The 70,763-nt window shown below is 41.0% G+C and overlaps 5 protein-coding genes and 1 pseudogene across 10 annotated transcripts in view; 3 read left to right on the top strand and 3 right to left on the bottom strand.

The window, feature by feature from the left end:
• Window positions 1-13,328: 13,328 nt before the first annotated feature.
• On the bottom strand, window positions 13,329-15,587 carry LOC144710566 (uncharacterized; annotated as a pseudogene).
• A 4,798-nt stretch (window positions 15,588-20,385) lies between these two features.
• On the bottom strand, window positions 20,386-25,622 carry PUR4 (purine biosynthesis 4). Its single transcript, XM_078584418.1, has 3 exons — window positions 25,476-25,622; window positions 24,928-24,990; window positions 20,386-24,607 (listed from the first exon to the last, which is right to left on the bottom strand). The coding sequence occupies exons 2-3, from the start codon at window positions 24,976-24,978 to the stop codon at window positions 20,537-20,539; spliced, it is 4,122 nt and encodes a 1,373-aa protein (XP_078440544.1). The 5' UTR covers window positions 24,979-24,990; window positions 25,476-25,622; the 3' UTR covers window positions 20,386-20,536.
• Window positions 25,623-29,190: 3,568 nt separating this feature from the next.
• Window positions 29,191-33,148, top strand: LOC144710244 (exopolysaccharide production negative regulator). Of its 2 annotated transcripts, none has more exons than XM_078583955.1 (5): window positions 29,191-29,628; window positions 30,132-30,154; window positions 30,981-31,106; window positions 31,884-31,999; window positions 32,759-33,148. In XM_078583955.1, exons 1-5 carry the CDS (start codon window positions 29,421-29,423, stop codon window positions 33,087-33,089), a joined length of 804 nt encoding a protein of 267 aa, XP_078440081.1. In that variant the 5' UTR covers window positions 29,191-29,420; the 3' UTR covers window positions 33,090-33,148. The 2 variants fall into 2 exon arrangements, with proteins under 2 accessions (XP_078440081.1, XP_078440079.1); XM_078583953.1 differs by having other exon boundaries at window positions 30,132-30,262.
• Window positions 33,149-33,751: 603 nt separating this feature from the next.
• Window positions 33,752-37,613, bottom strand: LOC144710243 (LOW PSII ACCUMULATION protein (DUF1995)). 4 transcript variants are annotated; one of them, XR_013583244.1, is made up of 11 exons: window positions 37,460-37,613; window positions 37,114-37,365; window positions 36,347-36,394; window positions 36,238-36,277; window positions 36,014-36,114; window positions 35,464-35,656; window positions 35,278-35,376; window positions 35,067-35,184; window positions 34,817-34,938; window positions 34,582-34,685; window positions 33,752-34,170 (listed from the first exon to the last, which is right to left on the bottom strand). XR_013583244.1 is itself a non-coding variant. In XM_078583951.1 (10 exons), the coding sequence occupies exons 1-9, from the start codon at window positions 37,574-37,576 to the stop codon at window positions 34,818-34,820; spliced, it is 1,089 nt and encodes a 362-aa protein (XP_078440077.1). In that variant the 5' UTR covers window positions 37,577-37,613; the 3' UTR covers window positions 34,389-34,685; window position 34,817. The 4 variants fall into 4 exon arrangements, 2 of the variants coding, with proteins under 2 accessions (XP_078440077.1, XP_078440078.1); XR_013583243.1 differs by lacking the exon at window positions 33,752-34,170 and adding an exon at window positions 34,196-34,309; XM_078583951.1 differs by lacking the exon at window positions 33,752-34,170 and having other exon boundaries at window positions 34,389-34,685.
• Window positions 37,614-48,511: 10,898 nt separating this feature from the next.
• Window positions 48,512-53,043, top strand: LOC144710389 (3-dehydrosphinganine reductase TSC10B-like). Of its 2 annotated transcripts, XM_078584136.1 has the most exons (5): window positions 48,512-49,098; window positions 50,829-50,976; window positions 51,765-52,056; window positions 52,139-52,216; window positions 52,855-53,043. In XM_078584136.1, exons 1-4 carry the CDS (start codon window positions 48,571-48,573, stop codon window positions 52,152-52,154), a joined length of 984 nt encoding a protein of 327 aa, XP_078440262.1. In that variant the 5' UTR covers window positions 48,512-48,570; the 3' UTR covers window positions 52,155-52,216; window positions 52,855-53,043. The 2 variants fall into 2 exon arrangements, with proteins under 2 accessions (XP_078440262.1, XP_078440263.1); XM_078584137.1 differs by lacking the exon at window positions 52,139-52,216.
• A 17,195-nt stretch (window positions 53,044-70,238) lies between these two features.
• The window catches only part of LOC144710287 (3-dehydrosphinganine reductase TSC10A-like), a 5,050-nt gene continuing 4,525 nt past the window's right edge, over window positions 70,239-70,763 (top strand). Inside the window, exon 1 of the mRNA XM_078584014.1 lies at window positions 70,239-70,763. This exon is cut by the window's right edge and continues 83 nt beyond it. Within this exon, the coding sequence (XP_078440140.1) occupies window positions 70,319-70,763 (445 nt within the window). The 5' untranslated portion in view covers window positions 70,239-70,318.

The following is a 70,763-nucleotide window of genomic DNA, read 5'->3' as shown; positions in this document are numbered from 1 at the left end:
GACGTTCTTCGGAAGCCTCCGTGTCTTGTCGGCGTTAAGGCTTTCTGGCGCCCGCACACTTCCACTTGAGTGGCCATCATTCTGTTTGACTCCACCCAGCCCAGCAGCGCCATCAGCTGTCACCCGTTGCAAACCCCCAGCGAGGACGTGTCCGGCTGGCTCCGAAACTCCCTAAACTGCTTCAGCACCGCCGGGTTGAACTCGATCGACCCCGCCCACCCCTTCCCGAAGTCGAGCACATCCTCGTAGCTAACCCCCCCACGAACGCAATTCCACAGAATTTTGCGAGGGTCACGTCACCGTTGACCAGGTCAGCCATGGCGACATCCCAAGGCTCGAACCCAGTGGTAGCAAAAGCGGCGGGCATCTTCCTGTAGCTGTTGCTGTTGCTGCCGTCCTCGCAGGATGGTCGCCTTGGGCCCGTCCCATTGGGCCTGATCACGAGGGAGAGAGAGAGAGAAGAGGGAGACAGCAAGAAAGGACAGGGAGACAAGGGTATAGGGAGAGAGATAAAGGGAGAAGAAGAGAAGGAGACACAGAGAAAGAGAGGAGAGAGGGAGAGAGGCTGAGGAGCGAGAGGAGAGAAAGAGAGGGAAATAGAGAGGGAGTGAAGGAGAGAAAGAGATAGGGAGAGAGGGAGAGGGGGAGAAAGAGAGAAGGATAGAGAGAAATAGAGAGGAGAGGGAGGAAGAGAAGAGGGAGACAAAGAGAGAGGGAGAAAGAGAAAAAAGGCAGGAAGAGGAGAGGACGAGGAAGAGGAGAGAGACAAAGAGCGAGGGAAAGAGAGAGAGAAGAAAGAAAGAGGGGAGAGAGAGAGAGAGAGAGAAGAGAGGGAGACAAAAAGTGATAGGGAGACAAAAAGAGAGATGGAGAAAGAAGAGAGGGAGACAAAAATTGAGAGGGAGAAAGAAGAGATGAGGGAGAAAGAAGAGAGGGAGACAAAGAGAGAGTTAGAGAGAGAGAGAGAGGGAGACAAAGAGAGAGTTAGAGAGAGAAAGGAGAGGGAGGCAAACAGAGAATTATAGAGAGAGAGAGGAGAGGGAGACAAAGAGAGAGGAGATGGAGAGAAAGAGAGTGGAAGAGAGAGTGAGGATAGGAGAGGAGAGTGATAGTTGAACAGAGCGTTACCTCGGAGGAGAGAAAAAGACGAGAGGGAGACACGGAGAGAGGGAGAGAGAGAGATAAAAAGAGAAGGAGAGAGAGAGAGAGAGAAAGCGAGAAGGAGAAAGAGAAATTGAGAAGGAGAGAGAGAGAAAGAGAGAAAGAGAGAAAGAGAGATGGAGATACAGAGAAGAGGAAACAGAGAAGGAGAGAAGGATAGGAGAGAGGAAAATACAGACAGTGGACAGGAGCGGGAAAAAAAGAGCGAGAGAGGGGAAGGGACAGAAAGAGAAAGAGAGAAAGAAGAGCGCGAGAGAGAAAGGGACAGAAGAGAAAGAGAGGAGTAAAGAGATAGAGAGAGAAAGGGACAGAGAGAGAAAGAGAGATAAAGAGCTAGGAAGATAGGGAGGAAGTGACAGCGAGAGAAAGGGAGAAAGAAAGAGCAGAGAGAGAGAGAGTGGACAGATAGAGAAAGAGAGAAAGAAAAAGCGAGAGAAAGAGAGAGAGAGAGAGACAGAAAGGGAAAGAGCGAACGGATAGAGAAATAGATGGATATACATAAATAGAGACAGAGGACAGGAGCCGGAATGAGAGCAAGAGCGAGAGAGAGAGAGAGAGAGAGGGAGAAAGAGGCAGAAACAGAGAGAGAAAGAAAGAGACAGAGACAAGAGTGAGGAGAGACATAGAGCGAAAGAGACGGACGCAGAGAGAGAGAGAGAGGGAGAGAGAGTGAGAGAATAAAAGACAGACCGAGAGAGAGAGAGAGACGGAAAGAGAGAGAGAGAGAGAGAGATCGAGACCATTTAAAACGCATAAAGCCAACTCTTCTGCGGAGATGAGACTATGAAAAACCACATCAAAACTTCTTACATTAACTTTAACAAATGTTTTATCAAAGATATTCAATACAGTAAGAAGAATTGGAAGTACAAAGAGAAGAGTAATGCCTTTGAATTCCTGCCCGCCTCCATCTTTCCCTGCAGATATCTTCGTCTTCTGCTCAGGGACGTTCATTCATTGACTAATTTTTATTTGCTTTCCGACGCTTGATCGCTGGAGTTACTCGGGATGTAGATTCACCCATATCAGCTTCATTTTCTCGAGGTCCTCCGTAAAAGAATGTGCATCGGACAGAGCAGCGACACACTCATCCCTAACTTCGGTGCGCGCGCTTCTCATTCTTTGCCTTTCCAAGTTTGATCTCACTATGGAGAAATAATTATCAAGTTCTCGCAGTTGGCATTGTAGGAATGTATTTCGCTTCAGTTTCTCCCTCTCCTCCTTCGTGTGGCATCTCAGGTGCCCGCGCAATCCCATCACGCTCTTGAAAGACTTGGTGCAAATTCCGCAGCTCTGTGCTTTATCCATTGCACCTTCGAGAAAGAAAATCTGTTAGTCTGTGAGTACAGCCGATGTTCTTTGTCGACTGATTTAATCGCTATATATAGCGCAACGGAAGGGCTTGCGTCTCGGTAGAAAAGCGTTTGATTTTTACTCCGATGTTCTCTCTCCGCCTTTGGATTGCTCGTAATCAATGGCTATCCTCGGACTTAACGCACCCCCGAGGATTGCAACGACCAATTCAGAAATGGTGTGTAGATAAATGGAAATATTTGGCATTAAGATGGAGACTTCGATAGAATAAGCATGCGTGACGGAGAGCGAGCGAGCGAGCGTGGTAGAGAGAGAGAGAGAGAGAGAAAGAGAAAGAGAGAGATAGAGAGAGAGAGAGAGAGAGAGAGACGGAGAGCGAAGGAATGAGGGAAGGAGAAATAGAGAGAGAGATAGAGGGAGAGATAGATACAGAGAAATAGATAGAGACAGAGAGAGAGATAAAGGGAGAGAGAACGAAACAGAGATAGCGAGTGAGCAAGGTTGATCCACATGAGTAAAAAAGAAATAAAAACCAGATAAAGAGCGAGAGATACACACATATAGAAGAAGTGTTAAAACACAGATAGATAAAGAGAAAGAAAGACAGAGAGAGAAAATTTTGATGGTCTACATGTCCTTGGGAATGAATTTTTAGGTGTATAAAAGCCCTTGTTCTGCTTCACTCTCAAATCTTGAATAGGCATCAACTGCCTATAGTTTATCGGAGGTTAACTCTTATGTAACTACACTAACATTTTGAGATTACGAGGTGGATTTATATGGAAAACGGGAACAGACCTGAGTGGCGATTCGAACGATGATTTTGGCTTGATTCCTCCTGCCTCGCATGCTTGGCAGAAGAATTCTTCAATGGACTATCTCTTTCCCTTTCTGTTTTCTTCCAGGCTCATTCACCGTTGGAAGGCTTGAACCAATGCCTCTATCATTTTGTGTTTTTGGAACTTGCAAACCAGTTCTGGACACCGATCGCGTCCATTTCTCGCAGGTTCCAAGGGCGAACAATCGCAACTGCCAGATTAGGCGAAGGAGACTCCCGCTGAGAAATCTTGAAGACAGAAGCTTGAAGAATGATAGAGACATGGAAGGAAGGAGATAAGGAGCACCAAGAAGTAGTTAGAGTCGTTGTATTCTGCAAGATTCAATGTATGAACTCGTTTGTATTTGTAGATAATAAGAATATACAAAACGGTTAGTTTCTATAGTATCAACCGATCTAATCTTTAAAATTATAATTGTGTATCTTCACTTAATCATTACTGCTATATTTATCCTGTCTTCGTTTAATCCTGGCCGTCTAATTCTCATAGAGAGTGTAGGGTACATGTCAGAATTTTATTAGTCTATAGCTATAGTAGTTCCTTGCCGTTGATGACATAGGTTATGTGGTCATGGCTAAATATTGAATTTTTCATTACCCTCTGCCTGTTTCTGATCCAGCTAAAGAGTCGAAGACTAGGAATAGCATGTGATTAGAGACTAGAAAGCACATGACTATAAACGTGTTGGTGTCTAATGATGTGCCATTTAATGGAATGGGAAACGAAAACTGGGATCAGTTTTCTTCCACATTTTACCTAACTATGTGAAATTTATAGAAAAAATATTTTCCGATTAGTATTTGCTTTCTAATAGTTATATTCTGCAAGACGGTGAAGGAGAAGGAGATAAAAGGGCACCAAGATGTAGTTAGTGTCTTTGTATTCTGCAATATTTTATACACAAATGGGACTTTATTTTACCCATTGTTGTGAAAGTTATTCAAAACGTCTTTCTTATTTCTTTATTTCGTAATAGTTTTATTGAATGAAATGAATTATCTAGCTGACTTGTTTATCATTATTATTCTTATAATATTTTCTAGGCTAGTCTGATCAGCATTCTCCACAGCATATCTTTACCATTGATCTGAGCACGAATGGGTTGATCTCGTTGACCAAATATCCACTTTCATCTTCAGTTATAATATTCTTTAGTTTCTGTCTGATCTTTGAAATTTCTCTGTGACCAAATATCTAGTCCCTTAGTGCACAGTACTAGTAGGCAATGCTTAGCTTCTTAATGAATGATTCAAGCTCTTCCTTGATATGAATATAAATTCAGCTTGTATTGACCTATTATTCTTCTTAATTCATTTTCTCAAGTATTCCTTAACAATAATAAAAATTCACTTATGTAAACTGTCATTTATAAACGCTCACAATTTTAATTTGGTCCTTTTTTATGATTGTTCACATTTTCATTCGTTTATTAGAAATTTTCACAAAACAAATGCATATCTTGGTTAAATATATTTTAAATGCATTATAAAAATTTTCCAAGTACTTTCCTAGTTTATCATGCCTCCTTTTTTGTTACACCACGTTTAAAAATCAAATTTGTTTGTATTTTGGCACTCAAATCCATTTATTTGGAGATATTTACCTTTTTGTTAATAAGGCATCCAAATTTTGGTATGTTTGAAATGATTATATTGCCATTAACAGGAGGAACTTCCTTCAAATTGTTAACAAGTTTTGTTCTCAGTACAATCATACCAAGAAATGAACTGGGGTGGTCACCGCTTTGTTGGGTGACTGTCTATTCCACTTCTAAAAAATGAAAATCAGAGCAACCAATAAATATATTGTATGATATCGTAGTACCTAATCAAATAAAAATATAGCCCGAGATAGAGAATGAGAGATAGAGAACTAGTTAGAACGAGAGAGAGTAAGAGAGAAAACGAGAAAGAGAGACTAAGTTACAAAATGAGAGAGTAAGAAAGTAAGAGAGTAAGATAACTCCAAAATTTGTCAATTTTGTAACTTAAGAGAAGGAGATACGAAATTGACAGATTCTCTCCTCTCTCTCCTCTTTCCTTTCTCTCTTTCGCTTCCTTTTTTTATTTTATCCTCTCGCTTTCCCTGTGCTTGAATCTGTCAATTTTTGAAACATTAGCTATTTGAATTAAAATTGAGTGGGAAAATAAAATATATTTCCAAACGTTTGCACAATTTATTTTCAACTCGCACTAGTGCAGGTATAAATGCCTCATTGAATTAAGGAAGGAAATATTTTCCTCCTTTTGAAATTATATTTTTTAAAAAATTTTAAAATTCTTGGTATTATTATAAAAATAATTCAGGATTTTACCCATATCTCTGGAATTCTAAACTTTGGAGTTATCTTTATTAATATAGTGAGAAAGCTCTTAGAAAATACGTGCACTCTTCGCTTGGGAAGAAACTTTTGACGGTAAATTTTAAGCCATTTTTCCGGCATTCTTTGAAGGCAGGTAGCTTGAATACTAGAGGAGACAACAAGGGTAAAACACTAGAATTGAGAAGAAAAAATAGTTTAAAGAGGAATTAATTTTTGAAATCATCATCTATTCATCTGAAATATATTTAAGACAAAATCGCGATAGAAGAGATAGAGAGAGAGAGAGAGAGAAGGTTAGGTCATCTGCACCATTTCCATGATACCTAGAATATATAATCATGAAATGTGATGAATTAATTGAATTCATATTTTTTCTGCAGCTGATATGAGGCTCTTCCCTTCACTTCGAAGAAAAAGGATAAAAATGGCTACCAATGTCATCAGCAATCTCAACTCTTGTGCTGAGCTGTGTTGCTATAAAAGGAAACGCCGATGGGGTAAATTAGGCATTTGAATATCATACATATCGCATAGAAAAATTGGGTTTGCAAATTTTTAGACGTAGATTACTAGATCAAGATGAGGCATAAAATATGGAATGAGATAATACAAATCTATCGCCTTCGACTAAAAATGTTAAATTTAGTGGCACGATGAAAATTTCTTTAATTGAATATTAAACAAATTTTTCACACCTTTGATAATTAAAGGTAAAAAATTTCAACTCATCCTAAAGAATGTGAATAAGCTCAAACCATCTCATCCTAGAGGAAATAAGCTTTTGAATTGGCTTCATACTGAGTATAATCATAATGTGCATATTAATCCAGAGTCCCGCCGATGCTTATTTGGACAACCAATACTACAATATCACCATGGGGGTCCACGGCTAGCCAAACACCAAAACACATGAGGGTCTTCAAAAGTGCTCTCGTTTTTCACAAAAGAAATGTTAAAGCAGCACATCTCTCTATCATATTTGTAACGAGTATTATTGAGACAAATATTGGGTATTTTAATTTAGATTCCTGCATTAAAAGAGAGAGGTAGAGAGAGAGATAGATATAAAGAGAGAGAGAGAGAGACACATATACAGATAGATAAAGAGAGAGGAATATATAAAGGAGAGAGAGAGAGAGAGAGCGCGATAGAAACATAGATAGATAAAGAGAGCGAGAGATCGAGAGAGAGACAGAGAGAGAGAGGGCGAGAGAAACATATATAGATAAAGAGAGCGAGAGTGATTGTACAAGATAGATATATTTATGTATATATGTATTTATATGTGTGTGTGAGAGAAAGAAGTACATATACAGATAGATAGAGAGAAGTAAAGACAGTGAGAGAATTTTGATAGTCGATTTGTCCGGGGGAATGCATTTACGTATATAAAAGCTCCTTGTTGTGCTGTACATTCTCTCCAATTTTGAAAAGACATCCATTCTTATGTGTCCTGGCATCAACTGCCTAGACGTTATCGAAGGGAAGGCAAATATTACAGTGACCGGTCCCAAAACACCAGGGTGAACCAAGGGCTCTATCATTTTGTCTTGTGGTTTTTGGAACTTGCAGACCAATCCCGGTTCCCATCGTGTCCATTTTCCACAGGCTTCAAGTAGAACAATCCCAAATTCTAGGTTAAGAGGAGACTCCCTTCTGAGAAATCTTGAAGATAGTGACAAGAAGAATGAAGATAGGGAAGGTGGAGGAGATAAGAGAGCGCCAAGAAATAGTTAGAGTCCTTGTACTAGGGAAGATTTCATGGAAAAATTCGTTTGTATTCGTAGACAATAAAGAAGTACGTAACGGTTAGTTACTATAGTGTGACCATTGTAATTTCTTATCTAGACGGGATGATTACTGCTAAATTTATCCTGTAACTTTTTAACCGTAACCGTCTATCTGTAGTCCTATATTGAATCCTGGGTGTCTAGTTCTCATTGGGAATATTGGGTAATTGTCAGGTTTTTACTTTTCTATAGGTATAGTAGTTCTTATTGGTTGATGACATAGGTGATGTCGCCATGTCTACGAACTGAATTCTTCATTCCCTTCTGCCTGATTCTGATCCAACTGAATAGTCGAAGAAGAGGAATAGCATATGATTAGAGACTGGGAAGCACATAAATAGAAACTCATTGGTGTCTAATGGTGTGTCCAATGAATGGAATGGGGAGCGAAAAGCTGGGACCGGTGAGTCTGCTTCGTTTTCCCTAACGTTGTGAATTTTATTCAAAATGTCTTTCGTTTTGTTTTTTGGTAAATAGTTTATTTCATGAAATGAAATTCTTTACTCTGAATTTTGTATTTTTATTCTTATAGGATTTTATGTTTCATGCTAGTCTGATCAGCATTCTCCACCACATATCTTTACCATTTATCAAAACGCACATGTGTGGATCTCATGAACAAAATATCATTTTTCATTCACAAGATTCTATAATTTTTCTGATCTTGAAAATATTTGTGTGACCAAAGATCTAGTCCCTTAGTGCACAGTACTCACAGCCAATTCTTAGCTACATAATGAATGATTCAACCTCTTCCGTAGTATGGATGTCAATTCAGCTTGTATTGACCTATTATTCTTGCTTATTTATCTGAATTCATATTGTCAAGTATTCCCAAAAATTACTAAAAACATTAAATTATGTAAAAGGTCATTTATGCATGCTTTGAAAATTAATTTGATCCAAGTTTTATATCTTTTCATATTTGAATTCATTTATTTAGAAACTTCTCACAAAAATAAATGCGTACCTTTATTAAATATATTTTAAAGAAATTATATAATGTTTCCAAATAATTTTATAGTTTATCGTGCCTTTATTCCGTTACACCTTGGTTATAAATCTTATGTGTTTGTATTTTGGCATTCAAAACTATTTATTTGAACAAGTTTCCTTTTTATATTAATAAGGCATCTAAAGTTTGTCTTTTCCAAGTGATCATATTGCCATTAACAAGAGGGAAGTTCCTACAAATTTTTCAAAAAATATTTTTCTCAGCACAATCATAGCAACCAATAGACAGGAGTGGTCACTGCGTTTCTGGGGGACTGTCCATTCCAGTTCTCAAAAATAAAAGTCACAGACTCATAGCAACCAATCAATATATTGTGAGATATGGTTATATCTACTCAAATAAGTGGACCCATAGATAGAACGAGAGAGAGAACGAAAGACAATGAGAGAAAGAGATAGAGGCTGATTGAGGAAGGCATGGAGATACGGAGAGGAGAGAGAGAGAGAAAGGGTGAAGCGACTGAGAGAGAGGGAAAGAAGGAGAGATGGAGAGACGGAGGGGGAGAGAGAGTTAGAGAGGAAGAGAAACAGATGGAAAGAGGGAGAAAATGAGACAGGGGAAGAGGGAGTGAAGGAGAGAAGGAGATAGAAATCGAGAGAAGGACAGATGGTGAGATAAAGAGAGAGGGAGAGAGGGAAAGAGGGAGAAGGGGAGAGGGAGAGAGAGAGGAGAGGTAGAAATCCAGAGTGGTGGATAGAGAGGGCGGAGATAGAGAAGGAGAGAGGGAGAGAGAGAGAGAGGGAGAGGGGGAGAGGAAGATAGAGGAGTGGGAGAAATGCATAGTGGTAGAGAGAGGGAGGAGATGGAGAAAGAGAGGAGCAGATGGAGAGAGAGACGAGAGGGAGAGAGAATGAAATAAGAGGGAGATAGGGAAAGAGAGAAAGCGAGAAGAAGAAAAAGAGAGAAAGAGAGAGAGAGGGAGAGAGGGAGAGAGGCTCAGTGAGAGGAGAGAAGGAGAGGGAAAGAGAGAGAGAGAGAGAGAGAGAGAGGAAGAGATAAGGGTGAGAAAGAGAGAGATAGAGAGGAGAGGGAGAGTGGTAGAGAGAGGGAGGATATACAAAAAGAGGGAGCGAGAAGTAGAGTGGGAGAGAGAGAGGAGAGAGGGAGACAGCAAGAAAAGAGAAGGAGACAGGGGATAGGGTGGAAGACAGGGGGATAGGGTAAACAGAGAAAGAGAGAAGAGAGGGAGAGAGCATAAGGGGAAATGGAGACAATGGGATAGGGAGAGAGATAAAGAGAGATGAAGAGAAGGAGACACAGAGAAATAGAGGGGAGAGGGAGGGAGGCTGAGGAGCAAGAGGAGAGAAAGAGAGGGAGTGAAGGAGAGAATACCCTAGAGGAAGAGAAAGAGAGAGGGAGAGAGGGAGAGGGAGAGAAAGAGAAGATGGAGACAAAGAGAGAGAGAGAAAGAGAGAAAAGCGAACAAGAGGAGAGGGAGAGAAAGAGGAGAGAGAGAGAGAGACAAAGAGAGAGGGAAAAAGAGAGAGAGAGAGAAAAGGGAGAAAGAGGAGAGAGAGAGAGAGAAAGAAGATAGGGAGAAAGAGGAGAGGGAGACAAAAAGAGAGAGGAAAAAAAGGAGAGGGAGACAAATAGAGAGTTAGAGGGAGAGTGGAGAGGGAGTGTTGGAGTTTCTCCGCCCCCCCCCCATTACGAGAATGTGGAGGGGAGGGTGTGGGTGGTGTTGATTGGTCAAGCCCCAATAAAGGAGGGGGATATGAAAAGGTTGAACCCTCCCTCTTGTCTCTTTGTGGGGAAGATGAAAAGGCTTGTTTTGGGGAATATGAAAAGGCTCATGGCTTTTCATATTCCATACCTTTCACATTCCCTGAACATGTAATTGGCCCCCTATATATAGAGGGCAAACCTGTTCTCAAAGGCAATGCATATGAGTTTTCTGTTCATTCTTCTTGTCTCTCCCTCTCTTCTCCTCTCTCTCTCCCTTGGTTTGTCTTCATCACTCCTTGTTGGTCACTCCCTTGGCTTGGGAGTAGAAGGAGTTGCTATGCTGCACCACACGAGAAGCCAGTGCCTTGCACCGAGAGCCTTGGATGTTGACAGCACGTCATGACATAAAGTGGTTCTTGTTATCTGTCTCTATACACCGACACATTTATCTCATCTGACTTGATTTCGCATTTCTAATGTAGCATCTTGGGTCGTTGTTTTCTTCAACGAGTTTCAACAGGGAGACAAAGAGAGAGTTAGAGAGAGAGAGGCGATGGAGAGAAAGAGAGACGAAGAGATAGAGGAGATGGAGAGAAAGAGAGAGGAAGAGAAAGAAATGAGAGGAGAGGGAGAGTTGAACAGAGCGTTACCTAGGAGGCAGAGAGAAAAAGAGGAGAGGGAGACACGGCGAGAGGGAAAGAAAGAGATAAAAAGAGAATGAGAGAGAGAGAAAGCAAGAAGGAGTGAGAGAAATTGAGACGAAGAGAAAGAGAGAAAGAGAGAAGGATATACAGAAAAGAGGAAACAGAGAAGGAGAGAAGGATAGGAAAGAGGAAGATATAGACAGAGGACAGGAGCGAGAAAGAAAGAGCAAGTGAGAGGAAGGGACAGAAATAGAAAGAGAGAGAGAGAAAGAGCGCGCAAGAGAGAGAGAGAGAGAGAGAGAAAGGGACAGAAGAGAAAGAGAGGAGGAAAGAAATAGAGAGCGAAAGGGACAGAGAGAAAGAGAGAGAAAGAGCTCGGAAGATAGAGAGGAAGTGACAGAGAGAGAAAGCGAGAAAAAAAGAGCGAGAGAGAGAGAGCGGAAGGGACATAGAGAAAGAGAGAAAGAAAGTGTGAGAGAAAGAGAGAGAGAGGAAGGGACAGAAAGAGAAAGAGCGAACGGGATAGACAAATAGATTGAGACACGGAGAGAATGAGAGCGAGAGCAAGACAGAGAGAGAGAGAGAGAGAGAGAGAAAGAGTTCTCGGGTTAGAGAAAAACCCCGACTGCAGTTCTGGAGTTTGCACCTTGCTGTCCAAGATCAAGCAAAGCGAATGAGATAGGACAGCAAGCGACAGAGAGGGAGAAAGAGACAGAGACAGAGAGAGAAATAAAGAGACAGAGACAGGAGTGAGAAGAGACATAGAGCGCGAGAGAGTGAGACAGACAGATGCAGACAGAAAGAGAGAGAGAGAAAGAGGGAGAGAGATTGGAAGAATAAAAGACAGACCGAGAGAGAGAGAGAGAGAGACAAAAGAGAGAGAGAGAGACAAAAGAGAGAGAGAGAGAGAGAAAGGGAGAGAGAGAGAGAGAGAGAGATTGAGACCATTTAAACGCATAAAGCCAACTCTAGTCTACCGAGATGAGACTATACAAAACCACATCATCTCTTCTTACGTAAATTTTAACATATGTTTTATCAATGATATTCAATACAGTAAGAAGAATTGGAAGTACAAAGAGAAGAGCAATGCCTTTGAGTTCTTGCCCGACTCCTTTCCCTGCAAATATCCTCGTCGTCTGCTTAGGGACGTTCATTCACTGCCTAATTTTTATTTGCTTTCCGGCGCTTGGTCTCTAGAGTTACTCGGGACGTAGACTGGCCCATATCATGTTCATTTTCTCCAGTTCCCTCTGTAAAAGAATATGCATCGGACAGAGCAGCGATACATTCATCCCTAACTTCGTTGCGCGGGCTTCTCATTCTTTGCCTTTCCAAGTCTGATTTTACCAAGAAGAAATAATGATCAAGTTCTCGCAGTTGGCGTTCTATCAATGTATCTCTCTTCAGTTTCTCCCTCTCCATCTTCGTGTGGCATCTCATGTGCCCGCAAGCCCATCGCGCTCTTGAAACTCTTGGCGCAAATTCCGCAGCTCTATGGTTTCTCCATTCCACCTTAGAGAAAAAAATAACTTAGTATGTGAGTACAGCCGATGTTCTTTGTCGACTGATTTAATAGCTATATGTAGCGCAACGGAAGAGCTTGTGTCTCGGTAGAAAAGCGTTTAGTTTTTACTCCGATGTTCTCTCTCCGCCTTTGGATTGCTCGTAATCAGTGGCTATCCAAGGACTTAACGCAACCCCGCAGATTCCAGCGACCAATTCAGAAACGGTGTATTGATAAGTGGAAATATTTGGCATTAAGATAGAGAGTTAGATAGAATAAGCATGCGTGCAGGGGAGCGAGCGAGCGAGCGAGGTAGAGAGAGAGAGAGAGAGAGAGAGAGAGAGAGAGGGTGAGAGTGAGCGAGCGAGATGGAGAGTGAACGAACGAGGGAAAGAGAAATAGAGAGAGAGAGAGAGAGAGAGAGGGAGAGAGAACGATACAGAGATAGCCAGTGAGCAAGGTTGATACAGATGGATAAAAGAGAAATAAAAAACAGATAAAGAGCGAGAGATACACACATATAGAAGAAAAATTCGAATACAGATAGGTAGAGAGAAAGAAAGACAGAGAGAAAATTTTGATGCTCTACATTTCCGTGGGCATGAATTTTTAGGTATATAACAGCTCTATGTTGTTCTGCTTCACTCCCTCAAATCTTGAATGGGCGTCAACTGCCTATAGTTTATCGGAGGTTAACTCTTATGTAACTACACTAACATTTTGAGATTACGAGGTGGATTTATATCAGATACCTCCTATGGAAACCGGAAACCGACCTGAGTGGTGCCTCGCATGCTTGTCAGAAGAACTCTCCGATGGGCTATATCTTTTTCCTTTCTCTTTTCTTCCAAGCTCATTTGTTGGTGGAAAGCTTCAACCAATGCCTCTATCATTTTTTTGTGTTTTTTGAAACTTGCAAACCAGTTTCTGATCCGATCGCGTCCATTTTTTTGTGTTTTTTGGAACGAACAATCCCAAATGCTAGATTAGGCGAAGGAGACTCCCCTCTGAGAAATCCTGAAGACAGTAGCTTGACGAATGATAGAGAGATGGAAGGGGAAGGAGATAAGGGAGCACCAAGAAGTAGTTAGACTCGTTGTATTCTGCAAGATTTAATGTATAAACTCATTTGTATTTGTAGAGAACAAGAAAATACATAACGGTTAGTTTCTTTCGTATGAACCGATCTAATCGATAAAATTATAATTGCTTATCTGGACTGAATCACTACTGCTATATTTATCATGTCTATGTTTAATCCTTGCCGTATGTTCATCATAGAGAGTGTAGCATACATGTCAGGTTTTTATTAGTCTATAGTTATAGTAGTTCCTATTGGTTGATAACATAGGTGATGTTGCCATGGGTATATATTGAATTCTTCATTACCCCCTGCCTGGTTCTGATCCGGCTAAACAGTTGAAGACTAGGAATAGACATGGTCATTCTGTTCTGTTCGTTTAAAACGAACAAAAAATTCGCACAAACGAACCGCACAAGGGTCTGTTCGTTGTCCTATTATCTTTATGTGCGAATATTAGAACAGATGTTCGAACATTTCGCACAATTAGCACAAATTCGCACAATCCGAGCAATTCGCACAAACTGAACAAATTCGCACAACCCGAACAAGGAATCTCCCCCTTCAGCCCGCTGCTGTGAAGATCGAGTCTTTGGAGGTTCTTCAGGTCTCGGATGGCGGCCGGAATCTCCCCGAAGAGGAGATTATCGCTGTCTTCGATGGAGACGAGAGAGGCAGACGAGGAGATAGGCGCTGGCAGCTCCCCAAGAACTAATTCCCGTTGATAGAGAGCTGTGACAGAGCTTTCCCTGCCCAATCCCTTCTCCGATTTCTCCCGAGAAGTTGTTCATGGCGAGATTGATGATGTTCACTCTGGGTAGAGCCCAGATTCTCAGAGGAATCTCCACGGAGAGCAGATTCTTGCTAACTCGGAATCTGATCAGAGATTCGCAGAAGCCGTAGCTCACGGGAATCTCCCCGGAGAATCTGTTCTCCAGCATGAAAAGCCTGGTCATGGCGCTGTTCTTGCACATCTGCGGAGGAATTGGCCCGGAGAGAAGGTTCGTGGAGACGTCAATGAAGTCGAAATCCGACCACTTGCCCAGATCAGAAGGGAGAGCTACGGTGAGTTGATTACTGTAGAGAGAGAGGTTGACGAGGTTGCGGAAGTTGCCAAGCTCGGGGGGGACTTGCCTGTAGAAGTTGTTCTGGAAGAGCTGAAGCCAGACGAGCTTGGTCAAGTATCTGATCTTGGAGAGATCGCCTTGGAGATTGTTCATGGAGGCGTCCAAGTAGACGAGATTCAAGAGCTTGCCGAAGCCGGGGGGAAGCATTCCCGTGAGAGAGTTTTTGTACAGCTCCAGCTGCCATAGCTTCTCAAGATTGCTGATTTCTCGCGGGATCTCATCGTGGAGAAGATTATCCGCAAGCTCCAAGGCTCTCCAGAACCGTCAGATTCCCGATCCACGGCAGGATTGTACCCTGGATTCCGCAGTTGGAGAGGTAGAGAGACTTGAGCTTCGTCATGGTTGAGAGCTCCTCAGGGAAGGAGAGGGTGGGGTTGAACGGGTTGTCCCCAGGCCGAGAGAAGACAACGACGGCAGGGAAAGCAGAAATCGCCATGGAAAATCACCCGTAAACGCGTTATCGGAGAGATTCAAAGCTTGTAATTTCTTTAGAGAAGAGAGGTCGGGGACGATACCGGAGAGAGAATTCCCGAAGAGATCGAGGAATTCGAGATTAACGCAGCTTTCGATCACGCTGCCAATAACCCCGTAGACTCCGGTGGAGGATAGATCGAGCTAGGCAAGAGATTGAAGCCTGCAGATGGATTTGAAAGGAACTATTCCGGATAATTTCTGATTACCCAGATGGATTGCAGACACGGATCTTCGATCTTTGTAGGAAACAAAGGAGAACTCGCTGTGGGGGTTGTCTTCTCGCCAGGATTCAAAGCCGGGGACGAGATGAGAGATTCCAAGAGAGATGGAGAGAGCGATAGAACGAGAACGAGAAGGAGACTGGGAGTCTGGGACTCTGAGAACGAGAACGAGGGTGGGAGACTGGGGAGTCTGGGGCTCACTGAGAACGAGAACGACGGAGAGAGACCGGGAGTCTGGGACTCTAAGAAAGAGAACAAGAGTAAATTTAATAAAAAAAAACCTTAAAAAAAATCGCGCAATTCGCACAAAGCGAACCGCTCAGCTGTCTGTGCGAAGTTCTGCTCGTTTTCACCATTGTTCTGTTCGGAAATCCGAACAGAACGCGCAATTCGCACCAATTCACACTAACGGAACAGAACGTCCATGTCTAACTAGGAATAGCATGTGATTAGAGACTGGAAAGCACATGACTATAAATGTATTGGTGTCTAATTGTGTGCCATTTAATGGAATGGGAAGCAAAAAACTGGGATCGGTTTTTCTTCCTCATTTTCCCTAACTATGTGAAATTTATATAAAAAATCTATTTTGATTCGTATTTGCTTTGTAATGGTTATATTATGCAAGACAATGAAGGAAAAGGAGATACGGGAGCACCAGGAAGTAGTTAGAGTCTTTGTATTCTGCAAGATTTTATACACAAATGGGCCTTCATTTTCCCCATTTTGTGAAATTTATTCAAAATTTCTTTTTTATTATTCTGTTTTGTAATAGTTTTACTGAATGAAATGAATTTATTTAGCTGAATTGTTTCTTATTATTATTCCTATAATATTTTTCTAGGCTATTCTGATCAGCATTTTCCACAGCATATCTTTACCATTGATCTAAGCACGACTAGGTTGATCTTGTGGACCAAATATCCACTTTCATCTTCAGTTATAATATTCTTTAATTTCTGTCTGATCTTGGAAATATCTCTGTGAGCAAAGATCTAGTCCCTAAGTGCACAGTAGTCGTAGGCAATGCTTAGCTTAAGGAATGATTCGAGCTCTTCCCTGATATGAATTTAAATTGAGCTTGTATTGACCTATTATTCTTGTTAATTTTTCTCAATTCATATTCTCATGTATACCCTAATGATAATAAAAATTAACTTATTTAAACTGACACTTATAAATGCTTAGAAAATTAATTCGGTCTTTTGTATAATTGTTTGGATTTTCATTCGTTTATTAGAAAATTTCACAAAAGAAATGCATGCCTTTGTTAAATATACTTTAAATCCGTTATAAATTTTTTTCAAATACTTTCCTAGTTTATCATGCATTTTATTTCGTTACACCACGGTTAATAAGGCATCTAAATTTTGGCATGCTTGAAATGATTATGTTGCCATTAACTAGAGGGGAGTTCCTTCAAATTGTTGACAAATGGTTTTCCTAGTACGATCATACCAACCAATGAACTGGGGTGGTCACCCCCTTGTTGGGTGACTGTCTATTCCACTTCTAAAAAATGAAAATCGTAGCAACCAATAAATATATTGTAAGATATCGTAGTACCTAATCAAACAAATATTGCCGGAGATAAAGAATGAGAGAGAGAGAGAGCGAGATAGAACAAGAGAGAGAGAGAGAGAGAAAGAGAGTGTAAGAGAGAGAATGGCAGAGAGAAAGAGAGAGTAAGTTACAAAATGAGAGAGTAAGAGAGTAAGAGAGTAAGAGAGTAAGAGAGTAAGAGAGTAAGAAAGAGAGTAAGATAACTCCAAAATCTGTCAATTTTGTAACTTAAGAGAAAGCCTTACAAAACTGACAGATTCTCTCCCGCTCTCTCCCTCTTTTCATTTCTCTCTTTGGCTCGCTCTTTTTTTTTCTTAACCTCTCATTTTCCCTGTGTTTGAATTTTGGGAACATTTGCTATTGGAATTAAAATTGAGTGGAGAAAATAAAATATATTTCCAAATGTGTGCTCAATTTATTTTCAACTCACACTAGTACAGGTATATACCTTATTGAATTAAGGGAGAAAATATTTTCTAAATTTATGTATTTTATTTATTTTTAAATATTTAAATTCTTGTTATTATTATAAAAATAATTCAGGATCTAACCCATATCTCTGGAATTCTAAAATTTTGGAGTTATCTTTATTATTTATTTAAATAATCATATATGATGTACTTTAGTTGAATTTTTTACTCTGAGAAATTAAATGGATTTTGTATTTCATTGTTTAAATATCATATTATCAATTGATACTTGCTATTTTGTTTGAAAATTAAAAAAGTAAGATAGCTCTAAGAAAATACGTACACTCTTATCTTTGGGAAGAAATGTTTGATGGTAAATTTTAAGCCATTTTGCCAGGCATTCTCTGAAGGCAGGTAGCTTAAAAACTAGAGGAGAAAACAGGGGTAAAATGCTAGAATTGAGAAGAAACATTGGTGAAATAGGAATAAACTTTTGAAATCATCATATATTCCTCTAGATTTTATTTAAGACAAAATCGCGAGACAAGAGATAGAGAGAGAGAGAGAGAGAATGTGATGTCATCTGCACCATTTCCATGATACTTAGAATATATAATCATGAAATGAGATGAATTAATTGAATTCATAATTTTTTGCAGCTGATATGAGGCTCTTCCCTTGACTTTGAAGAAAAAGGACAAAAGTGGCCAGTAATATCATCAACAATCTCAACTCTCGCGTTGAGATGTATGGGTATAAAAGGAAACAAAGATAGGATTAATTAGGCACTTGAATATCATACATATCGCATAGAAAAATTCAGTTTAAAATTATTAGTCATAGATTACTAGATCAAGATGAGGCATAAAATATGGAATAAGATAATACAAATCTATCGCCTTTGACTTAAAATGTTCAATTTAGTGACACGATGAAAATATCATTAATGGAATATTAATCAAATTTTTTAAACCTTTGATAATTAATGGTAAAAAATTTCAACTCATTCTAGACAATGTGAATAAGCTCAAACCATCTCATGTATTAAAAAAGTAAGGAAATAAGCTTTTGAATGGACTTCATATTGAGTATAATCATAATGTGTATATTAATCCAGAGTCCTGCCGATGCTTAATTGGATAGCCAATACTAGAATATAACCATGTGGGTCCACAGCTAGCCAAACACCAAAACACATGAGGGTCTTCAAAAGGGCTCTCTTTTTTCACAAAACAATGTTGAAGCAGCACATTTCTCTATCATATTTGTTACAAGTATTATTGAGACCAATATTAGGTATTTTAATTTAGACTCCTGCATAAAAACAACGCTTTTCCCAGTCAATTCATCATAAAACATAAAACTCCTTTTTAACAGTAATGTAGCTGCTTGGTTTGAGTTTGTTGTCAAAAATGTTAGCCGATAAAATCTTATGCTTTGTATATCTTGACCAATTTAAGCTTTATTTGGGTCTTTTTATGAAAATTCATCACCTCTCAATTTATAATGCGCCTTGTGCACTAATCTAAGGGAACTCAAAGCTAGAAGTAATCAAGAGAAACAAATAAATATATATTTAAATGGTAAGTAGTAAGTATTGTTTACTGGTCTTTGAAGTTTATGTATCAAGGAAAAGTTTGAGAAAACTGAACGATCGAAGACAAGGATTGAAAGAAAAGAAAGAAAATAAGCAGAGAATAAGGTGAAGGAAAGTTTTAAAAACATGGAAAACCGTAATCTCCGAGCTTTAATTTCATAGATACTTCATCGTAAAGTGATTTATCTATTGACTTTAAAGATAATGAAATATATATTGAAATCAGTGTATCTTGAAGGACACTCACGGTTTAAAAATGAGAAAATAAGTGAACATTTGTTTAAATATGCTTTTGAGATATATTAGATCTTATATATGTTTCTACTATTCTATCACTCTCTATCGTTCTCTCGCTTTTTTAATCATGCCCAGTAGCAACATCTTATTGGATCAAGTTCAACTAGATAAAACAGACCAACCAGATCATCAATCACACTGTTCTATCAACTCCATTGATCGGATCATCTAACGGACCATTTAATCAGTCCATTAGATCGGTCATATATCAATCACACTGTTCTCTCCTTTTCATTTTTTTTTCTGGGATAAATTCTGCAAATAAGACCTCCCCCCTCTGACACGATTAAAACAATCCCCAACCGCAAGGAAGGGACAGGTAGATATCGGAAGAAGAAAAAATTATAAAGGCCCAAAAAACAACGAAGAGAGATGCAATGGCGAATAGAGAATATTTACATGTATATAAGGTCAGAGGATATGGAACAGAGGCAGAGAGAGAGATCTGGGAAAATATTGGAAAGAGAATTGTAAGAAAGTGAGAAATAAGAATCTATTTTAAAAATTAAAAAACAAGGAAGAGAGGTCGGAGATAGGGACAAATAAATAGACGGATCGAGAGAGAAATAAGAAAAGAGTTTTAAATATAAAAGCTCAAAGAGAGACTTTAATCAGCATCAAAATCCTCAGCGCAAAACCCATTGGAAAATCCAAAAACCCAAAACAAAACAGAGCCCACGAAGACAGACAAACAAACAGAGAGAGAGAGAGAGAGAATCAGAAAGCACACCTTCGAAGCAAAATCTTAAGCCCAAAATCCCAGCGGAAGATTCATAAATACAAAAAACCAAGAGAAAAATAAAGACAGGTACAGAGTAAGAGACATGAGTAAGGAGAGAGAGAAAGAGAGAAAAAATGGGTAAATACTCATAAACATCAAAATGCTAAACCCCAAATCCCTGTGTGAAAGAAGCGAAAGAAGGTTCATAAATGTGAAAACCCAAAGAAGGTAGAGAGAGAGAGAGAGGTACAGAGTACGAAAGACGCGAGTGAGGAGAGAGAAAGAGAGAGTGGGGAGAGAAATGGGTAAATACTCATCAACAGCAAAGTGCAAAACCCAAAATCCCAGTGGGATATTCATAAATTTAAAAACCCAAAGATGGTAGAGAGAAAGAGAGAGAGGTACAGAGAAAAGAGACGCGAGTAAGGAGAGAGAAAGAGAGAAAGGGGAGAGAAATGGGTAAATACTCATCAACAGCAAGGTGCAAAACCCAAAATCCCAGTGGGAGATTCATAAATTTAAAAACCCAAAGATGGTGGTGAGAGAGAGAGAGGTACAGAGAAAAGAGACGCGAGTAAGAAGAGAGAAAGAGAGAGAGGGGAGAGAAATGGGTGAATACTCATCAACAGCAAGGTGCAAAACCCAAAATCCCAGAGGCAGATTCATAAATTCAAAAAACCCAAAGAAGGTAGAGAGAGAGAGAGGTACAGAGGGAGACACAATTTTAAAGAGGAAGAGAGAGAGAGAGAGATAGAGAGAGGAAGAGAAGAGATGGGTTGACACTTGATCAACCACACCATTCTCTTGCGTTCTGGAACATGCGTAGCCATGGGCTGGGCTCCTTAGCTTCCACGGCCCAATTCTTCGGATACCAAGGCCATTGCCACATCATGAAGCACCTCTCTGGATGAGGCATCATGGCTAGATGCCTCCCGTCCTCCGAGCACAACGCCGCCACGCCCTCCGGCGACCCGTTCGGGTTAAACGGATACTCCTCTGTCTCTCGCCCCTCCTCGTCGCAGTACCTCACCGGCGCCAGCTCTCCCCCCCCCTCTCCCCCCGGAAAGTACGCCTTCCCCTCCCCATGCGCCGCCCACACCCCCAAACTACTCCCCTCCATCCCCTTCAGCATGATTGCCTTTGAAGGCTGGATCTTCACCCCCACGAACCGACACTCGAACCGCCCCGACTCGTTCCTCACAAACCGCGGTCTAGCCACCCCTTCGCCCCCCACCCAGCCCAGCAGCGCCATCAGCTGGCACCCGTTGCACACCCCCAGCGAGAATGTGTCTGGCCGGCGCCGGAACTCCCTAAACTGCTCCAGCACCGCCGGGTTGAACTCGATCGACCCCGCCCACCCCTTCCCGGAGTCGAGCACGTCCCCGTAGCTGAACCCCCCCACGAACGCAATTCCGCGGAATTCCGCCAGGGTCACGTCACCGTTGACCAGGTCAGCCATGGCGACATCCCAGGGCTCGAACCCGGCGGCGGCGAAGGCAGCGGCCATCTCCCTGTCGCCGTTGCTACCTTCCTCGCGAAGGATGGCCACCTTGGGCCCACCCTTATTGGGCCTGATTACGGGAGGCTGAAAACTCAAGGCCCAGAAAGGGGCCTTCCGGTGGGCCAGACCCAGCTTCTCCTTCTCCACGCAGGCGGGGAGCCTCTGCAGGGCCTCCAGCTGGAAGCTGGTGTCCTCCCATGTGTCCCTCAGCCGTGTCATCGGCTGCTCCACGTGGACGGCTCCGTCCACGGTTACCTTGACAGCTGGCTCCGATGTGGACTTCCCGATGACGGTCGCCGCCACGTGGGCCTCTCTCAGCCGCCGCTCCACCTCAGGTAGGTCCGCGTCGGCAACCTCGAGCACCAGCCCGAGCTCCTCCGCGAACAAGATCTCCCACGTGGAGAATTCTCCGCCGTCGGATCGAAGGTCCAGCTGGACGCCGCAGTTCCCCGCAAAGGCCATCTCCAGCACTGCCACGACGAGGCCGCCATCGCTGACGTCATGCCCAGCCGAGAGCAACCGGTCGGCGATCAGCCCCTGCACGGCCTCGAAGACGGTCTTCAGATACGGCACGTCGTCCACGTCCGGCGACGCGTTGCCAATCTGGCCGTACACGTGGGCCAGCGCGGAGCCGCCGAGCCGCCGCCGCAGTCCGATGGGGAGGTGGAGGATGGCGGCGCCATCGCCGGGGAGCTTGAGGTCGGGGGTGACAGTTAGGGTGATGTCAGGGCAGGTGACGTAGGCGCTGACGACGAGGTTTCCGGGGGCTTTGACGAGCTCGCCGGAGGGGGTGGCGGCCGCCATGGACAGGCTGTCCTTGCCGCCGTCGATGGCGATGCCGAGCTGGATCATGGCAGCGGCCATGGCGGCTGCGGCGTCGTACATGTCAGCGCCCTCGCCGCCGAGCTTGGCGGCATACATCCAGTTGCCGCTGGCCTTGACATCAGCGAGTGACGTCACCTTGGCCCAGACGAGGTTGGTCAGGGCCTCGCCGACGGCTAACCGGGCCATGGCGGCGGGGTCCAGTAGCCCTTCAATAGGCTGCTCCCCGATCGCGCAGGCGGCGCCCTCCAGGCCCGCGAAGCCGTGGGCCACCACCGCCACGTCGGCCAGGGGAATCTGGAGCGGGCCCACAGTCTGCTGCTGGGCCACCAGCCCGGACACGCACCGGTCCACCTTCGTGGTCAGGAACCGCTTTGAGCAGACAGACGGCAGCCGCAGGACCCGGTCCAGCGCCGCCTCAACCGTGGCCCCAGCCGGGATCCCGACCGGGTCGAGCCGGCGCCAGACCCGGTCTGAGAAGAACCGCTTCTGCGGCATGTCCCCCAGCACCTTCTCCAGCGCAAGATCCACCACGGGCGGCCCGGACCCGTCCACAAGGACGATCTTCCCGTCGCCGGAGATCGTCCCGATGACGGCCATGGAGACCCGCTCCCGCTTGCAGATCCGCTCCAGCAGCGGCTCGCTATAGGGTCGGATCAGAACTGCATCCTGCTCCTGGTACTCCGCGCCCCAGATCTCGAGCACGGACATGGTCTCGTCCCCGACGACGACCTTCCGGATATCGATCCGGGCCCCTTCCGGGTATATGATCTCCTTGACCACGTTGCAGTTGCCGCCCGCGCCCTGGTCGTGGATGCTAACGATCGGGTTGGCTGGACCCATCTCGACACAGGTCCGGACCACCCTGTACAGCTTCTGAGCCATCTCCGCGTCGCCGCGCTGCACCGCGTTGAAGTCCAGGTCCGCATCGTTCTGCCCGCTGACCATGCTCGAGGCCGCGCCGCCGCCCATCCCGATGCGGTACGCCGGGCCGCCGATCTTGACCACGAGCAGGCCCGGCTCGGGCTCGCCCTTGTCGATGTGCTCGTGGGCCAGCTGGCCGATCCCGGCGCTGAACATGATTGGCTTGACCCACTCGCGCCGCTCGCCGTCGGGCAGCCGCAGCCCGAACGTTCTGGTGTACCCCTGGATCAGCGGCTCCCCAAACTTGTTCCCGTAGTCAGACGCGCCGTCGCTGGCCTCGATCAGAATCTGCAAGGGCGAGGCCAGGTTCGAAGGGTAGTCGAACGAGGGGTCCTCCCAAGGCAAGGATGCCCCGCGGAGATGCAGATTCCCCACGCAGTACCCAGCCGTGCTGGCAATGACGAGCGAGCCGCGACCGGTCGCCTGGCTATCCCGGATCCGCCCCCCCGCGCCGGTCTCGGCCCCCGGGAACGGCGCCACGGCGCAGGGGAAGTTGTGGGTCTCCGCCGTGAACAGCACGTCCATGTCCTGCACCGTCGAGATGAACTTGGACGGCGATCCCGGCGCCAGAGGCCGGAGAAGCTCCACGTGGCGCCCTCTGATCGCGCTGGAGTTGTCCTTGAACCCGATCACCGAGTTGCCCGGGTTGGCCGCCAGCGTGCTCTTCACGATCTGGAACAGGGTCCGGTCAACGGGTTGACCGTCGACGATGAGTTGACCGTTGAAGAACCAGTGCCGGCTGTGCTCGCTGTTGGACTGGGCGATGTCGAAGAGCTCGACGTTGGTGGGGTTGCGGCCGAGGTCGTCGCGGAAGAGCGCCGTGTAGTAGTCGAGGTCCTGGTCGTCGAAGGCCAGGCCCATCTGGGAGTTGATCTGCTCGAGGGCGGCGCGGCCGAGCTCGACGACGGGTACGACGGTGACCGGCTCCGGCGCGGCGGGGGACTGGAAAGAGGAGAGCCGGTGTGGGTAGACGGACTCGGTCATGCGGTCGTGGACGAGGGCGGCAAATTGGGCTAGCTGGGCTGCGGTCAACGGGGCTGAATTCGGCCGGAGGACGAGGCAGTAGCGGCGAGACCGCTCCAGGCGGGTGACTTCGGCAAGGGAGGCGGAGCGGCAGATGGAGACGGCGTTGGCGGAGAAGGCGGTGGTGAAGGAGAGACGCGGGCCGACCTCGATGACGACGGCGGCGGCGGGGAAGAAGCTCTGGTCTTGGAGGTTTTCTGGCTGGAAGGTCTCTTGGAGAAGCCATCGGAGGGTGGACAGTTTGTGGGCAGGTAATGGGTTGGAGAGCTCGATGTTGAAGCACTGCTCGGTCTCGATGGCCGCGATCTCATCGGAGACTGATGCTTGGGCTTTCTTCAGGAGCTCGAAGGCGGCATTGTCGGAGAGAAATGGCCGGCGGTATAAGTGGATAATCTCTGAAATTCCGGTTTGTTCTTCCACTGTTGTTGCTTGGGATCCGCTGGAGATTGCGGCCCTTGGGAGAAATTTTGAAATTCGGCTCGTGTTCATGCCTCTCAGACGAAGAACAGGAGATGGAGAGTGGGCAAAGATCTTTCTCCCACGCCTGAGTGAATTCCTTCGAGAAGGATAATTTCGTCTCTGCACCGGCTGCAGCATGAAGATTAAATTAATATTTCGGCTTCATAAATTGTGTTTTTTGGAGGATTCAATGAACAAGTGAAGATGTAAAAGATGGTTTAGAATTTTGTGTTTTATGGGGTTCAATGTAGAAGAAGATAAAGATATCGAATAAAGGAGGTGAGTAGGATTGGAGCTTGTTGAGGAAGATAATTTAGACTTTTGAAGGATGAAGGGAAAATTAAAGATCCAACAATGTTTGTTTCAAAAAGGGTTGGAAGTGGTGCATTGGATCAGCAAAAAATATGAAATTCAAGTGATGTTTGACTTAGAGGGGAAAGAATATTAACCTGGTGGGGGATCAGGTATTTCTTTGCGGCGATCTCTGCAAATGTCACCATGGTTTACTGGACCTGAAATAATAAATCCGCGGTTCAAATAGAGAATTAATCCAAAAAGTAAAAACTTTGAGTTTGGATTTTTTCAAGGGACGATAGCAAATTAAATTAAGAAAGAAAATTGAGGTTTAGATTACAGCAATTAGAATCCGGATGTAAGAAAACCCGCAGATTGCGCTGTAAAATCATTCTGTACTCTACACGACTTTCACGAAGATTCATTCCCCAGAAGGAAAGATTCTTCCGGCAAGCCCCCGGATAGAACGAAATTCCAAAGGGATCAAGAATCTCGGGTCGCGGAGAGAAGTCCATCGATGAATCACACTGCTGAATGATGCTCAAGTACGCCAATTCGGAAGATAAAAATAGGTGCAAGAAAACGTTTTGATCACTTCATGCGAATCTCAAGATTCTGCGTGAATCGGGGAAACCGATATCGTCGGAAGATAAGACTGAATCAAAAAGTTAAAAAATTAAAAGGTGAAAGATGAGAAACAAACCGGGCGATCAGGAGAATCCCAGCAATCAGATAAGCTCACAAAAGATTAAGAAGAAGAAGAAATAGAAGAAGAGAGAGTAGCGAGAGAAGACGACCGTCCGGTGAAGAACCCTAGACGTTGATAGGGCGGTGAATGGAGTATCTTTTAGAGGGGGGTTTAGAAGAAATGATTAAAATATCCCTATCCATATTATCTTGTGAAATGACAGGCCCTATACTGCAAATTCGTGTAGGCCCCACATGAAGATATTTTCCTTGATATTTTACCTTTTTTTAAGCTATATCATACAAGTTATTTGCTTGCATGTATAGTTCAGTATCATCCGGGACTTGGACTACGGACAGGACAGTACGAAGATCTTCCTGCTCGACGTCTGGAATCAGTCCAGGGACGCTGACCGTACGGTTTTTTCATCCGAAACCTCCGACGGGACGGTTTTTTTGTCCAAGTGGACGAAAACTGTCACATACGTTCCTCTCAAACAAATTTCCGTCCCGGTTTTCTTCCAACCTTGCAGACTGGACAATTTATTTGACCTGGGATGAAAAAATCATCCCGTTCATGTCCCTGCACTAGTATAGTTTCGGATCATCCAAGACGTGGACAATAGACGGGACGGGACGAAGATCGTCCCATCTGACATTCGTAATCAGTCCAGGGACACAGACGGGACAGTTTTTCATCGCGAAACAAAAAAACCGTCCCGTCTACAATCCTGCAATAGTATAGTTCCAGATCCTCCAGGACGTGGACGACGGACGGGACGGGACGACGGACGGGACGGGACGAAGATCGTCCCGTCCGACATCTAGAATCAGTCCAGGGACGTGAACCGGACGGTTTTTTCATCCAAGACCTCCGGACAGGATGGTTTTTCATCCAAGTGGACGAAGACCGTCTTGTCCATTCTTCTCGAGACGAATTTCCCTCCCGGTTTTCGTCCAACCTCGCGGACGAGATGAATTTTACGTCATGGGACGAAAAAATCGTCCCGTCTACGTCCATGCAGTATATTTGCATGGATGGTTGCTAGATGGGACGTTTTCTGGACAGGATAGTTTATGACTACCTGAAAAAATGGGATGTGGAACGTCCAGTGAAGTAAAATTGCATGACGTGGACGGAATGAATGATCCCTCTGAGGACTCAGTATTCATCCTATATGGGGCTTTAGACGTTGGATGGGACGGTTTTTTGTCCATTTATGGTTTTTTAGTCTCAGGATGAGAATATTTTTGTGGGTTTGAAGGGTATAGACTTCTGGCAACAACTAATGGACACGATATTAGCAATTGTTTTGGCTGAATTTCCTTTTTAGCGAGAAAAAAGATATGCAAATAGATAGAGATTAAGATTGGAGAGGAAGATAGCTGTAGAGATAATACTATATTAATAGAGAAAATGACTAAAATACCCCTATACGTGTTACCTGATGGAATGCTAGGCCCTATCCTGTCTTGGGTTCCACTAAGTTATTCCCTTCATATGTTAAACTTTTTTAGCTAGAACTCTACATAATATATAAGAGATTCACAGAGCCCAAAAAGAAATAGGAGATTTCAGTTCGTAAGTAGAAGTGGTACAATAAATGGCCCATTGATATTGTTATGAGTCATATTCAATTGATCCATCATCCATGATCATGATCAAACTAAAAAATCTCATAAGATCAAGGACTATCAATAATATGATTGCTCAATTCAACTAATCAGAACAATCAATCCAATCGGACCGTTCAAGGTAGAGTGATCGGCATACCCAATAAAGCATTGCCACGAAGAAATACAATATAGTGATGATAAAGACTCATTTAGCTATTGTTGGGTTCTAGGGCCGTGATGTGGATGAAAACTTGGAACAATTTGCAATGGAAAATCGATAACTGAATCAAAAGGGCCATGATGTGGATGAAAACTTAGAATAATTCAGAATGGAAGACTGATAACATAATCAAAATGACAACACTAAAACCATGAACTGAATCACCTTGGTGTTGGGTTACGTGCGTTGGTTCATCCACGGATATCGAAGCGTGTTACTCGATTCAAAATCGACCTTTAAACAATTCATCAAATGTACCTTGTGGGGAACTTGTTCGACCCTTGACTTTGACTCTATAAGATCGTTTTGTAGCCATTCACGTATCCGGCCTCTAGAAGTATCCATGCAATTTCTTGACGCTTGGATCTCCATCTCTTCTAAAAGTCTCCATGGAAATCTTAAAGATCTTCTCATCATGAAGGCACTCCTTGGTTGAATGGAGAAGATAGTAGAGTGGAGAAAGGGTGACTCTCAAATCTGACTGCCCTGGGTGCTTGAAATGAGTAGCCCTTCCATAATTATATCTTATATTTAGTGTATATTTTTCATAAAAATCTCTAAACTTTAACTATATTTTCTGACATCTTAAAGACCATTTGTGTGTGACCCTCGGGGACCATGTATCAGTCTAACTAGGGCCCCCTAGGACTATATATCAGTCTAACTAATCGATTCAAAATCAACCTTTAAATAATACATCAAATGTACCTTGTGGAGAACTTGTTCCACCACTTACTTTGCCATCTAAAAGACCATTTGCTTGTGACCCTCTAAGACCATGTATTAAATACTGACCGTAAAATTGATGTTTGGCCCAAATGGAGAAATTTTAAAAGCAATGTTATATTTCTGCTTCAGAATCAAACAAAAGTTTAATCTAAAATCCAGTTTAGACTAACAAGGATCCTCATGGAGAGTGGGAAATCAACAAACGACACATTTAATCACACATTATTGTTAGAACTTAGATACATTTAATTGCTGTAATTTTATGAGAATTGGTTTAAATATATTGGATATCAGAAAAAAGATATATTCTCTAACAATTTTTTCAAGAGTAGGGTTGAAGACCCCATATTATAGAGGATACCAATATCTGGGATACGAGTAATGTAACAACCGATACCTGCTACTGTCATCCAATATCCAATTATCAGTTAAGCTAGATATCGTATCGTGTTCCCCCTTTCGACACCAGTTCCTCGTCTGTCCCAATGTCGGTATCCGGCACGTTTTGGGACGGAACGGGACAAATGGCGATGGCAACAGACAAAACCATGACATATTGTTCGTCACGTCTCCCGTCATATCTCATATCCCTAGTTTTCTGAAAAAAAGTTCTGTCACATTACCATCACATGTCACAGGCCCTCACATCTTGTCCTCGTCCTGAAACCGGATGGCATCCCTCCCAGGGAACCGCACGCCTGTCACACGTCCCAGTATATGAAGAAAAAACCGCCACGCATCCCTCCTTGCGGCGTCCCGCCACGTCCCTGTCACTGGACAGCATCACCGGCAACGTGAAAAAACCTTAAAAAATTATTTCAATTATTAGGGAAATTGCGGAGGACATAGAATCGGAGGGGTATATCTCCAATTATTTATAGGTGACATCAGTTTGTGCGCACAAAAAAAGGGACGTCTGTGCAAAATGCAAAGAAATAGAAATAGAGACGCCACGTGGCGCAATGTCGGCCCTCGGAAAGCTTCAAAAATAATATTTTAATATGTATTTTCTGTTCTTTTTTTACTTTTTTAAAAATCCGTCATGGCCGTCATTCGTGAACTGCCGTTCCGTCACCGACACGTCATCCGTCATCAAGTTAAGCTAATTGGCATCCGATATGGTCATCAGATTAAGCTAATCCTAGTCTTGTTCACACAACCGAGAGTGGAGACTGTTTTTCTTTCTAGTTCGTCTTCCTTCGACCGCCTTCTTCCCACCCCCAATTGAAGATCACTGCTGAGAAGATCACAGCCGAGAAGTTTCTCTGCATCGGAGATCAGTATTTTTTTGGATTCTAGCTGGTTCAGTTGTCGCCGTCGAGATTTGAAGCTTTGGGCCGGTCAATCGTGATGGATTCAACGAACTGAAGTGGTTTTCGACTGTGGAATCGCCGGATGGATGAATTTTTTGCGACGACGGACCATAGCGGGGGAAGAACAGCTGGGAGGTGTGATAGAGTTGATCGCCGTCGTGTATTCTGGCTTTTCAGAAGTTGCTTCACCGTCGCCCTATCCATTATGGCCTCCGGATCCCTTTCTTTTCTACTGGGGATGCTCGCCCTGCCGGTGTCTATTTCTTCTCAATGCCGGATCGTCTCTAGCGGTGATTAGTTTGTCCTTGCTCTTATGTTTCCAATTTTTACCCGTTTTTTTCCTTTAACATCATAAAATTCAGAATTCACACTTGTTCGTTATACTAGTTGTTTCATAATTGGATCAGTTTTGGATGGAAAGGAAGACAAATTATCGAAAGATATTTGTCAATCCTTCGTGTGGCTCTATGGTTGATTTAAACACTAAGCTGGAATTAGAGCACAAATTTACTAACGTCTATCATGATGAACACACGACATTCTTGTGTATAATTTGTTGTGTAATTAAACACAAAAATCTACCCAGTAACAATTCAAGACAACAGGCGGGAAAAAAAAAGATTTCTTTAATCCGACGATTCTTGTCTATCCACGAATTACCAATAAATGATTAATATAGAACGTTTCTTCATTCAAATCAAGAGATCAAAGTTACTTTCCTTCTTTTTCCCTTTCATTGGAGAAAAATAATATTTCCAAATTCTAATTTTTTACGCAATCTTTTTTTATCCAGGTGTAGATCTCAGGTCATCGAAGGTTTGTGAGCTCGCACTTCCAAATTGCAATTCTAAGTACAGTCGGTATCCTTTGGGAAAACCCAAAATTATATGCCATGACGATTATTACTGGGCCTCTGTCTTCAACGTAATGCTCCTCCCGACGTTCCATATTGTTCGAAGTAGGAATATTATTGCAATTTCCCTTTCTTAGGGTTCTTATCCCCATATCAGGGTTTTGGATTCATCATGTTTTTTTTTTTTTGAGGAAAAAGAAGATCACCCAAGGTCGGCAATCAACACAATACTTTTAAAAAAATGAATTACAAGAAGCGTCATCTTGTTTATTTGAAATTGGTTTTGTTCCTTTCTATCATCTCTCCCTTCTCTCTCTCTCTCTCCTCTGCACTGTATCTTCTTCATCTTTGAGTTCAATTCATATCTCTAATATGCATTATTAATCGCTCAAAAATCAGCCATGTGACTCACTGTTCTATTTCATGGCATTACTATGGAAACTGGATATTTTTATTTTTATTTGAGTTGGAATCCGATTAGGACTGCTAAAATGTAATTGCACTTAACCTACTTTCTTCTATCACGCTGGATGTTGACATCACATGGTGCAATCTATAGCTTTTTCAGATTTTTGTTGTTCGGCGTGATGTCTGTGCTATTGGCCATTTACGTTTCTTTCCCTTCCTATCTTTTTTTTCCTTAGTCTCCTTTCTACCCACATGCGAAAACTCAACATTTCAGCCTTTCTAATTGTGACTGTCATTCTACCTCTTCCTTCTCTCTCTCTCTTCTCTCTCTTCTTCCCTGCTTTAATTTTTGAAAGTCCAAATATAGCATGGTCTCTGCAGGTTGAATACAAGGAGTACTTTTCAGGGAGAATGATCCGTGGAGTTGCTGAGTCTCCCAAGGAAGCTCTACCTATTCATTGTCGGCCTAATTTCAACAAAGCTTGGCTGACGAAATCTAAGTTTAAGGTACTGGTTAAACTTATTTTTCATGCTTTTATGCTTGGCCCTGTTTCAGAGCATGTATCACATGAAATTTTCATGTCAGAATATAATTATAATTCTTTAATGAAATATAGTTGAAATATAGTTGGATTCATGATAACTATGATTTGTAATGCTAACCTCATAGGACGAGGAATAGTTGTTGACTGAACATGAAAGTGGAACAGTTGGTGGCATATTTAGGAGTTCCTGTGAGTACATGAAAAAGTGAGTTGTTTCAGGACGAGAAAAAAAAACTATTTTTTTCGAAAAACAAAATTTGGGTTGGAAATTTTAGTTTGATCGTGCATTTTAACTTCTAATGGCCCGCAATAACAAAAAAAGGCAAAGTACAGTTACATTAATATACTTAAACTCGTTTTCACTGTCGATGTGCATAGAGACGGCCCAATCTTCCTGCAGAAAAAAACCGCTTGATTCCCATCATTTTAAACTAAATGATGTTATCGTAGATATGCCCTCTCTTATTCAATTGAAATAGTATTTAACTTTGTCAGAAGATACCTGAATTTCTTATTTTTTGTGTTTCTTCCTGTGAAAACCCTGGAACTTCCTGTATTGTAATGGGTCCCTGAGACCCAATAACATTGTGACCCAATATAAATATTGGGGTTCTAAGATTGAAAGGAAAGAATCATTTTTTCTGTATTTTTCTTGAAGCAGCTAGGGTTTAGACAGGTGGATTAAGGGGAGTGTCTGAAGACAACAAATTTGGTCTTTTATTTATTTCTCTCTCTTCAGGTCAATGAAACATACAATTGCAGCTATTCCCTGGGTACTTTTAAGGCCGATGTTCATCCTGATCATCTCTTCAATTGTCCAGAAGATGCTCCATCTGTGGCTGAGACGACGAGAAGGTATTTAACCCCGTTAGTCCCTCTTCGCTTCATACTCCTTTTTTCAGAAATACCGTACTCTATTTACCATTTACCGGCAAATATAAATTTACTCGATATTTTGGAAACGAAACTGATTTGTTAATATTCTGGAGGTATTCAAAGGTTTTTTATTTTTTCTGGTATTCTAGGATTATTTACAAATGATTGGATCTCTAAGTGAAAATCTTTCCAACTAAAGATTCCCAATTTTAACATTATTAGGTGTGTCATGCACGCGAAAATAATGAAATGAAGAATAGGAGATAATGAGAATTTTATAAATGTCTATAAAGAGACCTGACAATTTTTTGTCTGATTAGGTCCCCAGACCATAAGCCCCAATCCCTGTTCAAAAATTTTTCTTTATAAACCCTATAATTTGGATTTTCAGGACATTGGGATAACCTCTAAAGATTGATAGCATTTTTACAAGGACTTATTATTAAACGTGTGACTTTTAAATGGTTGCCAATAAATTATCTTAATTCTATCAATTAGCCATGAAATGATCATAAAAAAAGGATACAAGATATGTGAAAAACTATTATATTTCTAAATTAATAAAAATAAATCCTATCATTCATTGACCGCTGGTCTTCTGATCTTTTGGTAATTAATTACAGTGTGTTTAACTTGTGGGTTTAAGATCAATCGTCTTTACGTTAGAATGGACTTGAAGTTAACTTACAGACACAGTAAAAAAGTAATTTATTTTAAATTCAATGGTTTATTGAGCAGGATGTTGAGTCTTTTAAAATCATTCTACTGGAATGGCATAGAGAGCTGGGCTCATGTACTGGCTGTGGCCACTGGGAGCCTTGGCTGGCTCGTCTCTTCGATGCTAGTCGTCAGCACCGTCCAGCTGCTCTTTGCCAGGTGGCTATCATTGACCAATAAACTGTACCCTCTGAAACAACAAATCTCGGTACTAGCCATGCAGATTCGACGTCCCTGCATTCTTTTATTTTACGTCTCCGCCGTTGGCTGGCTGGTTCTGCAATACATCCAGACTGTAGGCCTCAAGCAGCTTCTTGTTGATTCTCTCTCTAGAATGGCAGTGATGAGATGATGCCAGCTCAGCTGCATTTGTGTATAAAGGATGGGCCTTTAGGTGATGGTTAAATTTAAGGAGGGATTTCTAACCATAAGAGGTACGCCAGCCTTATATCCATTCAATTTTTTTCTTTGTCTTCTGTTATAGAGTAGATTAAGAAGCTTTTACATTGATACGACCCCAACATATCTACGGTCTTTTTCATTGTTTAGCGCAATAGGGGCATTTAGGTCATTTGGACCTTTTTGTAATCCCGTTAAATAGAGCAGCCCTCCCTTGAGGAGGGTAGCCAAGAAGTATCACAAAAATGTGTTTGGCTCCCTCCGGCGACGTCCATTCCGATGACTTCTCCCTCCCTTCTCGTCTTCTCCCCGATACGAGCCAGCCAGGTTCGTATCATACATTGATATAATAATAAAATAACATGAGCAAGTGAACGTCGACAAAATCATAGCTTTCCTTCCTACGGAAGGGGGAGTGAAAAGACGTGACTTTAGGAGTGTCAAAGAAAAGATGAATGATTTTCTTTACTTCGACTGCATAACTTTCTATTCAATTTCTTGAAGCTCCTAAACGCTTGTTAAATTGCGCCCGAATGAGATCGCGGGGTTGCAGAATGAGATCGGCAGGGGGTGTGGGGGGGGGGCCCTTGATGAAGAAGATGATGAAGAGGTAGATAATTAGAAAGTAAATAGGAAGATCTTTTAATGATGGGTTGATGAGAATAAGAGTTTACAAACTACAGCAACAAACCTCATTTGTTTCATCAAGTATTTACTCATGTATGCATGAGTTAAAACTGGTGAGCCTTGAAGAACAATTACAGAAATTTGTAGTCGGATGAAAAAGTAACTTATATAAAAAATTTTAGTGGCTGGGAAAGAAATTATGACGACCTCTCTCTTATTGTAAGCACAGTAGTGGCCTTTTTGTCTCTCCATTTCCCTTTTAAATATGTAACCCTCGTTGTTGGAGGGCTATATGTAATTGTTGAGGATGTTATCATTATCATCAACATTAAAGTCAAAATCATGGACGGTGTCGGTATGCAGATCCCGAGCATAACGAGGTACTCCTGTACCGGTACCGTGTTCTTCTACACGCGAGAAAGGCTTTACAAATATCAGTAAGGTAAACTTCATATCTCTGATGGCATCGTCTGTCTTCATTTTACAAAAAGTCTGAAAGTTAACTTCATATGCAAGTCCTATGCAGCATGAATCTATGAAATTGTCCTGAAAAATAAACATCAATGATAGATCAAAGACATTGATGATGTATTTGATGTGTCACACATTCCCCGGATTGTGGATGTGATCAAAGCTCACTTGTAACGAGATTCAATTACCAAAGAGTTGTCCAATATCTCTCAAGAGAGAGAGAGAGAGATGGTTCATCAATGAACGGTCATCGATGAACGGTGAGGGGATGACGAAGGATCATCGATGAACAGACAGGGAGGGTGACAAACTGAATGATGACGAAGAAGTGCTCTGGAGAGACTCACAGTGTGATTTCCTGCCACAACCTCCATAGATGTAAGGCTTAAGTAGACTGCACCCGAACTTCCGGTTCCGGCTGCGGTCGGGCCTTCTTCCGTACGTAGACCCGCTGATGGATAATATTAATACGTTCATAAGTATCTCTTCCGAACATTACGAAACTTTCTTATGTCACATTGGAATTTTGGACAAACCCTGATTTAAAAAATTGCTGTGGGATAACCTTAATCATCCATGTACCTTAGAGAGAAGGAAGAATATCCAAGGCGACTTCCTTGAGAGAAGGCATTTCTTCCTGCTGGTGGAGACATGAATAGATACCATTCACCATCCGAAGAACTTTCCACAGGCCCGGATAACACCTGCTCAATCACATGTTTAAGAGAGGAAGAGAAGTAGACCCTAATTATAAAAAAAACCTAAATGCATTAGTGAGATGAAATGACAGAAATTATGAATGTAGTGGACTAGAAAGCACCAAGATAAAAACCTGAACAGGACGCCGCCCTTTCGCCCTTTGAAATTATGAATGTAGTAGACTGTTTCTATCTTGGGCAAAAAGGCCTTTGCGAGAGCGCCCAACTTAGGGTAGAAGAAGGACGGATAGTCTTCTCCGGCGTCAAAGTCAACGCCTTATTTTCTCCGAATATTTCTAATATTTTTGAGAAAAAATGATAGCATGTTTTCTGAGAGAAGGATACATCCTGTTCTGATCCTATCCAGCTCTCCATTAAATATGACAAGTTTTCTGTCTGTGTTGGCAACAGCCTCCTCGTAAAGCTCTTCGACAACTAGCATCTCTGCAAAAAAGGGCTATTTTTGGTATTTATAAATTTAGATGAGGATATTTGATATGACTTGGAGGGTTGACCGAGGAAGAGTATGACCGTTGACATTGAAGTAGGGGTAAGCGACTAAGAACATCTCGTCGGTGGGTTTGACTCGGTCACTCATTTTGACTTTGGTGGTGAAGCCGAAGTCTTCGAAAAGCGATGGCTTGGTCAGATAGTCGAGGTTGAGAGAGGAACCGCCGAAGACGCTCTTTCTCGCGAAGTCAACCTCATTTGCCTCTGGAAAAAACTGCCAAAATTTTCGAAGTCATCTTCAAATGGTTGATTTTTCTTTTAAAATTATTATTTTGGAAAGATATAAAATTACTAGAAGCCATCAGCTGATAGTAAAATCTAAACCATCAGAAAATTTTACATGAGATAATTGACATACTTTCTTTTATTCATACTCTTTTGTGTGACACTATTATCATTGCAGAAAATAATCATTTTTTCTCAAAAATCAGGGTCGCAGTGACGAAAAAAAACTGTAAGTATTGAGTGAAAGATACTATTTTTTTTCATTTTTTATTTAACTGAGCTGCCTTACAATAATCAGACGAATAAAACAGGATATTTCTTCGAAATAAAAGTAGGAAATTCTTACTAATCTAGTTTTCCTGGCCTTCTCTCCTGTTATTAAAAGATCACAAAACTCTCTGATAAGCTGCATGCTCCCTGTCATTTCAATCCCTCCTTCACCGTCCCCTGCTCTCACCCAGCAAGAACATATTTTAAATTAAAATTGCCAAACAAAAATAATGTTTAACTTCATTGAAATGCGGTTTATTAATAATAAACCGCATGATGCAATGAAGTTGTTCATCTCACCTGGCACAGAATCTAGCCCGGCTGTGGGGAACTCAATCTCCTACAATCAGTTTTTCGATTAGCTACGACCGTTGGAGTTTTTTTTTGTATTTTTTGTAAATCAACCCACCAGCAAATTTTTGTTGTCGCTCAGAGCCAACTCAGTTGCTTTTCTTGCCTGAAAATTTTGGTACCAACCGAGTTAGGAATCTAGTTCTTCATTTTACCGTTGATGAGTTGAAGAAATCGATTGCAGCGAATTATAAAACAAGTTTAGATTATGGAAAATAAATGCTTGCCATAAGATTATATCGTTGGCATTTGTTTTTTCTTGTTTTCAACATATAATCGAATAAGCAATAAATTGAACTCTTTACTTGACCATCGACGAGTTGAAGCGATTAAAGCCCGTCATTTCTCTTTCTTGTTTGCAACCAGTTTTCGAATAAGAACCAAAAAAAAAAATAACTCTTCACTATATCATTTACAAGTTGAGATCATCGATGAAAGCCCGTTAAAGAGCCAAGTCTAAATTTACTGTTCGACATTGATATTTGCAATAAGATTTTTGCTGTTGGGATTTCTTTTTCCTTTTTTACACCTTGTAATCAAATAAGCGAGAAAAGCGAAGTGATTCTTCATTTTGCAGAAAACGGACTCTTCATTTTACCATTGAGGAGTATGAATAAATCTATTAAATCCCGTCAAAGAACCCAATCAAAATTTTCCCCAAAAAAAAATTGACATAAGATCATTGTTTTGGTATTCATTTTTTCAATTCTTTGCAACAGTTGAAGTGAACTTAAATTACGCAACAGAATGAGATTGCCATAAACTTATACTAGAAACATTTTGTTTGTTGTTTGCGCCGGTTATTTTATAAACAAGAAACTTAACCTGTGAGAGGAGTTCATCGTAATCCCTCGGAAATCCAACATCGGTAGCGACGGATGATTCCCGGCTATTTCCCGAAGCGCAGCGAAGATCCAAGCCGTAGAAACCGATCCGCTCCTCATTCATACTCGAAAACTGCGGATCGCAGCGGAAAATGGCTAAGTTTTCCATTGTGATTGGATGAAATTGAAGGAAAGAACTCGCGAAAGAGGAATTGAATCGCCCAAAGCTTCCGCAGCGCTCGGCGGAGCCAATCTAGATCCAGATCGTTCAAAGAAAAGAGCCGTGATTCATTGCCTTGTTCTGTGCTGAATTGCAATCTGAGCGAAGCAGGGAGCGAGGAACTCACGGCGGCGCCATGGCGGAGTCGGAAGATTGAGCAGCGTTCGGCGGTGCCTCTCCGGCGGCGAATCGAGCTTCCCTCCGCCATGGCCGGCGGCGTCGTTGTCCTCAGCGCCATCGCCATGGCCTTCTGCTTTCCACTCCGCCAAGAAAGAAAACGATTTTTCTTATTATTATTATTATTAATTCTTCTTCTACTTTTTCTTCTTCTTATTATTATTATTATTATTAATTCTTCTCCTTTTTCTTCTTCTTTTTCTTATTATTATTATTATTATTAATTCTTCTACTTTTTCTTCTTATTATTATTATTATTATTATTAATTCTTCTCCTTTTTCTTCTTCTTTTTCTTATTATTATTATTATTATTAATTCTTCTTCTTTTTCTTCTTATTTTTCTTAGGGTTAATATCACGGTACAGCCCAAACCAGGTCGAAAGTCTGCGAGCTAACCTTAGCTTTTTTTTTGGTACGGCATATCCCAAACTCACTAAGTCGTCTGCGATATATCCTGGTGATGACGTGGAGTCCATCGTGGCTGCCAGGTGGATCTCCGGCCAGATTTTGACCTGGCAGAACCCACCTGGCAGCCACGCTGGATTCCACGTCATCACCGGGATATCTCTCTCTCTCTTTCTAGAGAGAGAGAGAGGCGGCCTAGAGAGAGAGGAGAGAGAGGTTATAGATAGAGAAAGAGAGGTGTTCTAGAGAGAGAGGCATTTTGCAGAGAGAGAAAGGGAGAGAGAGGCACTCTAGAGAGACCCGACCTCTCTCTCTCTAGAAAGAGAGGTGTTCTAGAGAGAGAGGCATTTTGTAGAGAGAGAAAGAGAGAGAGAGGCACTCTAGAGAGACCCGACCTCTCTCTCTCTCTAGAAAGAGAGGTGTTCTAGAGAGAGAGGCATTTTGTAGAGAGAGAAAGGGAGAGAGAGGCGCTCTAGAGAGACCCGACCTCTCTCTCTCTAGAAAGAGAGGTGTTCTAGAGAGAGAGTCGTTCTGTCGGCCTTCGGTCGGTTCTCTCTAGAGAGAGGCACTCTAGAGAGACCCGATCTCTCTCTCTCTCTAGAAAGAGAGCTGTTTTGCCAGACTTCAGTCGGGTCTCTCTCCCTTTCTCTCTCTACAAATGCCTCTCTCTCTAGAACCTCTCTCTCCTCTCTCTCTCTCTAGGCCGCCTCTCTCTCTCTCTAGAATGCCCCTCTCTCTCTTATCGAAAAACCCTTGGCAGGTCGACAAATCCCAGTGATGACGTGGAATCCAGCGGGGCTGCTAGGTGGGTTCCGCCAGGTCAAAATCTGGCCGGAGATCCACCTGGCAGCCACGATGGACTCCACGTCATCACCAGGATATATCGCAGACGACTTAGTGAGTTTGGGATATACCGTACCAAAAAAAAAGCTAAGGTTAGCTCGCAGACTTTCGACCTGGTTTGGGCTGTACCGTGATATTAACCCTTTTCTTATTATTATTATTAATATTAATTCTTATTAATATTATTATTAATTATTCTTCTTCTTCTCCTCCTTCTTCTTATTATTATTATCATTATTAATTCTTCTTCTTCTCCTCCTCCTCCTTATTATTATTAATTCTTCTCCTCCTCCTTCTTCCTCTTCTTCTTCTTATAATTATTAATTCTTCTTCTTCTTCTTTTTCTTCTTCTTCTTCTTATTATTATTATTAATTCTTCTTCATCTTCTTTTTCTTATTATTATTATTATTAATTCTTCTTCTTCTTCTCCTTCTTTTTCTTCTTCTTCTCCTTCTTATTATTATTATTATTATTATTATTATTATTAATTCTTCTTATTTTTCTTCTTCTGTTGCCTTGAATTCTCCACCTCACCTTCATGACATCTTTCAGTTACCCGCATTTACCACTGCAGTTGACCAAATGTGGGACCCATCCAGCGATTTTTGTTACATGTGTTGGACCCTACCGTTTACCAAAGTGTGGGACCCATATGCTCCACTTTTTGGCCATCTTTTAGTCACCCTTGTTGACCAAATGTCAGACCCATCCAGTAACTTTTGTGACCCTGAGTTGAGCCTTGACGTTGACTGAAGTGTGGGACCCATCCACCGGGTCCATCTTTCAGTTCCCCTCATTGACCAAATGTGGGACCCATCCAGTGATTTCCATTACCCTCGCTGAACCCTGTTGTTGACCAAAGTGTGGGACCCATCCGCCGGGTCCATCTTTCAGTTACCCTTGTTAACCAAATGTGGAATCCATCCAATGATTTCCTTACCCTCGCCGAACCCTGTTGTTGACCAAAGTGTGGGACCCATCCGATGTGGCCAACTTTCAATCACCCTCATTGACCAAAGTGCGAGACCCGTCCACCACACTTCCCTCTCTGTGGCCAACTTTCAGTTACCCTTTTGTTAACCAAATGTTAGACCCATCCAACGATTTCCATTGCCCATGCCGACCCCTGCCGTTAAGTAACGCATGAGACCCTACATCGTGGCCATCTTTCAGTTACCAAAAGTGGGACCCATCCATCAATTTCTGTTACCTGCTTTGTAGCTTCTCGTTGACCATAGTGTGGGGCCCATCTGCCACACTTCCCCCTTGTGGCCATCTTTCAGTTAGCCTCTTTGACCAAATATGGGAACCATCCACCAATTTCAGTTACCCCCGTTGACCCCTATGGTTTACCAAATGTCGGACCCATCTAGTGCTCTCCAATACATGTATTGACCACTGTCATTGACTAAAGTGTGGGATCCATCCCCCACACTTCCCCCTTGTGACCATCTAAAGATTTTTGTTACCCATGTTGATCCTTGTCGTTGACTAAAAGGTGGGACCCATTCAATGATTTTCAGTTATCTGAGTTGATCCACTATCATTGAGCAAAATGCGGGACCCATGCAGCCATGATTCAATTATCATGTGACCCTCTCTTGATGGCCCTAATGTGGGCCCCATCCAGGCATCTTTCAAATACTCACGGTGAACCCTCTAGTTGACCACAACGTGGGGCATCTCAGTCATCTTTCAGTTACACATGTTAACCCCTCTCGTTGACCATAACATGGGGTAATCCAGCCATCTTTCAGTTACTTGTGTTGGCCCTCTCCTTGACCAAAATGTGGACTCATCCAGCGAATTTTCTGTTATCCATGTTGACCCTCTCATTGATCAGCACGTGGACTCACGCAAACACATTCAAAATGGCCAAATTGGCAGGTGACCATAGTGTAGAACCTGTTTAGCCACCTTCAAGTTTCTCGAGTTGATTGATGAAAGAAAATAACAATGTTGGTTTTACTATTGTTCTTATGTTAATTTGTCAAAATGAAATAAACTCATTAAAATGAAAAACTCCCTCAAGTTTGTGTAATGGGAGCGAGGTCGTCTCCACGTGGATGGGCCTTTATATCCCTGGGTTTCAATTGGTTTGTAATGACACGGTCACACGGACTATGGGTCCAGTCAGCTCGAAACCTGGTCATGATTTCCCTCTATGTTTCCATAAGTTCATGGCGCGTTGGGCTGCTATCCATCTTGACACTTGTTAGTTGGACAAGCGTGCAACTGAAAAGAACTGTTTAGTGATTATCCCATATCAAAAAAATTTAAGAAAATTAATGCTACATAAATCACATCCAATGTCATAGATAAAAATAAATAACAACTCTCCTCTCACGCCCATGCTAGTCTCTAAGAAAAATAAGGCCTTTGATGGTTGTGGCCCTTCCTGATGCATGCCTCTACGCCTGTCGCTGCTTGTGCAGCGACACTCGCCAGCCACAACGCGCTTGTGTGCTTTGCGCTCGCCCAATAGTGGCTATTGTGGCTGTTGTTGCACTGACCAGCAGCTTTGCCGTTGGCACATCCACCCTTTTTCTTATTCCTCTCTCCCTTTTTAACGAACATGCCATTTATTAAATATTGAAATCATCCCATAAGATATAATATAAAATACTAGAATGAGAATAATTAAAATATGTTTTAAAACATACTGAACGTGAGAATTAATGGGCTCGTAAAGTATGCAAAACATTGTGTTAAAAAGTGTTGTTTTCTTCAGGCACCCCATTTATTACTTGAAATGATAACTCATACCAAATGAAGATAATATAAGAAAAATGATCCCAAAAATGGCCTGAAAATATTTAGTATTTCATGCCTTAGGTCTGGTTCATCATTGATTTGTCACAGTGATTGAAATTTTGGTTCCAATTAGTAAAATTTGAATTGCCCAAGTTGACCTTTTGTGGGCCAAATGCGGGATTCAATTTCACATTGTATGGGTTGACATGTACTGTTGACAAAACTGTGAGACCCAACACATCTCATTTTGAATCATGATGTAACACAATGGTCAGGATAGACTCTAATGCAATAATATGACGAGAGTTAACAAATATGATTTGAGAAAACTTTAACGAGAAATACGATGGTCATCGGTGACTTGAGACGCAGCTCAGTCGGACGACACAAGACGGGTTTAGTCATGATCAATCTCCCAATGATCCACGTAACCAGATCGAATGGACCAATGTGGTGGGGAACTTTATTTGTCCAATAGTGTCCACACCGTCAACGAATACGAACTGATCAAGTACCGTCAAAGAAAATTAATTAACACAGTGTTTGGTAGCTGACGAAGGCAAATTGTGTAATTATTTTAATCGTCGTTGTACTTTTAATTTGCCTATAATCAAATAAATTTATAAAAAGTAGAAACTTACTCAAATGTATAGTTGGAGTAAGGTCGTCTCCACAGGGACTGGCCTTTAGGTTTAGATTTGATAATTGAGTTATTAGTTATTAAAATATAGCAGCAATACCAAAGATAACAAGTATAAGATGAATTAAGTAATAAATGGAGAAAATATTATTTTAGTAAGATATGTATAGATGGGAGAATATTAGATATATGGATAGATATATTTTATAGCTACTAAGAAGAAGAAAGGATTAAGATATTAGGTATTATATCGAAGAATGAGAGTAATGTAGCTAGTGAAGAAATAGAGTGCTTAATAAAAGTGATTAGTAATAAGAGGATAGAAGAGAGAAGCGGAAATATATAGATGGGTATATATATATTAAAAGAGAACAGAGGAGATAGGAAAGTATTTATATATTAATAAGATTGATGAATAAGTAAGTATCTAACTTTAATCTGCTAAGTAAGAATTTAAGTAAGTGTAGAGAGGCATTAGGAAGGGTTAGAGGATAAGAATAGGTCAGAATTATAGAGTACTACTTATATAAGTCAGATTCTTATCACAAAATTAATATAGGTAGTTTTAGAGGTTTTTATATGATTTATATAGTTTTTATAGAGTTTTCTATAGTCTATTTAATGAAATAAAGGGTGATTTAGTCGAGCACTCGAGAGGTGTTCGACCAAATTCCCAAGAGATGGTCGAAATAAGATAGTTATATAGAATATACTTAGTTATATTATGATTTTATAAGTTTTCTTTCTTTATAGTTTTTGTAGAGGAATTCGAATATAAAAGGGCCTCTTGCTGAACGCCTTTCGGGGGTTCGACAAAATGCCCGACAGAAGTCAAAGAGGAGAAATATTTTTTAAAAAAAATTAATTAATCTTAAGTTTGTTTGAATGATTTTCATATATTTCCTAGACAAAATTGAAGATAAGGGGCGATTTCTTCGAACGCCCCTCGGGTGTTCGATGAAATGCCCAAAAGAAAGTTGATATGAATGATATGTGTATTTTTAACCTTTTATACGGTGTAACTTATATAGATCAAGATATATTCATCAAACATATTAGGTGTTCGATGAAATGCCACAGAAAAATCCGCTAATCAAAATGAATCATAAATGCACCATATAGTGAAAGTTATAGTTAAATTCTTCTGTTAAGATCGAAACAGACATATAACGGATCTATCTACGAAGGTAAGATCTCACCGGATGCCCTGATTCAAAGAACAGGAGTGGCGGTGCCGGTCGCCGCCGCCGAACCTCGGGTTACTGATTCCCCTGCCCTCCTCCGTTTGGGTGCGACTCGATGAAGATCTGACCTCCTAGACCTTCTTGAGAGTCCTTTGAGATGTCAAGGCTTGTCACGGCGCATCTCCAGCTACTAGGTCACCTGCAAGATCCCTCTGTCGTCCCTTCTTTTCCTGCAGCCGGAGATAATGGAATTCGGGCTCTCCATCCCCTTTTAATGGATTGGTAGGGGTGCCTTAGGCTGTCCGATGGAGGCGGATGGCCCTGGTGGCCCTCTCCGGCTGTCGGATCACGGCTGGTCCCCCCCTCGTCGGCCGAGAACCGCCTCCAGCCAGCGGAGTTGATGGCCAGGGGTACAAATGGACCAAACTGCCCCTGGCCGTCCGATCCTCGTTGTAGACGTCCCACGGCTGGGATTAAATCGCAGACATGGACCTTCTTACGGTGTTCCCCTACGTATCCACATCAGTGAGCTCCGTCAGCCTCCCCGTCAACATTTCATCAGCATTTTGTCAGCGTGGCTCTCTCTGATTTTCCCGTTGACGGGTCCCCCGCCCGCGTCAGCCTGAAAAAAAGAAATAAAATAGTTAAATGGGGCGAGATAGATCTCACCATCTAATCTTCTCTCAGAAGCTTTGACAGCCGAGATCATATCTCGCTGTTTTAAATAAAGTCCGAAAGACACGGGTTTTGGGCTGGGTTGGCTCGAAGCCCGGTCTCAATTGCCTTTATGTTCCTTTTGATCGTGGCCTGGCACGCCGCGATCGTATTTTCATTCTGTAGCTCTGCCCACAGCAATTCAAAAAAGTGTTGTGGGATTAAATGAATTAAACCGAAAGCCATACCTCTTCCATGCTATCCTCTGAGGGCCTATGCTGGCCTCGATGCGGCCTCTCTCTATGGGCTACCATGTGCGATGGACCTCGCTTGCAGTTGGGCTGTCTTGAGTGCTCAGCGCTCGCAGGCTCGATTGCTGGCTTGAGGTCGGACGCTTTGGTTTGCTCCTTAGCCGGCCCAATATGATCCTCCTTTTAAATATTTATTTATTTTTCTTTCTCATTAATATTTCCCTATTTCTTTCTTCAAAGTCAATACAGATTTTACCCCTGAAATATCATAGACAAGATACTAAATAGAACATGAGAAAATTAAATAGGTATGGAATGTATATTTCAACTAAAAAATATTTAAATTGTATAACATGCATAAAATGCATCATTTTTATAATTTGCTCTATTTAGTGCATGACATTCAATATTTCATAAAATAGGGTAAAATACACATGAACTGATCCCAAAATGCCCTTAAAATATGTATAATTACATGAATCATTTTGGACTTATCAGTAGCTAACCTAAGTTCACATTCAAATTCTCTCTAGGCAAAGGAACAGTTGTAAGTGGCACTGAAAGGCACAATTAACATTGTAAAATAAAGGGGGTAGAAAACAGATTACCTGTGGGTTTAGATCTTGGGCTGGCGGGAATCACAACCGTCTTTGAGAGTTGTGAACTTCTTGGATGGACTGTGAGTCAAGCTCAGAAGTTCCAAGCAGAGGCAATTGTGATGGGCTTCGATGGCATGATCCCAAGGAAAGGAATGTTGGATCTAAATATGGGGATACACACACTGCTGTTAATCACGGTTATTAGTGATTATTGTATCCCACTAATGTGAATTATAAAGATGGGATTGAGGCATAATATGATTAAAATGCTATGGTTTCTCATGTGTAGAAACCAAACTAGTTGCATAACCGTAATGGGTGGTTATGTAAAACTGATATGCCCTTGAGGTATATATATATGAGAAGGTTGTGGTCCTTGAATCATGCAAGGACGAGAGACCCTCCAGCCCTCATTTGCGAGAAGAGGATTTCAGTCTCCCCTGCATCAGTCTAGAAGATCCACTCCAATCCATTTTAGAAATGGACTCTGGTATGCTTCCGCTCAAGGATAATTTTCTATCAAAGAATCCTCTAAATATAGGCAGGGCTTGGATGGACAATCACCATGCAGACGTTAGGGATCCGTCTTGAGCGCAAACAATCTGTCTAATGTACTCGTGTTTGAGTCTTCTTTCTTCTTTCTTCTTCTACTGACTGTACTATGTTCCGAGCGTGAGCTTTTCTCCGTCAACCAACCGTGCTATAATCCAGGCAATGGATTTCTTCTTCAACTGACTATACTATTTTCCGAGCGACGAATCTCTTCTTCAGATTCAACAACGATGGCTCGATCAACGACAGAAGAGGACTACGAGAAAGCCAAGGAGCACCCTCCAAGAATTGTCCTCAATGAAACAAATCCTCTCCCTTCTTCTTCTATTCTTCTTCGATGGCCCAACAGAACGAAAAATCAACAGAACGACAGGAATGAATCAAATCAACAATGGTATTCATGGGTGGAGAATGGAATGGTGTGAGGAATTCTCTGAAGGGGAGAATGAAAAACCCAAAGAGAACTCGAGATCTTCAACTTCCTTTGAGAGCAATCAGCATGAGAAAAGAAACAACACGCAAAGAAGCCACGACGACCTTAGGCCTTGACGAGAAGTCTCGCAATGCCAATAGGAAAGATCTTCTGACAAGGCTGACGGCCTGTCCTGGAACAAATCACCGTAATCTTCTGGATAAGAAACTTCAATAGACCAAGAAACTTTTCCCCTCATTGTCGTAGACGTCTAATTGGTCCAAAGGGACGTTGAGGAGTCTGATTGTGCGCTTTCAGCTAGTACTCTTTTTCTCTATTCATCGGCACGACAGAGATTCTATTTCTGTTAGCACTATTGAACTCTGGGTACTGGCTTTGAAATAGAGAACGAACAACATATTCTTGATCTGGAAGGGAAGAAGGAGATCGATAGGTTGCAAAGATACAACTGTGGAGGAAACAATCTCTTCTTCTTCAAGCAATAACGAGGGGAATAAAGGAACTCTTTTTCGTCAATAATATCTTTTTGTTTCTAAGAGAACAAGCACGATGAACAACAAGATAACTGCCAATAGAAAACGTAAATCTGGAATTCTTCACAATGACTTCTCCCTCTCCAGGTCCATTCTTCCCCTTATTATAACCGGGGAAGTGACAGTTGGGGGGGGGGGGGGAATGGCCCTATTGGGCCCCCTCATAAGGCGGAGCCTATTGGGCTTCCCTTAAGAGGACTCTTTAGGAGAGGAGAAACCCGTCAAGGTTTCTTCCCCTAAAGAGGACACTTAATAAGAATTTAAATAAACGAAAACACACAAGAGGCTGGTACTCGTGCAGGAGGGGCCTCCCGATAGTCCAACGACGGTGAAAATAGAAAAACATGAAATTTACACCCAGACATTTGACACGTAGCGAGACGACGATGCCACGTGTCAAACCTGATAGTGGAACTGTGGTTTCTTCACGTCGGTTCGGGTTCCGTGACAGGGCTGGCAACGGGTCGGGGCGCAGTTGACTGGATGGTCCTCCATCAAATCATCTGAGTTGAGCCGTGTCGTTGACCAAACTGCGATACCAACTTAACCACATTTCAATTGTGTGAGTTGACCCATGTCATTGACCAAAATACTGGACCCAAATGGCTTGAGCTGGCCTCGATAATTGACGAGGGATTTGGGCACATTTGAAGCGATGGAGTTGATCTGTGGCATTGACCAAATATAGGACCCACATTGAAACTGTTTGAATTGCTCAAGTTGACCTCTTTTGTTGACAAAATCTGGGACCCACTTAACTCGGCATTGGAATTGCCTAATTGGACCTCCGTCTTGGACCAAAATGTGGGACCCACATTAATCTAGATGTTGATATCCACTTTTAATGTGTACATCCCAACCCCAATATTGTATGACGATATTGGGATAAATGTTGTACCAGATATTGGAAGTAGGAAATCTGGTATCAACCTTAACCATTATCAAGATGTCAAATTATGATATCTAATACTGGTTGCTATCCAATACATGTATCTGTCTCATCATTGTCATTGGTCTTTGTCTCAGTGGTTGGATGATGATATCGGATTCTTGTGTCAGATATTGATTTTTTATATCCTACATATAAATAGAATTATAATTTTATAATTTATCATGTTATTATGAACTACATAAATAAGGAATTAAACAATCAGACTTTCATTTCTCACACACATTAGTGATACTAGTCACAATTAAACAATATTCAATTAAGATGAATAGGTTCAAATCGTAATCAACCCTAGTCAACAAGTTTGTTGAATCAAACAATCCCAACTATGTTCTATTCCACCAACTCTAAGTCTAGGCCGACTAGTCAAAGCTAACAAACACATGTTTCATCGAGGACATATGTTTCATTTGGATTTATTTTATACTATTTTTTTCATCTTCTTCGATATGGCACGTCACACTATTAGACAACTAAATTGGTATCGATGTCATTAAACATCCCTTAGTGACCTAAATTTGGGATAATGTTGATTTCCTCGAAGATGACTAATGGAGGATGATAATTACAAAGTATGCTAATCAGTGATTTTGTAACCTACGGTGTATATCTTTCGCATGATTCTTGACTCTTCTGAAAGACACGTGGATACGACAATCACGATGATGATGGCGACAATGACATTGCCAATGTCAATTATGACGATGACGATGACAACACCGTTGGCCACGCGAGAGATGGAGAAGTCTCACAATCAGCAATATTAGTCCTAGAGACTGGTGGCACTCATATATTATAAAGGTCTGAGGGCTTTACTTTTATAATTTGACTCTGCTTTAATTTAATTTTATAATTTTATAAAGGTCCGAGGGCTTTAATTTTAATTTTATAATTTTACTCTGCCCTTTGAATTGTTAATGTAACAACATTTTATAAAGTGGTGGGACCGACACAAATCAGTGTTAGTTTTGGCGGGAGACTTCGCTTTCAAAATATTAAAAAATGGCCCACGTCAGATGTCCCGAAGACCGAAATCCATTATAATTATACACTTCTTTTAATAGACCAGGTCCCAGTAACAGCGGACTGGGCCCTTTTAATGGATATAATCGCAAATAACAACAATAAACGGACCAATACCAAATTTGACGGGGGGGTTATATAAACCCAGATTCGCCAGATTGGTACTTTCAGTTCGTGCTGCAGCGCAATACGATCCTTCTTCGCAATTGCTCGATCGATCTCGTCGGCGATTTTCTGGGATGAGTTCATTGTTGATCTTGCTTATTCTGATCGTCTTCGTTCCGGCGGCGTTGATTCTTCTGTTTCTGTCGTTCATTGTTCGGCCGAATCCCGTGAAAATCCCCATCAAAGGTCGGCATGTGTTCATCACCGGCGGATCTAGCGGTATCGGCCTCGCCGTGGCGATGTTATCCGCCAGGGAAGGGGCAAGAATCTCAATCCTCGCTCGTTCACTTTCCAAGCTGCAGGAAGCTCGCGATCTAATCCGTCTCCACACTGGCGTGGAAGTGGCGATTTTTAGTTGCGATGTGCGGGATTATGCGGGTGTCCGGGAGGCGGTGGAGGCGGCCGGACCGATTGACGTCTTGATCTGTAGCCACGGAGTGTTTGTGCCTGAGGAAGTTGAAACTCAGTCCGTGGAGGATATCAAGTTCATGGTGGATGTTAATCTGATGGGCACTTTTCACCTCATTAAAGCGGCTCTCCCGGGGATGAAGCGTGGGGGGCTTCCCCGATCTATATCCATCTTATCTTCCCAGGCAGGCCAGGTTCCCCAGTTTACCCTCTCCTTTTTATTTTTTTCTCACATTAAATATCATTACACCTTTTTTTTTAATAAAAAATCCCCATAGTATCTGGGTCTATTTTGTTATTCCAGCCCAATAGGGGCGTTCTAGTCATTTGGACCTTCTGTAATTCCTTTAAATAGTACAGTCCCTTTAAGGAGGGCAGCCAAGAAGTATCAAGATACGTTGGGCTCACCAGTTTGTGCTGGGGACTGGTGAGATCTGGTCTGAGTTGACCCTCCCCTTTTCATTTTTATCATTGAAACTTCTTTCATTTAATATCGGTACCTCTTTTCTTGTACTAAAAACTTAGCGTAGTATCTAGATCTCTTTTGTTATTGCTGTCCAATTGGGGCATTCTAGTCATCTGAACCTTCTGTAATTCTTTTAAATTGGACCGTCCTCCTTTTAGGAGGACAACTGAGAAATATAAAGAGATTTAGGGCTTGCTATTTTGTACTGGGGACATGTCAGACCGAACCGGATCTGGACTGCAGTTCTTCCATTTCTGGTTGGACCGACTGGTTGGTTTGGATCTGGTCTGAGGGTCAGGCACACCATACAACCCCAACCACACCCCCCCACCAACACCACCACTTTTCCTCGTCTTTTCTTCTTCTTCTTCTTTTCATCTTTTTATATTCTTCTGTTCTTTTTTCATCTTCCTTTTTTTTCTATTCTTCCTCTCTTACACTTCTATTCTTCTTTTTTTTATTCATCTTTTCTTCTTCTTTCCTTCTTTTTTTTCATCGTCTTTTCATCTTATTTCTCTTCTTTTTCCTTGCCAATTTTTACTTCTATTTGACTTTGACATTGATTAGTCAACATGATGGGACCGGGAAAGAGCGGACTGGAACCAGATCAAATTTTAGACATGGTTGTTCTATTCTGTTCGTTTTAGAGGAACAAAAAATTCGCACAAAAGAACCGCACAGGGCCTTGTTCTTTGTTCTGTTCTTTTTTTTTTCAAAAACGAACAAAATTCACACAAATTTGCACATTCTCACAAAACTAGAACAAAATTCGCACAAAGCGAACAAAAGAACCGCACACGGGTGTGTGCGGTGTTCTGTTCTAATTTGTTTTTGTTCTGTACAGAAAACCAAACAGAATGAACAATTCACACAAATTTGCACAAAAAGAACAGAGCGACCATGTCTAGGTTTAGGTTCTTGCTAAAAACTGGACCAGACTGGGACTGTCGAACCCTGAAGAGATGTGTCTGGCTCCTCGGCGTTGTCCATCCTGCCAATACCTTCCCTCCAGTAACATCCACTCTGCCTGCCTCTCGTCATGTGGAAGTCCCACCTTGGAATTCCCTCTTTGTAGACGACCATTTTTGGCATTTTCTCCCTCCCTTTCCGTCCACAGCTCGACACAAACCTACAAGTTAGTATCACTTTGGGTGATCATCCCTCTTTTCTTTGCAAAAAAAATCACTTTCGTAGCCTTCGTTCATGCACTCCTACATTCGAAAACCATAAGAAAAATCATATATTTTCCGTGCGTTCTTTTCCCCTTTGTTGTGATGGCCTGTTGAGTTCCTGTTTCTTCTCTAAGCTTGCGATCTATCTTTCATATTGGTAGACTCTAATTTTTTCACTTGGTTTCCTCCAGAATTCATCTGGGTAGTTCTGACTCTTCGTGCAGTAGTTTCATTCGACCCACTCCATGCTTATTTTCATAATTTCTTGCGTTGAAATTTGCAACAGGCGGGGTTTTATGGGTACACAGCCTACTCTGCGAGCAAGTTTGCTCTTCGGGGCCTTGCTGAAGCTCTGCAACAGGAGGTCATAAACAACGATATTCATGTTTCGTTGGTGTTTCCTCCGGATACCGACACCCCTGGCTTTCAGATTGGTAAAAAGATATTAAACTTATTCTGGGCTAGACACTTAGAATGCGTTTTTCTTCTGAGCTGTTTATGTTTTTCCTTGAAAACCTCAAACTTTGCGGACTCACTAACAAGAACTTGTGGTGGGCTTGAAAACTCTTGCACTTTTCAGATCCACTAGTAAGAATGTCGTGTTCAAACTTGTAGCTAGCGTTCTATAAGAGATGATGATTTTTTTTTAAAGTATAAACGATGATGATGATGATGACAATGATGATGATGCCAATGATGGTACTGCTGCAGTATTTTTTTTCCCACAAAACATTCACACTTTTCAGATCCACCAGTGAGAATCTTGCGATCAAACTTATAGCTGATTCTCAATTAAGAATGATGATTATGATGATATACTATCGCAGTGTTTCTTTTTCCTAAAAAACCTTATACTTTTCTGGTCGGCCAGTGAAAATCTTGTGCTCATAATTATATCTGACTCACTATACGGGATGATGATGATGATGACAATGATGATGATACTGCCCTGGTGCTTCTTTTTCCTCAAAAACCTTGCTCTTTTCTAGTCCGCTGGTGAAAAACTCGTGTTCATACTAAAAGCCAGTTTACTATTGAGATGAGGATGATGATACTGCCTTGGTGTTTTTCTTCCCGCGAAAACCTCAAACTTTTCTGATCTGCCAGCGAAAATCTCGTTTTCGGACTTCTTGCCGATAATGATGTTGTGGTAGTCTTTCTTTTTTCTCAAACTGTGAGGAATGATGATGATGAATGCTGCTGATGTTAAGTCCTTTTGCAGAAAAGAAGATAAGGCCTAGTATTTCGAACAAACTCTCTGGTGATATTGTCCCATTAAATGCTGACGATGTGGCCAAGATGACTCTCAAAGGCATCAAAGCTGGGCGTTTTATCGTCCACTGCAATTTTGAAGGACTTATGCTTGCCGTGGCTACAACTGGCATGGCCCCTCAGAGATCATTTTTCATGGCTTTCTGTGAAGTGCTCTTCATTGGGCTGCTTCGGATTGTTTCTCTATGCTATCTACGGGTATGGTACGGAATTATACAAAAACACGGACCCGTAAACTCATGGTGAGCACTAATTAAGCTTCCATTTTTTTTCCTCAAAAAAAGTTTGTTAAATTGAACTTTTACCGCTTACCTTCTGGTTCAGTTTCATCCTTCCGTGACCAGGAAATACAATGATAATCTTTCGTACATCGTGGCATCTATCTTGATAAATGATTGAATGGTAATAGCTTCCCATATTAAATGATTATGTGATCAATACTTTCCTTATTCCTGAAGATATTAATCATGGGCCATGATGAGTTGGTTTCGTCCTTCCCTTAATGCTGTAATTCTTGTTGATATTGGGAGATTCAGTCTTCATCATTCAGACAATTAAACATATATATAATGAAAAATAATTAAATGATCAGACTTTCTCTGGAAGAAGACTTAATTATGTTATCAAGACGTTCCTTCTTCATGAAAGTTTTAATCCCCCAAAGTAAGTAATGATGTTCATTCATTGCGAAATCATGTTTTCCATTAGTAACTCAAAAATTTGAACAGTTTCACAATGGGTCAGTTTCATCCTTCACTTAAGGCTCTATTCCCGTCGACGTTATTATGTTCAATGTTGATTATTCAACCAGTGAAACATATGGAATTGTAAATCATTGAATGGCTATAATTTCCCTGGAAGAATATTTAATTATCTCATCGAAATGTTCCTTCACCCTGAAAGTTTTAATCACTCAAAGAAAGATATGCTGTTCATTCAGCAATATTATCAAGTTTTGTTTTCCTAGGTTTAAATTGAAGTTTGAACCCTTAATTATGGTTCAATCAGATATTGACTCGTGCTTTGGTAAAATTATGCAGATAATACCTGTGAAGTCATTTGAAGGGAATGCACTTCAATCTTCTGTCTCGAAGGACTGGATTTTTCATTTGCAAGATCAGTTATTTTGTACTGGTATCTTCAAATGTTCTAATTGTGTGGTTTTATGTGCTTTAATATCTTGCGATAAGACTAGTATGGAACAATTTCCCCATTTCTTATATCGTTTACATCTGTTGGCATGTTCATGAATGATGAAACCAATCGGTTTGATCACTATACATTTTATTTATCTTTGTAAACAGGAAAATTGAAATTTAAATTGTTAATTATTTTTTATTACCTCGAAACTGAAATTAAAGATGCCTGAAAGCCCCGAAGATTACATGAATATATCATTAATTATCATTTTTTTTGTAAAAAAGTGTTTCCTTGAAACACTTGAACCTATTGGTTTGTTCTTTCTCACTCAAGATCATTCCCATCAGATCATTAGATTTTTCTTGGTCACCTACTTAATAGTCCCCCACATAACCAATTGTTATCTTTCTCCTACAACAATTTGATATCATGGAGATATTTTCTCTCTTTTCTTCCTATCATTTAATATTGAAACATCCTAGTTTTGGAAAACTATTATTCATAATGGTTTTTCAAGATCTGTGCATTCATTGGTGTCTTGATATATTAATGGATAAATCTGCATGTAGTCAAATAGTTTTAGTAGTACTTTCTGATTTTCTTGGCTTTTCTAAACAAAAGTATAGTTTTGTGCATCATAAACAGAGGACGCGTTAAATTAAAGTAAATAAATAGCCCATGAATGAGGTTTATCTTCCTGGATTAGGTCCATTATTCTATGAATTTAGATGATAAATTATTATGCAAATAAAATACATTATTCTTTCATAATAAATATTTTAAACTAGTTGAATTCTTAGACATGTTATAACATTGCTATGGGTTAGTGATATCTGTTCTGAAGCTTTTTTCACATTTTACATCCATGAAGTTAATAATGGTTATTTTCTGATAGATGAGGGATCCAACAACAGTTTACTGAAGTTTGATCTTCACGTAGAAAACTCGAACCGTTGTTTCTACTGATGTTGTGTCATCTGGACACGAATCATAATTGTTATATCATGCATGCACAAACAAACTATCCAGCCATCATCATCATCATCATCATCTTTATGCCTAAAAATTCTTTAAAAAAAATTACCTCTTGATTCCATCATAAATTAATGTAGTTAATTTGGGCAAAATTGCTTAATATATGCAAGATTTTTTTCCCTTATTCTTATATGCTACTGTTGATATTTTTTTCACACCAGATTCATCACATTGAACTATATGTTCCTCAATTCGTATATTCAGCAGTATGTGTCCTTACTAAAGCTACTGGGGAAGACGAGCTATTGATTATTTAATTTAAAAAAGTAATGGAGCTTTCTACTGCATTATATAATTTTAAAAACATTCAACTATATCTGAATACGTCTAATATATTTTACTAGTGATCAAATATGAAAAGTATGTAATGCATCTTCCTTGAGCCAATCTCATATATCAAGAAGGGTGCCCCTACTGATATTCAAATACAATATCCATTATCTGATATTTCTGTATCTGTTATCCCAAAAATTAAGAACACATTATCAGATTCAGATATTGATACTTGATGTCATTATATGTTGCAGAATGGATAATTTTGCATAACATTAGGTGGATGTCAACATCGGAGACTAAGATCATTTAGCAGATAATGATAATGAATACAATATCGGCACATATAACAGATACCGTGGAATATTATAAGATATTTCAGCATCAAAATAATTATTAATTTATGAATTAGTAAAAATTATGGGCTAGATCATGGGCAATGTTGATAATGTGATAATGTAGATCAAATGACCGCATGGCACTAAATTAATTTTCCACATCTTGGTCAATATAGGAAACTTAACCAAACGTACAATGTAAAAGTAAAGATAATTTGCATCTTAGGTGATATTGAGGCCACATATTATTTCATTCCACAAGTCATTTGTTGGCCCTGCCGGAGGTTTGGGGCAACGGAGATAGCCTTGTTATAGGCTACGTATGACTTGATACTAGACAAAGTTTATCATCGTCGGTGAAAATTGTAGCAACTCTAGTATATGTAGTATGTCCATGGATCAGAATATGCATCACGACTTACTGAGATGTGCAGCTTAGTTATGGGGTCAATTGGAGTCAGGTGAAGGGTAGCTTGAATCAGTTCAGTTTGATCCGATGATAATAGAAGAATATTGGTCGTGGTGTCTTCATAAATTAAGCCATGCCTGTCATTGTCAGATTGAAACTCTGTGCTGATTTCATGCACGCTTGAGTCTTGTGGTTACTTTGCGAGGTGTTGAAGGAGTAGTCAAAAACTTCGTCATGGTATGTGTTTAGGGCGGAATGCCACCCATAAAGTCCCCGATGGCACCAATACGATTTGATGTAATATTAAAAAATGAAATGATAATTTTTGCTAACGAAAGATAATATTTTTTGTGATTGAAATGATAATTTTAGACTGGTCTTGTGTCTCCAACATGATGCTTTATGAACTAAGTTGAAGCCCATTGTTTGGATGCCCTATTGCTCAGAAGCTACCACAACATCCAAAATTAATGGAAAATTATTGGACAATCCATATGCTTTTTTTTTTTGACAAAAATGACGGTGTCGGGTATGGCCAACCCAAGGGTTATGCCCCTAGATCAGTTCAGCCGTGCCCTGGAAGCCACCCACGGGGGTTGTATACATTAAGTGAAGTGTTTACAAGTGTTAATAGATATGGAGCAAGCGTAAATGTCCCAATTACGCCCAGACCTACTCGCCCACACCCATGATGCAAAGGGAAAAAGATAGAAAGGTGAACGGTGCAACCCCATAGAAGGCTGCGAGCGCCCATAGCGTGCTTGTGTCCCTTGAAAGTAGTGATGGATGGAGTATAAGCAGCCCTTGTCCATCGTCAGATATCATTGTGCAGGGGCGCAAAGGGTACAACAGTAGATGAGACGTCACACACTCCAATATGCTTAATATAATTTATAGTTGACTCATACTTGATCTTTCTGGTCAGGCATCAATGTCACTGTGAAGAAAATATTGTACTAGTCTGTTTTCCCCTTGACACCAACAATTTACACAAAACTATGCCTCGATACTTGACCCCTCTTGTTGTGATCACTCATCACTGATAGCTGCTTGACGATCACAAAACAGTTGTTAAAATGGAGTACTCGTTGCATATACTAATATAATTTCAGGTGCAATCTTTGAAAATGGTAGGTAGATGAGAACACCCTTACCTCCCCACCAGGTACACACATTATTCCCCTCTCCTTGGTATGTAGTACTTAGGAAGGTCTGAAATTCCTCCGAAGGGAGAGCTGGCGATGTTTTTCTTTTTGAGAGTTTGTTGCTAAGGGACTGGCTAACCTTTGCCATTGATGGTTATTGTTGATGGTGCATGTTTCTATCGCATTTGTCATGTACGACTACTAGTGTAGTAGGGATAATTCCTCAAAAAAGCAGACCACCTTCAAATAGGATGCCACATCAAACATTGCCCGCTTAGAAATGGGTCAAGTAGCGCTATAACAAGGACAACATCATTGTTCAAAAAAAGCTGTGTAGTTGCCTATTTTTGTCTACATGTCAGTGCATCCATTAATGATGCTTGCTCATCTCGAGGCAATCTCCTGTCTTTGAACAACATGAATTCAATAACTCACTTCATAACGTCCTCCATGTGCCATGATAATGCTTGAACTGGGAGGAGGACATCTCCAACAATTGACTCCGTTGATCTGCTCACATGACCTGTTCGTATGCGTAAGGTCCAAATTAGAAGGCAAACTACTTGAGCAGCTCCATTCTTCACATGAGACCTTCGTCTCACTCCCCCCTGTTTTGAAGAATGGCCCCCTCCATGAATCACATCTCTATTTGAAGTAACTTATCCTAGCATCTCATGCTTGCTATTCCGCATTGTTGAACAATCAAGTGACGCTAACCTTGGCGTCAATTGATATGTCCTACAAAAATCGACTTTAGCTTCATTCATTATTTTATTGTTAAAAAAATAACCTGAAATATGTCTACATAATTAGCTTCCCTCTTCCGCTCCCTCCACCTCTGATTCATTGTCATAAAGATCCGCAGTCATGCTAATAACACTAATGTAACACGATGAGTGCCGGGATCGGACATCTCGTGTTACAACACAGATTAACGATCAAGGAAGTAAATGCTTACAAATGATGCAGTATTTTGAGTAAATCAATTAGAAATGTTATGACGATCTGATGATTAGGTGGTAGATCAACTAAAGGATCGAGAGTGGACCGGTTCAGCCAGACTCCCAATGACCCATTAGGATCAACTAGATGTCTATAGAGTGAGGGGCACGACGTGCCCAAAGGCGTTCACGATGTCGATTGATAGGTGACCTAACGATTATCACAATAAAACCCTACCTCTCGACACAAGGCAGCTAATCCTAATAAATCATTGGTAAAATGTGGGCAAAGGAGCAAGTAGCGGAAGACGGCACTGAAAGAAGTAATAATACCACAATTTATAAAGGGGGGAATGGTAGAACTGGCGGGATCGCTTATCCAACATGTTCGTGGCGGCAAGTCGAAGAGGCGATTGCCCAAAACGTAGGCAAGACAATGGCAAGTAAGAGACCGGCATGCTTCTTGCAGGCCGTTTGTTGTTGGAGAGGGCGTTTTCCTGAATCTCCTCCAATAGGTCCCAAGAAAGTTCCAATAAACTTCAAGAAACTCCAATAAAGGTTGTTTTCTTGAATCTGCTTCAACAAGCTCCAAGAAAGATCCAATAAAATGTCTTTTCTTGAATATGCTCCAAGAAGATCAAAGAAAACTCCAAGAAGCTTCAAGAAAGCTTTAAGGGATGGCCTTTTCTTGAATCTGTTCCACGAATCTTCAAGAGAACTCAAAGAGAGGGCCTTTTCTTCAATATGCTCCAAGAAGCTCCAAGAAAACTTCAAGAGAAGGCCTTTCTTGAATCTGCTCCAAGAAGCTCCAAGAAAACTCCAGGAAGCTCCAAGAAAGGTCCAAGAACGGCGTTATTGGAAAGTTGTTCACCCAAGAAAAGGTTTCTTGGTGAAATGCGGCGGAAACAGCTGTTGTAAAGGCGACGGCGGCAACAGCGGCGGGGACGATGGTGATCTCAAGAACAGTCCAAGAAGAGGGTTCTTAACACTTCCTCAATCAGATCCAAATCAAGAAACTGACTTTCTTGATGCAGACCTTCAAGAACAGCTATGAGATGCGGCGACGATGGCTCCTCCACAGGATTCTCGACGTGGGTAGGGCGTCGTGGTAGGAAATTCCATGATCTATGCTAGGCTAGAAAACTATAAAGATAATCTCCCAAAGGGAGGAGGCGAGAGCCCAATCAAAATGAACTTTCACTTTTTTTTAATTAAACTCCAAGGCTTCCTTTGGGCATACCATCCCTTTATATAGGGGAGGGAGGATGCCCAATTGGGGCCGAAATAGGGGAAAACCATCTCATAGCGTGGTTTCCCCTAAAACGTACATCAAACAACGTGAAAGAAAACTACAACGGACGAGCCCAAAACACGACGGCCCAATCAAAATTGTTCAAAAAATAGAAATACAAGAAATAAATGCATAGTCCACAGTCATCGACGGCGTCGAGTTCTTGAGCAAGGGTCATGGACGTTGGCTCGAGCTGCACGACGAGGTCTGATGGCATTCAGTGTCTTGGTCAGTGCGATGGTCCCCCATCAAACACTCTCCTCCTCAGCTATGGGTGTTGTAGTGGGAATAGAAAAAGTGTTATCTAGCACTAAACCCCATGTTTTTGTCACATAATTTTCTCCCTAACATAACCATCATTCTTTTGTTACTTGATACAATGTTAGTAGAAACTGTGCATACGTGTAATGAAAAGTACATTGAACATTTTCTCCTACAATTAATGACTCCACAACGGAGCAATATATTTATAATTATTCACTTTGGATCCATACCAAATTCCTCAAGCACATTGAGAAGGATTTCTGCCATAGAGCTCCTGTAATGCTTCTCACAAAGCTCTGACACATTCACGATAGGCCCGACACACAAAGATCTAGTGAGCTGTTATTCTCAAAAGTCCATAAGCATTCTCTGCCATCCATACATTAACTGTGATCAACACACAATCAACATCTGATAATGTGTACATGATCTCTACCTTCACGTTGGGTTCCAGGGCCTTGATATGGATGAAAAACTCATCGAACTATTCACAGTGAAAGAGTTAAACAGAATCATCATGTCATTAACAAAACATGAAACGAGTCACATATGCACTGATTGCATCCGTGATTTCCTCGATCCCAGAGTGAGACGAGTTGAGTTGCCAATGTGTGCAACCTCTAGATGTATCCACAAGGTCCATGGCATTCAAATATCATGATTTGCCTTGATGAGCTTCATTCTCCGTACATCGTCATTATGTTGTGTCGATCACATTGGAAATGGAGAGGAGCTATGCGAAAAAGAAGAAGGGAAAGGCCCTGAAAAATTCTGGCATGGGTGAACTTCGTTAGTATTGCCAAGGTCTTCCCCTATTTATAGTAAGTGGGTATTTGATAACATACAATATTAATAGGTTAATATGATGATATTCATATATATAAATATATTTGCATTAACTGGTTACACAGGTGTGTTATTAAGACTAAAATGGTCATATCTTTTAATTAATCATATGCCATATGTAAGATAGGAGAGATAGATATAGGAAGTAAAGGAATATTTAGTTTAGGGAGTTACCGAATATGGAATTTTATTTTAGTAAAATCTAATACGAAGGATAAAGAGAAAAGGGGATAAGAATATTAATGATAGTAGGAACAATGATATTTACGTATATGTATAAATTGGGTGAGGTGATAATAGATATAGGATACACAAAGAAAGAATTAGAGAGGTAAGAGAGCATATATTTTAATTTTCAAGAGTTTTAGTTACTTAGAGAGGGAGAGGATAAGAGAAGAAGGAAATGAGTAATAGGAGTAATGAACAAATTACTATTAATATTATAGTATCCTCAATGGCACATTATAGTAACGGAGTGTCATTTATATATGCTTAGCTTTTGATGAGGTAATTTTTAAAGTATTTTTATTAGTTAAAGACAAAATAAAAATAAAGAAAATCAGGGAAAATTATGGTGCCTGATATGTGTTCGATAGGAGGTATTAATGAGGCTGAACAATGAAATCTTGATGAATTCAAATTCAGAAGTGATTGAATGAAACATTATGTAATCTAAGATGATCCTTAGCTAAAACTTATCCAAATCAAGTGAAGACGGTACCAGATATGCCCTGCTTTCAAGGGTAGGGGGTGGGGGTGCCGATCCCCAACCCAAAACCTCAATGTGTTTCTCCTTCCCTTCTTCTTTGTGATGGTGAGGATGTTGGTCTTCCTACACTCTCTCTATAGCCTTCTTGAAAATTTCCCAACCCTCTAAGGTTTCAATGAACTGAGACACTGTGAGATACTGCCTAAAGGGTCTCCATCGTCTCCTTCCTACAATGAGAGATGGGCTGATAAGGATAAAACAGTTGAATTTAAAGGGTCAAGATATAACATCTCTCCCCTGAATATGATGGACCCAAATCCAGCGATTCTTCTAAGTCCATTGAATCAGTTTTCAGCCTCCCATTGTCTGCCTCCATTGGCCGGCCAATGGGGTCGATGGTGGGGGGAGGGGGTGGAGAAGGATGGATTTCCCCCCTGAATGTAAAATCTCCATGAGAATGGTCCAACGAGTGCGATTAAGTCACAAACATGGACCCATTCTTTATATTGTATTGCTCATTCGTTCGGGCAGCTGACCCATCAGCTGCCTTGTTAGGTATTGACCCTCTGATTGGTTCATCGGTGGGCCCACTTTCCTCGGGGACAGGCACCGATCAACCAAAAGCTTAGAAACAGAAATAAGAATGAATATTTTTAATAATTAAATCACACCATTTGCTCCTCTTAAGAAGACCAGACAGTTGAGATTAAGTCTGCTGATTTTAAAATAGGCCCGTTATGACATGGGCTTTGAGCTGGGTAAGTATGAGTATTTCTATATATAAATCTCACCGTTCGATCCTCTTAGTAAGTTCAGATGGTTGAGTTTAAGTCTGAAGATTTTAAAATAGCCCTTTTATGACACTAGCATTCACTTTTTAGCATTTCTTGCATAATGTTTTTTACACCGTGCTGACTTCTGAATCTGAATCTTCATTAACTTCTTAGCATCTGAATCTGAATTTCTTGCTCCCCCTCATCAATCGCTCCTAAAGTTGCACCTTTATCTGCTGGATAAAGTTCTCTTCTTCATATGAATCTAAATTGACTTTGTAAACTGCCCATAAACTTGCCCCTTGAAGAACGTTCTTCAAGAAATTTTGCTTATGCTCGTAACATTGTGCATGCTCCTAAACTTGCACCTTCTTATCCACACTCCTAAAGTAAAGTGGTGCCTTGATTTCTTTTCGACCATTGAGATTTTATTACTTATTTGACTTGTAGCAGGTTCTGCAAGACCATAATGGAAGCCACTTGTATTCTTGGCTTCTCTTTATTTATCCATCATTCTTCACCAGTGACGATCACTGCTTGGTTGAAAAAATGGCAAGATTTTGGTTATCAACTAGCCGAAAGATGTATTGATCAGTTTGGTGAAAGTAACACGAACTTTAAACTCCCTAGACCATTTGTGGGCCTATCTCTGATCCATAAAGAGTTGCTTCAACTGCATTCGAGTCGAAAGAATTTAACTGCACTCAGCTTCACTTTTCTACTGAGTAATCCCCTTCCAAAAGAAAGTGGTTAAGTAGTTATGGAGGATGAAGTGTTGGATTGTGTCCAGTCCCTACATAGAAGGGCATTATAGGTTGATTGAAAGTAGTCGTGTATAGTATATCAACAAGTAAATCCCTTAAAAATTTTAAAGTATTATTTTCAAAAAAAGGATTCAACATTTGGGGGAAGTAGACTACTCAAAATTTTTATATTTCATTTAGTATATCGTGCTTGAATATGTAATTTAGAAAATTTCAATTTCAGATGAACAATGAATCAATGAAATATAGGTTCCTACTAAGAACATAGGTAAACAGTAAACATCCCTTGAGCCATGATTCTTTTCTCCTCCCTTTGTTCATGCCTAGTGCAGAGCTGAAAGAAATTTGTTAAAGAATAATCATATATCAGGATTTTAAAGAAACCATTCTTCTATATAAATCTCAAGTGGGTACATTATATCAAATAATTGAAACCTCCCTCCTATGCGCATGCGTGACCACAACATCATTGATCCTATGGTATTGTTCAGATTTTTGTGGGCTTTTGAAGGACTCAACTTGTGGAGGGCATTGTGCTACTTGTGTGCTAGTGCTTGCCAGCCATGTGGGGGCACCAATGCTCTTCGCTCGCTAGCCTCGGCTAACTTGAGTGCTGCTGTGCCTTGCTCGGTCCCTGGCACATGGCTAAAAGAATTTATTGATTTCAATTTATCTGTGAAAAATAAAATAACCAACTCGAGAAGAGAATTAAACCTATTTAAAGTAATATTGTAAAACATATTCAGAATGAGAATTAATGGGCTTATAAATTATGAAAAAATCATATTAAAAATTCTATTTTTACCAAAACCAATCAATTAATGCATGAAATGAGAAATATCAAATGAAGATAATATCAATGAAATGAATCTAAAGGACCTCATAATATGTGGGATTTCATGTCTCATTTTGGGTTAATCTCTAAACTTAGGGGGTACCTATGCTAGATATATCTTGGTTTTTCATATTTACAATTTATTCAACACACGATACATTTAAAAATTAAAAATCTAATTATAAATTTAATATGTTGGAAAATTATAGACAATAGAAATATGTTAAACTAAAGATGAAAATCATGTTTAAAGTTCTAGATGTGTCATGCAAACAATTTAAAATAAGAATAAAAAAATATTCAAATTTAAAATTATATAACTCTTAAGATATTTATTTAATAAAATAATAAATATACACATTTCATATTTTCAGTTAAATTTATTTAGTTAATATAATTCTTATTTATTTCTCAATATTTATTTGAAATTTTAGCGATTTATTTATTATTAAATAATTTTTATTAATGACTAAATTTAATAAATTAGACTATAAATTATTTAAATTTCTTCCATCTATTTAAATATTGACAAATGGAATGTAGTGGTGGTTGCACCGTTTGCTTATCAAGTGCACAATTTAAGTTAAACAGAAGATATCACATTTGAAGTTAACAAGTATATTTCTTGATTTAATATTGATGGAAATATATGTTGTTGTCAAGATAATCATACATTCCATAGCTCATTCCATGTTCATTAATAGAACATATTCTTTATAGTGCACATGTGATGCTTATAAAGAAGTCCATGATTACATGATCAGACTTAGTTAATTATGATGAGATCATAATACAGAGCTTACTAATATTTATGCATGTGTTCTAAATATTCTTATTCAAAGAATACTTGAAAAGGAAAATGAAACATCCATATAGAATAACACTCTCTAGCCTCACTCATATGATGAGTATGGCCGGTCCCGTAGCCATTAGTGTGGAGACATTAGGATAAATAGTGGGTTCTCTTTAGTGGAAAGAGTTCGCTGGATTGATCCGTATGAATCCTTAAATGGTATTATAAAAATCTGTTAATCAGTTTGATTCACATCATGGTTGTGTAAGTGGTCTTTAGATCTGAGACACCAAATACGTATGGTAGATAGATTGTTGTACTTTGACTATGACCAATGAGTCTTTAATTATGGGATTCTAAACAATCTTAGTTCGGATGCATCAAGAATTTCACGAAGATGATTGAGTAATCAAGAGGGGATCGTCAACCCTCGATATTAGAGATGACATCTCAAGGAAGATGATGTGATCAAGTCCTTGGCTAAGGCAATGAAATATTCGAGAAGAGTTCTCCAATGATTTTGGAACGCATCTGTACTAACGCAGATGACTGATGAGGGTTTGAAAGTTGACCATACCCTAAGTCATCTTAGGAGTGTCAAAAGGATGAGGGACTATACATACATGGTAACAGATGAAGAATATGTTCCATGAGTGAGTCTATGCACACTTCTTTGTATATTCTAGAGCATAAGGTGTAGCTTGGCACCCCACGTGTTGGAGACTCAACCTTTTGATTGAGTTAAAATGACCTGACATTATTAATCTATATGATGATATAATTAATTAATTTGGAAGGACAATAAAGGTTATTGGGCTACTAGAGTCATTAACTTGACTGATACATGGTCCTAGATGGTCACACGCAAATGGTCTTTGGAGTTTGAAAGATATAGTTAAGTTTTTTGAATTTTTATGAAAAATATCCACTTAGTATAATAAATAGGGGAAGACCCTACGTGAAATTCACACAGGCCATAATTGTTTAGGGGCCTTCCCCTTCTTCTCCCTTCCCGATGGTTCCTCTATATTCCTGATGTAATCAGAAACAACATAACAAAAACGATGGAGGTTGAACCGAGCTTGCCAACATGAAGGAGGAGATTTGATATGCCATTGAACATGTTGATACATCTAGAGGCTATGCACATGAGCAGCTTGACTCATCTCACTCGAGGATACAATAAATCACATATGTGATTTGTGCCAAGGTGATTCATTTTATGATTTCATCGATGCCCTTATGATTTGTTAAAGTCTTCCGATGTGAATCATTTTGAGTTGTTCATCTAGAGCAAGGCCTCTAGAACCCAACAAATCTACATGCTTGGACATGTTAGAGCAGATACAATATGAGTAGTCCAATTCAGGTTGACCTTGTAAGTTACGATCTGAACAAAGGGCCATGCTTAGTGTTTTGAGTTTAACCTGATTTTGGGGGCCACTTGCCTAGCAAGAGAGTGCTTGCATTGTGTGGGTCACACTATTAGGCGTCCTTTGACTACACCCATGCAGCCGGTGCCATCCAGTCTCATAATTCCCTAAAATAGAACCCCCATGTGTTTATACTTAATTTAGATATTTTTATAAATGCCATTATAATTAAATATATCTCAACATTCATTGATGTTGTGTGCGTGACCCTTTAGGCCTATTTAATAGTCTATTTATTAAGTTTATTGGTCCAATAATATTTTTTGGAGATCATTATTAATTAACTAGATCAGCATATAAATGAATTAATCAATGATTGATTTCACCTAATTGAGAAGTTACGTTTTCAACCCATGGGATGGCAAGCTACACCTCATCCTTTAGAAGATATTTAATAGTCTTTGAACTCCCTCATGTGACCTTGATTTTTATTGAATATCTTATAATTATTCATTCAAGATAGACTCACGAATGTCTTAGGATATGATTCACCATCAAACTCTAATGCATCATTCTTGTTAGAATTGATGTATAATGGAGATCATTTGATAACCTCTTCTCCAATATCCCTTGTACCTTAGCCATGAATTTAATGCATCTTCTTCCTCGAGTAAATCTTGTCTTATACTATGGGTGGATGATTCCTTCTTGAACACACACTCAATATTTTTATCAATCTTTTTATTTTTATATAATAGGGATCATGGGTGTTTTATAATATATTATATAAAATAAAAATAAAAAATAAAATACAAATAATATATTCAATACTGGTGAAAAATATCACATATCCTTCATATCTAGATGATACAATTTTTTATGTATGAACATTGCTACTAGTTTGAAATTTGAAGAGAATTGATTAAAATTGGAAAATGGAAAAGGGAAGATAGAAAGAGGGAAGAGAGGATATACGAGATAAAAGGAAAGATTGAAGAGAGTGAGAAAGGGTGAAAGAATATACAAGAGAAGAAAAAAAAGAATGGGGGGAAAGAAGAAGAAAAGAGAAAAAAGTATGAATAAGAACAAGGATAAGGAAGATGTACATGAACAAATCAGTTTAATGTGTGATTACTGTGCTTTCATTTTTTAGCTTGGAATGGTTAAGTTAATGTGTTAGTTTTATGGTCTAATCCATGTATGATAATTTCTGTCATTTTTGTGCCTCAGAATTTGATATTTCTTGTGTGGGTTACATGTTTGTTTAATGTTGGACTATATCTCTGAATGTCATCCATGAACACAGGTTTTTACCATTTTGTTTTTAGTACATCTTGCATAGAAAATACATGCATACTTATAATTTTTATTATTTTATCATGAATAAATGGCGAAAATAAATAAAGCAATCGTGGTTATATTAGGTATTCATAAATAAGGTAGGACTTTGTTCCCTATTTTTCTCAAAGGTGGAATACTGTATGGATTTAGTTTAAAGGACATATACTCATGTCGTTTTCAGTTTTGCAGAAAACTTAAACCTAGACCTGAAGTTCGGCTGGTCTTGGTCTTGGTTGTCTCACTCAGGTAAGGTTGACAAGTCAATGTCAAAGCCAATGTTAAAAGTCAGTGTCAATCTTTGAATATACTCCAAGTGAACATTATAGAGTATTATAAGTCAAAATTTTAAAAATATGATGTTCCCAATTATAGTGATTCAACTGAAAGTGTTCTCCCTCTCTCCACTTAGCTCCCCTTTGCTTCACTTTGTCCTCTCACCACATCTAACTGGATTTTTCTTGAATGTTCCGTCAGGTGCCAATCAGTGAGAAAAAATGAGGCATGAGAGTGTGAGGGAGTAAGAAAATAAGATAATGATAGACTGAGAGAGTGTGAGGATGTGTGAGTCTAAGAATGAATGATGAGGTGAATGTTGGGTTCTATGGCCCTGATCTAGATTAAATTTTTTGATTATTTGCAATGGAAGACTTAGACCGGGATCAAAACACCATCTAGAAAATAATGAACCGAATCACATGAGCATGCATCACATTCATGATTTCTTGGATCCTCGAGTGAGATGTGTTGAAATGCTTATGTGTACAACCTTTAGATGTATCCACTTGGTCCCCAACATATCAAATGTTATCCTTCGCCTTAATGACCCCCATTTGCACTGTATCATCATCGTTACGACGTCCTAGTTAGATCAGGAATGGAGAGGAGCTATGGAGAGAAGGGAGAAGGAAGAAGAGAGAAGAAAGGGAGGAGCCCCATTTGGGCCTCAAAAAATTTCATTGAACGACTTCCCCTATTTATACTTGGGGAGTATTTTTCATACAACCCACAAACTTTGAGTATAACTTCTGATGTCCAAAAGCCCATCTGCATGTGACCTTCTTGTCCCATGTACCAATCTAGTTAATGACTCGAATGGCTCAATAACCTTTATTGGACTTATAAATTAAGTAAATATATCATCATATAGATTAATTAATATCTGATTAATTTAACCAAATCGGTAGGTCTAATCTCCAACCCATGGGGTGCCAAGCTGTACCTTATTGTCATGCAGTTAAATCCAATCTAGAAATGATGCTCAAATAGAATGCTTTCCATCCTCAGTGATTGACATGAACACTGAGCAGCCTTTGCTTGTGCAGTGGAAGCCTCTTGCAACAGCTTTAGAATGCTTGGAGGTTAAGGAGAGAGGGTGGGGATGCAGCCCCATACATGAGTTAGGTCATTGCATTATATATCAGAACATATTACATTCTAGTCGTAGCCATCACATGGGAGAAGACTAGGAAAGATACCGAAGTAACAAGACGAGGTGTCGCACACTTGGGTTGTGACACTACTGCGCCTTGAGGCCCGCAGCCTCGCGCACGCTCTTGCTGGGCTGGGTGCCACGTGCTTGTGGGCCTCGGCACTCGGCACACCCTCAAGTCCATCCTATCCACAAAGCTCTGAGAGCCACCAGCATTCACACTGACACCATTGCGCGCAATCCGTGTAGGCGCCGTTGTGCTCAGCGTCCCAAGCTGGGCGTTGTGCACCCAACACTACCCCCATGGGTGCCGCGCGCCCTGCAGCCATCACGAAACTCTCTATGCGCCAATGCCTTAGTCTCCTGGTGAAATGTCTCCTGTCATGTGCCCCGTACACGCAGTGCGTGCGGGGTGCACACACAATCCTCATGGCACGCATGTGCACGCCGTTCAACGCTCGCGCTTGCCTACCTGTGCAGTTTTCACGCGCAATGCCCACACCTATGCCGCCCAGCCTGCGCGTCCCACACACGCGTGAAACACTTGGCACCCGCACACGCACACTCTCGGCGGCCTCTGCCCGCAATGCACGTGCAACCTGCCTTGATGCGGCGCACTTGCGCTTCGATGAGCACGAGCACAAAAGGGCATTGGATTTAGAGATCAGGGTCGGGTGTCACCACCCATGATGCATGTGGTGTTTACGCTTAAGACTCGATCCCCTATTCTGAGTCCAAGTACACAGACATGTCCTCACAATAAGCACACATGCCTTTGTGCAAGAAATGCCGCCTACTTTGGGGCCTTACACTTGTGCTCTATAAGAAAATGTCTAACATATAGAATAATACAAATAATAATAATAGTTATAAGAAAAGTAAAAAATAAATATAGTAAAAGTTTCTCTCTTAGAGGGTGAGGGAAGATAAATTTCTAACGTATACTAATAATGATAATAATAGTTTCTCTCTCAAAGGGTGGCGGGTAGAAAAGTTTCTAACATATAATAATAATAGTAAATGTTTCTCTAAGAGGGTGGAGGATAGAAAAAGAATATAATATATAATAATACTAATAATAATAACAATAGTTTCTTTCTCAGAGGGTGGAGTGTAGAAACTTTTCTAACATATAATAATAGTTATAATAATATTTTCTCTAAGAGGGTGGAGGATAGAAAAAGAATCCAACATATAATGATACTAATAATAATAACAATAATCTCTCTCCGGAGGGTGGTGGGAAGATAAACTTCTAACATATTATAATAACAATAATAGTTTCTCTGTCAGAGAGGTTCAAAAGTTTCTAACTTATAATAATAGTAGTAGTAGTTCCTCTTTGAGTGGGTGGCCAGCAGAAAAGTTTCTAACATCTAATAGTAACAATAATGATAATAGTTCTAACGTATAATAATAATCATAATATTTTCTCTCTCAAAGGGGGAGATAAGTCTCTAACGTACAAAAATAATAATCATATTTCTCTCTCACAGGGTGGGCTGTAGAAAACTTTCTAACATATAACAACAACAAAAACAACAACAATAATAATAATGATAATAATAAGAGGTCCAGTTCAACGTGAGAACCTAAGCTGTATCTGAACTTCCGGTCAGCCCTAGAAAAGCGGATAGACAGTCAGGTTAGGTCTGCTCTGAATTAGCAAAGGTCAGACCATGTCATTTCCACAATAGACTACATGGCCAGCACCAGGATTTTGAAAAACAAGACTCAAAATATTGTCTCTCTCTCTCTCTCCGAATTTGACTCCGACCCCCCCACAGAATGGTTAAAAGAACGGGCGTTCAACCACGGCGTGCTTTTTGTTCTCTCTCTCTCTCTTTCTCGCTCATTCTCTCTCTCGCTATCTCTCTCTCTCTCTCTCTCTCTCTCTCTCTCTTTCTCGCTCATTCTCTCTCTCGCCTTCTCGCACATTCCCTCATTCTCTCTCTCTTTCTCGCTCATTTTCTCTCTCACTCTCTCTCTAGGAATTTGACTCCGACCCCCCCACAGAATGGTTAAAAGAACGGGCGTTCAACCACGGCGTGCTTTTTGTTCTCTCTCTCTCTCTCTTTCTCTCTCTCCATTATTCTCTCTCTCTTTCTCGGCCATTCTCTCTGTCTCTCTCGCTCATTCACTCTCCCTCTATCTCTATCTCTCTCTCGCTCATTCTATATATATATCTCTCTCTCCCTGAATTTGACTCCGACCCCCCCACAGAGTAGTAAAAAAGAATGGCGTTTAACCACGGCGTTCTTTTTGTTCTCTCTCTCTCTCTCCCTCATTCTATCTCTCTCTCTCTCTCTCTATCTCTCTCGCTCATTCTATCTCTCTCTCTGTCTCTTCCTGAATGTGACTCTGACCCCCCAAAGACTAGTAAAAAGAGCTGGCGTTCAACGACGGCGTGCTTTTTGTTCTCTCTCTCTCTCTCCCTCATTCTCTCTCTATCTCTCTCTCGCTCATTCTCTCTCTCCCTCTATCTCTATCTCGCTCATTCTCTTTCTCTCTCTCTTGTCTCTCTCTCTCTCTCTCTCCGTCTCTCCCTTTGTCTCTCTCGTTTTTCCCCTGTCTCTCCCTTTGTCTCTTTCTCCCTCTTTCTTTCTCCTCTGTCTCTCCCTTTGTCTCGTTCTCTCTCTCTCTCTCTCTCTCTTAGCCGGATCCTTCAATCACGGCGGCTCTTCCACCACCCTTCTCTCTTTATATACATCTCTCTTCTCTTCTTTTTTGGTGAACACTCCTCTCTCTCTCTCTCTCTCCTCTTCTTCGGCGACTACTTCTCTCTCCTACTCAGCCTTCTCCTGCATGGCCAAGGCTCTCCTCATGGCGGCGCTGCTCCTCCCCGCCGCCGCCGCCTTCCTCCGCTCCCGCCGCGACGGCGCCCGCGTCCCAATCATCGGACGCCACGTGTTCATCAGCGGCGGCTCCAGCGGCATCGGCCTGGCCATCGCCAAGCTGGCCGCCGCCGCCGGCGCCGCCAAAATCTCTCTCCTCGCGCGCGACGCCGCCAAGCTCTCCGCCGCCAGAGCGGAGATTCTGAGAGAATCTAAGGGGGGGGTACACGTGGCGGTGTTCAGCGCGGACGTGAGGGATGAAGGAGCGGTGAGGAGAGCGGTGGAGGAGGCGGGGGAGATTGACGTGCTGGTGTGTAACCAGGGCGTGTTCTTGCCGTGCGAGCTGGAGAAGCAGGCCATGGAGGAGATCAAGTTTACGATGGACGTGAACGTGATGGGGTGCTTTCATCTCATCA

This window comes from Wolffia australiana, chromosome 12 (genome assembly GCF_029677425.1).
Source record: "Wolffia australiana isolate 7733 chromosome 12, ASM2967742v1".
Taxonomy (NCBI): Eukaryota; Viridiplantae; Streptophyta; class Magnoliopsida; order Alismatales; family Araceae; genus Wolffia; species Wolffia australiana.
Note: the sequence above shows the minus strand (reverse complement) of the source record. Positions and strands in the feature narration are given on the sequence as shown.

Bases quoted from the DNA above. Each gene is read 5' to 3' on its own strand.
- PUR4 (XM_078584418.1), bottom strand. From the start codon at position 24,978: ATGGTGACATTTGCAGAGATCGCCGCAAAGAAATACCTGATCCCCCAC. The intron at 24,608-24,927 runs GTTAATATTCTT...TTCATGCTGCAG, and splicing joins AATACCTGATCCCCCACCAG to CCGGTGCAGAGACGAAATTA.
- LOC144710244 (XM_078583953.1), top strand. From the start codon at position 29,421: ATGGATGAATTTTTTGCGACGACGGACCATAGCGGGGGAAGAACAGCT. The intron at 29,629-30,131 runs GTGATTAGTTTG...TTTTTTATCCAG, and splicing joins ATGCCGGATCGTCTCTAGCG to GTGTAGATCTCAGGTCATCG. The intron at 30,263-30,980 runs GTAATGCTCCTC...TGGTCTCTGCAG, and splicing joins ACTGGGCCTCTGTCTTCAAC to GTTGAATACAAGGAGTACTT.
- LOC144710243 (XM_078583951.1), bottom strand. From the start codon at position 37,576: ATGGCGATGGCGCTGAGGACAACGACGCCGCCGGCCATGGCGGAGGGA. The intron at 36,395-37,113 runs GTTAAGTTTCTT...CAAAATTTTCAG, and splicing joins ACGATGAACTCCTCTCACAG to GCAAGAAAAGCAACTGAGTT. The intron at 35,657-36,013 runs GTAAGAATTTCC...AAATTTTGGCAG, and splicing joins AGGCCAGGAAAACTAGATTA to TTTTTTCCAGAGGCAAATGA.
- LOC144710389 (XM_078584136.1), top strand. From the start codon at position 48,571: ATGAGTTCATTGTTGATCTTGCTTATTCTGATCGTCTTCGTTCCGGCG. The intron at 49,099-50,828 runs GTTCCCCAGTTT...AATTTGCAACAG, and splicing joins TATCTTCCCAGGCAGGCCAG to GCGGGGTTTTATGGGTACAC. The intron at 50,977-51,764 runs GTAAAAAGATAT...GTCCTTTTGCAG, and splicing joins CACCCCTGGCTTTCAGATTG to AAAAGAAGATAAGGCCTAGT.